Source organism: Daucus carota, chromosome 7, assembly GCF_001625215.2.
Source record: "Daucus carota subsp. sativus chromosome 7, DH1 v3.0, whole genome shotgun sequence".
Lineage (NCBI taxonomy): Eukaryota > Viridiplantae > Streptophyta > Magnoliopsida > Apiales > Apiaceae > Daucus > Daucus carota.
This window is the reverse complement of record NC_030387.2, coordinates 11,592,126-11,664,214: the sequence shown is the minus strand read 5'-3', so window position 1 is coordinate 11,664,214 and position 72,089 is coordinate 11,592,126. Positions and strand designations below refer to the sequence as shown.

At 36.3% G+C, this 72,089-nt stretch overlaps 1 protein-coding gene and 1 long non-coding RNA gene across 3 annotated transcripts; both read left to right on the top strand.

Moving 5' to 3' along the window:
• Positions 1 to 34,978: 34,978 nt before the first annotated feature.
• LOC108196255 (adenosylhomocysteinase) lies at positions 34,979 to 37,270 on the top strand. Its single transcript, XM_017363456.2, has 2 exons — positions 34,979 to 35,775; positions 36,235 to 37,270. The coding sequence occupies exons 1-2, from the start codon at positions 35,065 to 35,067 to the stop codon at positions 36,979 to 36,981; spliced, it is 1,458 nt and encodes a 485-aa protein (XP_017218945.1). The 5' UTR covers positions 34,979 to 35,064; the 3' UTR covers positions 36,982 to 37,270.
• Positions 37,271 to 44,170: 6,900 nt separating this feature from the next.
• Positions 44,171 to 49,135, top strand: LOC135147862 (uncharacterized). Of its 2 annotated transcripts, XR_010285785.1 has the most exons (5): positions 44,171 to 44,297; positions 44,723 to 44,791; positions 44,883 to 45,721; positions 45,803 to 45,937; positions 46,016 to 49,135. It is a non-coding gene; the product is annotated as an uncharacterized LOC135147862 (long non-coding RNA). The 2 variants fall into 2 exon arrangements; XR_010285784.1 differs by having other exon boundaries at positions 45,803 to 49,135.
• The last annotated feature ends 22,954 nt before the right edge of the window (positions 49,136 to 72,089 follow it).

The window sequence follows — 72,089 nt, the reverse complement described above, 5'->3', positions numbered from 1 at the left end:
CTTCCTAGTTCTTCTTCATTAGTAACAATAGTATGGAATCTTCTGAATAAATAAAGTATTAAAATTTTATACCTTCTGGACTTCTGGACGTGCTATAAAAGATTATTTGTACACTGAGGCTTGAACATATTAATGAACTTCTTCCTGTGGTGTGCAGCAGCATCCTGAAATTCTTCAGAGATATAATTTCAATAAATCACTTGACGTTCTTTGTACGGATTCCTTCAACAGTACTTGCTATTTACCTTGCTTTCTTATCCGAGTTGAGTTGGTACCTCTTTAATTACAAATAGGCTAAACATATGCCTTTCAATCTCCCTCTATTTGTTTGTTAACATAACATGCAAATTATCGAGAGGATAACTTAACTAACTGATAAGACAAAGGATTAAACATGAATTGTAAATAGCAAAAAGTTTCTGGTATTTAATTAAACATTGACCAGAATTCAATAAGATTACATTAGATTACAAAAGGATGTTCTTATTGAACATATATTACAAATCCCTAATGAATCTAAAGATCAACTTCTCCTTCTTCGATATCAGAATTGTGAAGGATAGGAGTTGATGGTTCTTCCCTGGTTGGCACTTCAGATGTAGTGGTTTCACCACGCTTCTTTCGTTCCCTTTCCAGAGCCAGTTGATGTAGTACTTCCATTTCCACAGGGTCTTCGCGGAAGTCTGATGGCTAAGATTTAGTGACACCCTTCATCCTTCGAAAGTATTGAGAAATATTTCTTCGGGTGCAGTATGATAAGATTACATCATCAGCATCAGACTTGGCTTTAGAAGCGAAGACCTTGGTTCTGAGTAAAGTGGATGCTAGAGCCAGTCTCTTGGCAGGATACTTGGGCAAGGCTTCTTCGTTAAGATAGACAGTGCAGAAGACTTCCTTGTGAACGAACTTGACACAGTAAGGGTTCTTAACAACCTGAGGACTGTTGAAGACAGCACAATCCAGCAGTTTGTCTCGAAGGAGTTCGTTCAGGTTGGAGCAACGCTTAACCTTGTTGCGAAGTACCCAGAGCTCAGATACAGAGAATGATTTCAGAAATTCAACAGATAGTCTGAAAGAACCATTCCTCTGTGTATAAACAATTAGCTCCCATTCTTCTAGCAATCCCTTAACTGCCACAGTTACATAAGACAATTCTAAAGCGAAGGCATGCATAAAGACATCCTCGTCAGGGTTTACCTCTCGGAGATCATAGATCAGAGATAAGAACTTCCTGTCATCGAAAGATTCCCTTTGAGGTCCATTGAATATCCTTCTTGCAATGTCCCAGCTTTTTTCTTCCTTTCTTTTGATATCAAAATTCTTCTGCTTGCACGCAGCATCATAGATTCTCTGTTTCTCAATCTTGATTTGCTCTCCTGTGATCAACTTGTCCTCTAGAATTTTTTGATAATCACGAAGCTTACGCTTCCTAGCTTCATTTTCAGCTTTGAACTTCCGGACATCCTCTTCATGCTCTAGATCAACAGGTTCTTCTTGAAACACGTAACTCTTATCAAATTTACCTTCTTCTTCTGCTTGACGGTAAGTAGCATCGAAGACGTCATCATCATCCATATCATTTGGATAGTCATCAAAACTATCAGAGTTGAAAACATTGTCGGACTGATGTAACGGTTCTTTGCCTTTAGACTTTTGATATTCCTTGTCAGGGGCAGACCCAGAAGTGGTATTTACCTTGTTGGATTGATTTGAACTGTTTCCTTTGTCGTCCCTGTTGCCTTTGTCTCCTCTATTCTCCCCCTTAGTTGAGGGATCCTCTCTGGAGGGTTGATCATCAGACTTAGAATTTGATAAGTGGTATTTATACACACTTATAGGCCTTCATTTCCACTTAAATTGGTTGGTTGTACTTAAGTGATTAGTGTCTTTTGATGTGTTTTTATTGTTTTTCTGTGCAGGTCACGAGTTGAGGTGATGAAGTGATTTTCTATCATTTTAGGTTGTTTTTGGTGCATTATTTGCAAGAATAGAGAATTGTGGATTCATCGCGACTTGGGATTTTGTGGGTATATCTTCTACAAACCCTCACGAGAGCACACTCGTCCACTAGAGCTATCTAGGGGTTTAAAGGGCTTGTTGCATATGCTAAATGCAACCGTGATCACCTACGGAAGTGGTACTAGAAGCGAGGAAGGACATGCACGCGAGAACGAGCGAGAAACGAAGAAACGGAGCTGCCAAGACAGACAGTAGCGCGCCCGCGCTACTTGTTAGCGCGCCCGCGCTACCTTCTGCTATCACTAGCGCGCCTGCGCTAGTTTAGCGCGGCCGCGCCCAGCAGAAGTACCCCGGGCCGATTTTTACAGCTATTTTGACGGATTTTCGCAGCGGTCGAGGCCCGGTTGACTTGGTCAATGTAATTTAAATTCTCGTATGTAAAACCCTAGCCTTGTAGAAGTAGTTTAGTAGAGAACAATATCGTAAGTTAGTTTTAATCATTCAAGCACATTATCAGTTTGTATTAGATCGTTCTTCGCGAGGAAGTGACAGTTTCGAGCGAGATCGTGAACATCAATTCTGTAACGTGTGATCTTTATTATTAATTCAAGCATTTTTATTCCGTTAATTCTTGTCGTTTATTATCATGTTTTCATTAGAACCCATGATGTCGATTAGTTCGATTATGAACTAACCGCCTTCATGGGATTCTAATGGATTTATCGATGTAGTCTAGTAACGAATATTAATTACTTGATTTTGCGACGAACGTTGATTTCTTTGCATGAGCCGTGCTTATTCTTCTTAGGAGCGTAGCTAACTTCTAAGTTGTTTGTTAATTCTTTCTGAAGCGAGAGTGGATGATTGAATTTAGAACTATGCCATGTAAACATAGGATTATGTGAATGAAACATAATTTGTGGTAGACTTGAACTATTTTTATCACCCTATGTAATCACGATAGACGACTTGCTATTAAACCTCTCTGCTTACACTACCGCTATAGAGATATAGGGTCTGAGCTTTGTTGGTGTCCATGAGATTTCTGTCTTAATTGCGGATTTTGATTGGTATGATATGTGTGCAACGAGAGTTGGCATGTATTACTTTCGTGTTGTCTGATTAGGATCAACAGTCACATGTTAATCAGTAATTTCAATTCTAGATGAATTCGATAATGAAGTTAGAATCCCATGTGTTTTCATATTCTGAATTTGATTAGTAAATTTAGTTATTAGTATAAAAGACCCATCCTTGTTAATTGTCTTAGCAGTGAAAATTACTCATACATTGTTGCATAGGTGCGTATTCTTAATTCACCAGTCTCTGTGGGAACGAACAAATATATTACTTATGATCACGTGCGCTTGCGTGTAGATTTTTGCGAACAAGTTTTTGGCGCCGCTGCCGGGGACTCGGTGTTAATTAATTAGTTTATGTACTTGTCATCAGTGTGCATTAAAATTCACTGACTCGGATTCTTTTCTCACTTTTCTTAGTTGTTGTTGTATCTATTGTTTTTGTTTAGTTATTTATAATGTTTCCTTTGCCTCCTTGGGACTTCAGTGCCAAGTGAGGTAGCTTTTACTGCGTTCTTGGCTGTGTTTGTGCTGTTATAGGGTTACAATGGAAGAAGTCGATACCTTTGCACTTCTATCTTCCATAGTTGAGGCATATTCGTCGAAAGCTATAGAGCCGACCTTGTATCCGATGAGTGTCGATGAGATGTCACAAGTTGCCCCTACAACATACGGCTTCTGTCAAGTTTGTGGTGTCCAGGGTCACTATAGTTATGAATGCTCTTATAACCACTTCAACTCTCAGAATACTCAGTCGGGACATGGATATAATTATCAAGAAGGATATGAGTACAATCAGTATTCTAATTCTTGTGATCAAGAATGGATGGATCAACCAGATTTCTCTTACATGGACAACAATTTTGGTGAATTCCCATATCATGGTCAACATCAATTTCAAGAACAAAAATTTCAGCAACAATGTTATGAAGAACCTCCAATGCAACAATATGATCAGTTTGAGCAACATTATTATCAACCTCAATATGAGCAACCACAATCTCAACAGTATCAATATCCTCAAGTACAAGAGCTACAGGTTCCTCAACCCACTGTAGAAGTGCTTTCTGATCAAACAAATGAGGTATATGATATGTTGGTAAACATAAACAAGACGCTTAAGGAACTCAAAGCTACACAACTGATGATGGAGGCTCGACTTGAGCGGTTAGCTAGTTCTTTTACTGTCGAACAACCCGATTCTTCTCCACTTATAGCCACCCAAGTTGAAGATGACATAAATGCTACCATTCTTGCAAATGATGGAGATTGTGATAGTTTTTCGACCTGGGATGATGATGTGCCTATTAATAAAGAGGAAGATCGTGTCGCTGACGGCAAAATCGATGAAGTTGTTGTGGACCGTGTGGGCGATGATGAGGTGCGTGAAAAAAGCAATATCGAGTTGATCGTAGTTTCTCCTACACCAGGTGTGCTTGAATTACATTTCCTGAAGGGGATTAGCTCAATCAAGGTTGCTCCATGTTCTGATATTGAAAATTTGGCTTTCAATCCAACCTCTACCCCTATACTTGAGAGTACATGTTTTAAAGCTGACATGATGATTGTACAAGATGATCTTACACAAAATCTGGTGGGTTATCCAGTCCAAAAGGCTCTTACACTTCAACTCTTGGAAAAAGAGGATAGCAATTTCATCTCTTTATTCAGTGACATGAAAGGCCAAGAAATTCTTATGACTCCTGTGAAAGTGAAGAGTTCTGAAAAACCACCACCCGAGCCTCCACCTTGTGTGAAAGTCGAAGGAGTTCGGTCCTTTAATGGATGTGAATTTTTTCGTTGTTTTATCACAAAGTTCTCTGAAAGTATAAATGTCGATCAATGGTTACTTCTTGAAGTGACAATTAAGTTTACTAACGTTTGTTTGGAGACTTTCTGCAGGACAAAGACAATATTTGATGCTCTTGATTTTATTTGTGGTGGCGAGATTTTGTTTGAGAAAATGGATACCCCATTTCTTAAACCTAAGCAATATCCTCCACCGGATTCACCTCCGGCAGAGGAGGGGGAGGACTCCGATTAGGTACGTGTTTGCTCTAGCCTTTTTACCGCTTTCAATGGGGACATTGAAAATTTTAAGTTTGGGGGTGGTAATCTAAGGAAGAGCATATATTATGTTATTATTGCATGTGTTAGTTAGTTCATGTAGTTCCACGTTTTTTTTTATTTCTCATGTTTTTCTATTTTTCTCATATTTTTTATTTATTTTATTTTATTTTATTTTACATGTTTAGTGGTAATTGTCGTAGTTAGTATCACGAGCATTTGCCAGAATTATGAAGTTAAGCCAAGTTAATTGCCTATGATGAGTTATGTGCGTAGTTCTTGATTAGTAGTTTCAATTGCAATGCTAGGTTAGTACTTGGAAATTGTTGTGTTGGAAATTGTAATTCACATATGTTCTTGAGATAGGATTTAGACGAAATTCCATGAAATCTAGGATTGAATTGAGCACCCTTCAGCTTAGGTCTGTAAATCTTAAGTTTGGGGGGAACTGAGGAGTAGATATGCCTTTCTAAAAAAAAAAAAAAGAAGAAGAAAAAAAAAAGAAAAAAAAAAGAAAAAGAAAAAAAAATAGTAGTAAATAAATTCACTAAAATAATAAGTGGTAGAATTAACTAGGTTGAGCTCATTAGTACTCGAGTAATTAAGTCTGAGGGGACTTTGTGCCTAACAACCTAAGGCCCTTCGTGGTTTGGGATTGTTGACCCAACGCTCGCTACATGGGTACTAGTGCATAAATCCTTAGGGATCTCAACCATTGCACAGTTAAATAAACCACTAGAATAGAGTGAATAATTGGTGTGTGAAGTCTTGTGGTGTTCGTAACGCATTTACACTGCGAAGCGCTCTGACCTTAGACCGAGCAATTAATCACCAATAAAAAGAAAAAAATAATATAGTGAATAAAATAGAAGGGTGTGGACATTCTTTGGGACCTTGGCTTTTAGTTGGACTTGAGTGACGGGGTGTTAGTTTTAAACTTTTACGATTCTTGATTGGGATTCTGTGGGAGTAGTAGTTTTTGTCTTGTCTCAATAAAAGAGCATGCTTGCACACACTGGCACTCCACATTTGTAAATAGAAGAGTAATTGACTTGGTAGCGAGAGAGATGAAACTCGAGAACATTAGCACAATCTGAGGTATTATAATTGGCAAGGCGATTACTTCATAGTTTACTCATTCATCACGTAGTTGCATTCATACATTGCATTGTATTATTGTATAGTGTCGTTGACGCTTGAGGACAAGCATCAGTTTAAGTTTGGGGGTGTGATAAGTGGTATTTATACACACTTATAGGCCTTCATTTCCACTTAAATTGGTTGGTTGTACTTAAGTGATTAGTGTCTTTTGATGTGTTTTTATTGTTTTTCTGTGCAGGTCACGAGTTGAGGTGATGAAGTGATTTTCTATCATTTTAGGTTGTTTTTGGTGCATTATTTGCAAGAATAGAGAATTGTGGATTCATCGCGACTTGGGATTTTGTGGGTATATCTTCTACAAACCCTCACGAGAGCACACTCGTCCACTAGAGCTATCTAGGGGTTTAAAGGGCTTGTTGCATATGCTAAATGCAACCGTGATCACCTACGGAAGTGGTACTAGAAGCGAGGAAGGACATGCACGCGAGAACGAGCGAGAAACGAAGAAACGGAGCTGCCAAGACAGACAGTAGCGCGCCCGCGCTACTTGTTAGCGCGCCCGCGCTACCTTCTGCTGTCACTAGCGCGCCTGCGCTAGTTTAGCACGGCCGCGCCCAGCAGAAGTACCCCGGGCCGATTTTTACAGCTATTTTGACGGATTTTCGCAGCGGTCGAGGCCCGGTTGACTTGGTCAATGTAATTTAAATTCTCGTATGTAAAACCCTAGCCTTGTAGAAGTAGTTTAGTAGAGAACAATATCGTAAGTTAGTTTTAATCATTCAAGCACATTATCAGTTTGTATTAGATCGTTCTTCGCGAGGAAGTGACAGTTTCGAGCGAGATCGTGAACATCAATTCTGTAACGTGTGATCTTTATTATTAATTCAAGCATTTTTATTCCGTTAATTCTTGTCGTTTATTATCATGTTTTCATTAGAACCCATGATGTCGATTAGTTCGATTATGAACTAACCGCCTTCATGGGATTCTAATGGATTTATCGATGTACTCTAGTAACGAATATTAATTACTTGATTTTGCGACGTACGTTGATTTCTTTGCATGAGCCGTGCTTATTCTTCTTAGGAGCGTAGCTAACTTCTAAGTTGTTTGTTAATTCTTTCTGAAGCGAGAGTGGATGATTGAATTTAGAACTATGCCATGTAAACATAGGATTATGTGAATGAAACATAATTTGTGGTAGACTTGAACTATTTTTATCACCCTATGTAATCACGATAGACGACTTGCTATTAAACCTCTCTGCTTACACTACCGCTATAGAGATATAGGGTCTGAGCTTTGTTGGTGTCCATGAGATTTCTGTCTTAATTGCGGATTTTGATTGGTATGATATGTGTGCAACGAGAGTTGGCATGTATTACTTTCGTGTTGTCTGATTAGGATCAACAGTCACATGTTAATCAGTAATTTCAATTCTAGATGAATTCGATAATGAAGTTAGAATCCCATGTGTTTTCATATTCTGAATTTGATTAGTAAATTTAGTTATTAGTATAAAAGACCCATCCTTGTTAATTGTCTTAGCAGTGAAAATTACTCATACATTGTTGCATAGGTGCGTATTCTTAATTCACCAGTCTCTGTGGGAACGAACAAATATATTACTTATGATCACGTGCGCTTGCGTGTAGATTTTTGCGAACAGAATTCCTGAGATGTTGATCTAGTTTGCTGTCGATTGTATCAAACTTAGCCATATAAAGTTCATGATTAGATCTCATTTCAACAGCCAACTCATGAATTTCAACTTTAAGCTCATCCCTGTAAGAACTGGATGGCCTTTCATCAGCTTTTTGTTCCAGGGTCACCAACTGTGCACCCTTGAGCTTCTCATTCTCAAAAATCATTCTGGCAAGCTCAGTTCTTAGCTTTGCCATTTGTTCCTCAAACAGAGCAGGGTCAGTGTGTGCACTGACCTCACGTACACTCAAAGCTGTTTCACTAGCCTCACGTGCATGTGTATTGCTCGGTGTTTGCCTTTCTTCACTCATAGGATTCACTCTTCCTGCTGTACTTGTATATACTACCAATGTCCCCTGTGATGGATTCAAAGGTAGTGGAGGAACAAATTGTCCTCCGGAAGCCTGTGAAGGCAGATTAACTTGCACGCTGCCAAGTTCCTCCTGATCAGAAAAGAAAGAGTGATCAGAAAAGTTTTCATACATAAGACATTGATTTTGAAAATCTGTGCACTCAGTAAACATAGTAACCTGTGAATCTGTTTGGGCTGGCACTAGCGTGAGTGCTAGCGCAGGGCTTGAATCTGCACAAGTTACCGTGGTCGGATGGTCAATTTCAATGGCCTCATCCTGTAGAGAGAATGGGTCCAGAGACTATTTAATTGCCATTTCAAAATCTGAGCCTTGTTGGGAAGGCACAGATGAGGCTGCAGTTGTCTCCACGGCTTCCACCCTTTGCTTCTTTGAGGGAGATAGAGCTGCGAGTTGACTCAGAAAACTACTCGTACTCCGTTTCCTCACAACTTTACGAACAGGTTGCATAGAAGTGTTGGTTGATATGTTTGGAGAAACGAGAGTTGGTCGAAGAGAATCATCAGCTTGGATATGAACCTGTGTGTTGTCAGGTTCATTGCTGGCAGGCTGGTAAACAAAATCAAGGTCACAAACATAATCTGACGTATCAACATTAAAATTAGATGAGAAGTTAGAAAGTACCTGAGCAACATGTATGTCCTGACGAAAGGACTGCAGCTCCTGGTTGATAGGAGAGTCAGAGTGGAGAGGTTGTGAGGTAGATTGTGTTTGTGGTATGATTTGGGAGTGTGTTTGGTGTGGGAGTGGTTCAGATGAAGATGGTTGATTCTCGAAGAAATCATATTCTAGTGGTTGATCTTCAAATGAAGGGATAGGTTGTTATTGATGAGTAGGGGAGTGATATGATGATTGGTTGGATGAATGGTGAGATGACTGTGCTTCCTGAGATTGTTGAGGTGATTGCTGTTGGTGGTGTTGTTGTAGTTGTTGCTGTGGTTGTTGAATCTGGAGGGGTTGAGGTTGTTGCGGCTGTTGTTGCTGTTGTTGAGAAGGAGGAACCATTTGAAGTTGATAAGGCTGCAGGGGAGCATTGACCATTTGTAACATGTGAGGAGTGGTGATAAGAGAAACAGTTGCAAACTTGTTGTTGTTGTCCAGCTGAGTCATCAACTTAGTGCAGGCACGAGGAACTGGTGCCACTGGAAAATTGATGTAGTGTTCCTTCTCAGCATCAGTCATTTTATCATTCAGAAATAACATGATAAAGCGTGGATAAAAGCTTGCAACCTTTGCATTCTGCTCTACTGATCTGCTTTTGAGTGGTCCCAACTTTGTAAGTATGGCATGAAGTACGAGTTTACCAAAGTTGATTGGTCGATTATGAGCAATACAAAACCCAATCTTCTGAAGTAAGGAAGATATAACATTAAAGTTCTTGCGAGTGGTAGGAGCAAACACTTTAGCCAAAGTGTCGAAGAAAAGATCCCACTCGGGCTTCAGATTGCCTTTCAACATCCGAGGCAAATTGATTTCTCCCTGATACAAGATTGTCTGAAAGAATTGGGAGAGTTCATCTTCGGTGGGTAGTTCAGCAAAATTCTCCCTCAGAAACCCAAGTATTCTATTCACATCATCAGGGTTGATATGAATACGTCCACCATGTACTTCTCCAGACATACGATGATTATCCAACAACGGAGTATTCAATGCTGACGAGTAGAAATCCTGTAAAGGTTGAATCTGGAGTTCTGCAGAAGCTGTAATAGCAATGCTGACGAGCGACAGACTATTCAGAAAGCGGACCCACGGTCTAAAACGAGCCAAACTAGCCTCGGGGTCAAAGAAACCATTCAAATTCGTCTCCTCAATTATGAAACGACCGGCCATTTTTAAAATTAAAAATTGAATTAAGTGAGAATTTTTCAAATAAACAATTAATTCTCAAATTTCTCACAATCGTCTCCTCAATTATGAAACGACCGGCCATTTTTAAAATTAAAAATTGAATTAAGTGAGAATTTTTCAAATAAACAATTAATTCTCAAATTTCTCACAAATTTCAATTAATGATTAAATATCAATTAATTAATTAATTAATAATTCGATTTATATGTGTAAAATCGAATTAAAACTTAATTAATTCTTAAAATGGCAGAAACAAGGTCCCAAACACGTGTTAAGCTTCAACTAATCAAAAATCCCCAAAAACACTCTTAAAACCCTAAAATTCGAAATGCCAAGAAAGAGGGTTTTAAAAGCTTTTGATCCAATCCACCAAAAACTGATCAAAACTGATAATTCACGGCAAGAGAGTCACAGAACCGGTAATAACTCGTGCAAACTCGGTCTAAATCGCCCTGACTCAGTCGAACTCAGTGAACAGGGTTTCGAAAATTCAAAATTTCGGCAGCAATTCGACTAAAATCGTGATTAAAATCAGTAACAAGCAAGCGTTTTAGGCTTGATTAAAAGTAACCAGCAAGTTTTTGGTCCAAAAACTTGAAAAAAAACGAAGCTACAGCAATGGAGGTATGTATGTATGCGTGAATGTGATGAAGTGAAGAGGTATGTGATAAAACAGATAAGTCATATAGACTTATGGTGTCGGTATGACATTTCTAGGAAATGTCATACTGTGCTCTTGAATATGACATATTTGAGCGTTCGGTATGACTTTCCTAGAGAATGTCATACCGAAGGAAGTAAGGGGGCATGCATAACATGGTATGAATTTTCAAAGAAAAGTCATGCCGCGTAGTAGAGGCTTACCAGACACGCTAAAAGCGGTATGACATTTTATAAAAATGTCATACCGACTGAAAAATCAGAATTTTAAAAGAAAAACAAATGAATATTATGATTTTTGATAATTTTAAAAGTAAAACCTTTTGCACATAAAATCAAAAATCTAATACACATAATATATACTATATTACACATATATTTTGTAAAATTCAACTTTAATTAAATATAAATACTTATGACTTTAAATTTAATTCATTAAAATGAATTAACTTAAAATCAAATATTTATGCTTAATTAATTTTGAAAAATACAAAATAAATACATATAATTATCTAAATGCACAGAGAATATTACAGGGGAGTATGCAGCACTTAGAAAATTATAGAGACATATATGAACAAGCATAATTACACAGAAAATTATCAGATAATTTACAACCAATTATATAAAATCTAATAAAATAGATATAATTACACAGAAAATTCAAAAAAATATATAGTAATATATAAAATACATATAAAATATATAAAAAGAGAATCAAGGCATATTTAACATCCCTAGTTCACAAACCAACTTAGAGAAAGTGGATTCATCAAGTGGTTTAGTGAATATGTATGCAATCTGATCAGTCGTGGGTACGAAATGTAACACCATAGTACCATTCATGACATGTTCTCGAATAAAATGATACCTGATATCTATGTGCTTGGTTCTGGAGTGTTGTATTGGATTGTTTGAAATGGCTATGGCACTGGTGTTGTCACAAAATATTGGAATTTTGTCGACAGAAATACCATAATCATTTAGTTGGTTTCTGATCCAGAGAATCTGAGCACAGCAACTGCCAGCAGCTATGTACTCAGCTTCAGCAGTAGAAGTGGACACTGAGTGTTGCTTCTTGCTGTACCAAGAAACCAACCGACGTCCTAGAAATTGACAGCTTCCAGACGTACTCTTTCTATCAGTCCTGCAACTTGCATAATCAGAATCTGTATAACCGGTTAAGTCAAAACCAGTATTCTTAGGGTACCAAATACCTAAACCAGGTGTACCCTTAAGATATCTAAAGATTCTTTTGACGGCTATAAGATGTGATTCTTTAGGATCAGCCTGAAACCTAGCACACAAACATGTTGCAAACATAATATTTGGTCTACTAGCAGTGAGATAGAGTAATGAGCCAATCATACCTCGATAGCTTGAGATATCAACTTTCTTACCAGATTTATCCTGGTCAAGCTTAGTGGCAGTGGCCATGGGTGTCTTTGCCGGTGAACAGTCTTCTAGATTCTACTTCCTTAGAAGATCTCTAACATACTTTGACTGGCAAATAAAGATTTCATCTTCCTTTTGGCTTACTTGAAGACCAAGAAAGTAGGATACCTCACTCATCATACTCATCTCATAATTGCTCTGCATTAACTTAGCAAACCTCTTGCACAAGTTATCGTTAGTGGAACCAAATATAATATCATCAACATATATTTGAACAAATATCATATTATTATCATGCAATTTATAAAAGAGAGTTTTGTCTATGACACCTCTAGTGAAATTGTTTTCAATTAAAAACTCAGAGAGAGTGTCATACCATATCCTTGGTGACTGCTTGAGTCCATAGACAGCTTTAAATAGGAAGTATACAAAATCAGAAAACTCTGGATTTTCAAAGCCAGGGGGTTGTTCCAGATATACTTCTTCTTCCAGCTTTCCATTCAGAAATGCACTTTTCACATCCATTTGATAAACTTTGAAGTTGGAGTGTGTAGCAAATGCAAGGAATATTCTGATGGCTTCAAGACGAGCAACTGGAGCATAGGTTTCATCGTAATCAATTCCTTCTTCTTGAGAATAACCTTTTGCGACCAGTCTGGCTTTGTTTCTCACAACAATGCCATCACCATCTAACTTGTTACGGTAGACCCATCTAGTTCCAATTGTAGATTTACCCTTAGGCCTTGGAACCAGGGCCCAGACTTCTTGTCTCTCAAATTGATTAAGTTCTTCTTGCATGGCAAGAACCCTTAGGATCAGCAAGTGCTTCATCCACTTTCTTTGGTTCTAATTGTGATTGAAAACCAGAGAATAAACATTCATTTGTCGTAGCACTTCTAGTTCTTACACCAACATCAGGATCACCAATAATCAGATCAAAGGGATGATCTCTGCTCCAAATCCTTTCCTTTGGAAGTTGTGTCCTTGATGATTCAGCAGTATTATCATTAGGCTGATGTGTATGGCTAGTTGATCCACCAGCTCCCCCTGAGCTGTTGCCAGGTTGACTTGATGATCCACCACTAGCATCAGTGGAATCTCCAGCATTATTGCCATTTCCTCCACCATTTCCTGGATCATTATCATTGTTGTCATCACCTGTTGCAACCTCAGGTGGCACATCATCATCTGAATCAGAATCTGGATAGTTGTCAAACTTCAGAGATTCAGATGGATTAGCAGATTGTAAACTTGGTAGTTTAGTGTCATCAAATGTAACATTGACACTAACTTTCACTGACAGAGTATCAATTACAAAAACTCTATAAGCATTATCTGTATAACCACCAAAAATTGCTTCAGATGCCTTTGGCTCAAACTTGTTCAAGTTCTTTTCTCCATCCTTGAGAACATAACACTTGGCTCCAAAGACATGAAGATGTTTGACATATGGTTTCTTGTTGTTATACAGATGAAATGGAGTTTTCATATGATCCTTGTTGATCAAAGTTCTATTCTGGGTATAGCAGGCAGTAGACACAGCTTCAGCCCAAAAGTACAGTGGAAGCTTTGATTCAGCAATCATAGTCCTTGCAGCTTCAATCAGTGTACGATTCTTTCTTTCGACGACTTCATTCTGCTGTGGAGTTTTTGGTGCTGAATACTGCCTTCTAATTCCCTTTTCAGAGTAATAGTTGATTTGAGTTTGATTCTTGAATTCCGTGCCATTATCTGACCTTACAGCTTTCACTGGCACACCCTTATCTAATTCAACTAACTTAATACGATCAATCACTGTCATCGGGGTTTCATCCTTAGAAGCCAGGAAGTAAACCCAAGTAAATTTTAAGAAGTCATCCACAATAACTAAGGCATATCTTCCTCCATCAATTGATGCAACATTTACGGGGCCAAACAAATCCATATGCAGTAAGTGAAATGGACTTGTAATGGTATTGATGGTCTTGCCTTTGTGAGATGCTCTCTTCGCTTTTCCTTTCTGACAAGCTTCACAGAGATCATCAGTTGAGAATTCCAGGGAAGGCAAACCTCTCACTAGATCTCTCTTGACTAGTGAGTTCATGGTTTTGAAGTTGAGGTGTGAGAGCTTCCTATGCCATAACCAACTATCTTCAGCAGACGCTTTGGCGTAGAAACAGTGAACTTCGTTTCCTGGTCCTAAAGACAAATCAGCTACGAATATATTGCCTTTCCTTATGCCACATAGTGAAGGACGCTTATCCTTGATATGTTTAATGATACATATCTCCTTTTCAAAATGAACATAATATCCCTTGTCACAAAATTGACTGACACTCAAGAGATTATGTTGAAGTCCTTCAACTATAGCAATATCTTCTATGATGATCCTTCCAATTTTGTACTTACCATATCCCATAGTACGACCTTTGCTATTATCAGCAAAACTGAGTGTTGGGCCAGCTCTTTCTCTTATGTCTTCCAGCAGGGATCTATTGCGAGTCATGTGCATTGACGCTCCACTGTCAAGCACCCAAGTAACTTGTACAATTCCACTGGCACCCTGCAAAAGACAACTTGATTAAACCTTCTTTGGGACCCACACTTGATTGGGTCCAGCAAACTTAAAGAATTGATTTCTATCAGGTAATACAACAGAGCCTCTTGGACTGATACTTGGTTCTGATTTGACTGAACTTACTTCCTTAACAACAGCCTTATAAACCTTGGTTTTAGCTTTGGAACATAAGTCTCCTTCCTAACACGAGGAGGACTAGCAGTCTTTGATCTAGCATGTTTATTGTTTGTGTGTTGCCTAGGTGATGTGTTTTCATTTTTAGCATGCAAATTTCTAAAATAAGTAGACATCATATTGAAAGCACAAGTCATGCAATTATCAACACCACAAAATTTATGACATGCGTCAAAAACAGGAACAACAGGAATATCAGTCACAGTAGTAGGTCAATAGATTCTACTCTAACCTTGTTAACAGATTTAAAGTTCTCAGTAGAATGACATCTATTGTTCTTGTTCTTACTATTCACAAAATTATTAGGCTTGTTGAATTTAGTTCTCTCAGAGTTGACACCTAAATCAGCTTTAGGCAACCTAACATTGCCTTTTACTTTAATTGGTTTCAGTGATGTCAGGATCTCATCTCTCTTTTCATTACTCTCTTTCATTTTAAGGTCTTCCTGTTTGAGTTCATATTTAATGACAACAGGAGTTTCTAACAGAGGTTCAGCTTCTGAGGATTTGAACAGGGGTTGAGGGGAATCTTTCAAAACAAAAGGAATCCCTCTCTCCTCAGCACTCTTCTTAAAGGGAGTAATGTTACTAGCCTTACCTACATATTTGTTATAGTCAAAACTTATTCCAACAGTTCTCTTGATCCCTTGTTTATCATTAAGTTCTTTGACTATAGTAGAAGCATCCTTAAAGGCTTTACATTTAACTTTCTCCTCGTCTAGCTGAAGTCTTAAAGCAATCTCACCTTTTTCTAGAACTCTGACTTTAGCAACTTGTGATCCTAAATCCATAGTCAGTTGTTCAATTTTAGGTTTCAATACGTTCATCTCATTCATCTTATAAGCATGAATATCTAAGACTAACGTATCAATTTAAAGATTGGCAGCTTTCAACTTTTTAATAGCATCATCTCTTTCTAGTCCTAATTGCATAAAAAGTTTAGGGCATGTAGGATCTACCTGAAAGCTTCCAGCAGGAGGAGGTGAAGATGATCCAGCATCAGCCATTAGAGCAACATTCTCAATCTGCTCTTCTTCATCACTGTCTGTATCATCCCAGCTTTTCCCTTCTGCTAGATAAGACTTGCTCTTGAAGTTTTGACTTCCAGAAATACCCTGATGCTTTCTCACTAAAGCATCATACTTCTGCTTCAGCTCATCGTAGGAATCTTTTCTCTTTCCTTGAACATTGGGTTGTTTGCATTCAGTTGCAAAGTGTCTCGGTTCACCACAGTTAAAGCATTTGAACTTGCTTCTGTCCACCATCCCAGTCTTGTATCCTCTTTTGCTCGTAGAAGATGAATACCCTCCTTTTTGAAACCTGTTGGCAGTAGGTTTGTACTTGTAGGAGGAGTTCTTTCTGAATCACATGTTTCCAAATTTCTTGGCAAACAGTGATAGAGATTGATCTTCTAACTGTTCTATCTCTTCCATTGTATAGAACTCTTCATCACCACTGGAAGAAGCAGTCTGACCCATCTCAGGTACAACAAATTCCTGAGTAGTCTTAGAAGGAACAACAACATCCTTCTTTTCTTCAGGTACAGGTGACTCAACAACTAGAGCTCTCGAATGGTTCAGTGTTTTACCCTAGCCATATCTCTGCTTACTTTGAACTTGCTCGAGTTCCTAAGTTTTCAAAACTCCGTAGAGTCTTTCCAGAGAAATCTCATTCAGATCTCTGCTTTCCCTGATTGCAGTGATTCTGTGTTCCAAATGTTCAGGAAGTGTTAAGAAAAACTTCATGTTGACCTCTTTACTGTCATAGTATTTCCCATTCAGATTTAAATTATTTATCAAATTATTAAGTCAGGTAAACACTCCTGAAATCCCTTCTCCGAGATTGGAACCAAACTGTTCATACTGAACCATCAGTATCTCTTTCTTATTTTCTCTGACTTCATCTGACCCTTCGTTTATAATCTCTAGTGTATCCCAGATTTGCTTTGCGTTCGTACAATTAACAACAGCATTGTACATGACAGGATCTAGGGATTCAACTAAAATCAGTTGAAGAGTGTCATCTAAGTTCATCCGTTCACTCTCTTCATCTGTGTACTTAGAAAGTTCTTTCGGAACAGTTTTATGAGGCATTAACACACCATCCTCTTCGTGTGCTATTATTAGCTTCATCGGAGTAGAAACACCTTTGTTTAATATCCCGATATATTTTCTATTGGCGGTGCGGAGGAATAATAACATGTGCCTCTTCCATAGGCTAAAGTGTTCCTTGCTGAACAGTGGGATTTTGATGCTACTGATCTTTTGTGTACTCATTTTTAAGAATTTGAAGTGAATAGTGTTTGGATGAGATTTGGATTTTTGAAAGAAAAATATTTTAAATTAAAATTAATTTTTGGAATAAAATTAATTCGAATAAAAAATATTTGGACGTTACAGAGTGTGTATAGGATTTGATACGGAAAAATGGTATCAACCGCTCTGATACCAATTGTTAGGTCCTGAAACGATTGTAGAAGGGGGGGTTGAATACAATCGTCACTAAAAATCGCGGCGGAATAATCTGATTTGAATTAAACTTGTTAATCAGATTTTAATTAATTAATATAACAATGTTTTAATTCGTTATATAATTAATATGGTTCGTTTTAATGTCCATTAAAGTTCGTAGAATAAATTCGACAGGATGTATTCTAGTTTAGTGATTAAAACAACCGAGTGATCAAAGCACACAAAACTGTCGATATAACAATTGCAAGTTACAAACAACTTGAAAGCTTTTACAATGCTTGAACAACTTAGAAATGAAGAAGTGAAGCCATATTTATAGGCAAATCACTTGGAACTAGGTATGACATTGAAAGGAATGACTTTATAGCTTAGGAATGACATTACAAAGCAAAGCCATGCCAAAAGGAAGGAAGGAATGATATTATTTGAGAATGTCATTCTGCCATACACGGTATGACATTAATTCCTTGGCCTTCAAGGGTCATTTAGCATGACTTAACTAGCCAAAGTCATAAGGAATCAAGTGGTATGACTTAATAAGTCATAGAGCACCAAAGGGTATGACATTCTAAGTCATACAACACAAGTCATACACACATATCAAGAATGTCATACTGACTGACACGGTATGACTTTCTTAAGTCATACCAGAGGATGTCATATGCAAGCACACGGTATGACTTTCCTAAGGAAACTCATACCGATTGATTAAACCATATAAAACCCATCAGAATGACATTTTAAGTCATGTCATCCAATGCCATATAGGAGGACACGGTATAACATTCCTTGATAATGTCATACAGACCCTTTTGAACCTTAAAATCAGTTTAAATAATTATATAAATATTAGGTAATTACTCACTTAATTATATTAATTATATAAATTCATAAATTAAATTAATTTGAAGGCGAATTAATTTAATAAATAAATTATACAACCAAATTAATTATTTTGATAAGTGAAATAATTAAATAAATATTTATAAAATTATATTCCTTCAGCAGCAGGGAGTCCAGGCTTTGTTGAACATCGTACATCTTCGTCTTGATTGAACGGCCGCTTATAGTTGATGCATAACACTTAATCTGAGTAGCTGACACACAAATGTACTGTCTGGTTCATCTGTATCTAGTTGAATTAAATATTCTTTATCAAATAAACATTTGAGACGTGGCTTGTTCGTCGAGTCTTTGTCTTCCTAGTTCCTCTTCATTAGTAACAATAGTATGGAATCTTCTGAATAAATAAAGTATTAAAACTTTATACCTTCTGGACTTCTGGACGTGCTATAAAAGATTATTTGTACACTGAGGCTTGAACATATTAATGAACTTCTTCCAGTGGTGTGCAGCAGCATCCTGAAATTCTTCAGACATATAATTTCAGTAAATCACTTGACGTTCTTCGTACGGATTCCTTCAACAGTACTTGCTATTTACCTTGCTTTCTTATCAGAGTTGAGTTGGTACCTCTTTAATTACAAATAGGCTAAACATATGCCTTTCAATTAGTGGCAAGTAAGATGTCATCAACGTATAAGAGAAGAAAGATAAATTTGCTCCCACTGAACTTGTGATATACTGTTAGGTCCAATCAGACGTAGAAGGGGGGGGGGGGTTGAATACGTCTATACCAAATTCTTCGATTAATTGAATTGCGGAATATTACTGTTTAAGTCCAGTTAAATCAATCGTAAATGAACAACTCCAGCAAGTCGGGGAATATTCTTATATTAAAAATAATCCTCGGATGCTACAAACTCCAACACGAATGTCGGCTGCAGAGACTACAAACACTCTAATACAAACTCTCGACTAAAACGATATTCTAACTAGCTCTCGAGAATGTGTATATTGTGTGCACTTTACAAAGTGTGTAGTTGTTCTCAAATGAGGACACAAAGCTCTATTTATAGACTTTGGGGGACAAACTCAGCTTGTGCTTGCGCTAGGCGCAAGGAAGCTCTCCACCAATCAGAATATAGCTACCTCGTTCCATCCTTCCTCGTTCCTCCTTCAACTTGCGCCAAAACAATTCAAAAGAATTGTTTAAAAGAATCAACCAGCGCAAGGAAGAAATTAAACATGAATTTCTTCCTCGTTCCAGTTGAAACAATTCAAAAGAATTGTTAATATGGAAATTGGCGCAAGGAACACTGCACTTGGCGCAAGGAGAGATTTTTAATATAAATCCTTCCTTGTTCCATTTTGGCGCAAGGAAAGATTTAAGTACTAAATCCTTCCTTGTTCCATTTTGGCGCAAGGAAAGGTTTAAGTGTAAAATCTTCCTTGTTCCAAAAATAGAACGGGCTAGTACACTTATACATATATATATATATATATCTGTGTGTTACATATATACGTATAAGTATTTACTAATCAATTTGGAGGATGCTTTGCCTTGACTTGATTAAGTGATCCTTGACTGAATTCTTCGAATTCAATTCACACGTACTGACGTCCTGTGCACTGGTCTGGTTCACGAACGACTAATACAGAATTAATTCTCCGTCTTCTTTTCTTAAGTACATACTTAATCAGTCTCACTAGACTTGAGTATTGCTTCAGTGATTCTGATTACGAATAATCAGAGAGGATGTACTTGAATCTTCCAGAACTGAGAATCTTGATCTTTGGACAACCTTGACATCAGAAACCACTTAGACTTTATTCTTCACCGAGGCTTGAACATTTTAATGAACTTCTATCAGTGATCTGCTGTACGTCTCAGATATCTTGATTGCCTTCAACTTCTTGAATCGTATCTTCAACTCTGTAGATTCCTGTACGATACTTAGTTATTGTTTCCTGTTCTTATTCTACTGTTGAGTTATCGTCATCACATTACATATTACATTATGCTTTACATATACACAATGTTCCAACAAGTTTACTTCAAAACCATACGATGTGATAACATGATGAAATTTGTGATACCATTCACGAGAGGTCTATCTGAGACCATAAATGGACTTCTTTAATCTGCAAACCTTTGTCTTTGGATCTCCAATGACAAAATTTTCTGGTTGCACCATATAAATTGTCTCACGAATGTTTACCATTGAGAAACGTTGTCTTTACGTCCATTTGATGTAGCTCTAGGTCATAATGAGCCACAAGCGCCATAAAAATTCTAAATGAGTCTTTCGTGGAAACTAGAGAGAAAGTCTCATTATAGTCGATACCTTTCTTTTGAGTGAATTTTTTTGCGACTAGACGAGCCTTATATCTTTTGATGTTACCTTTTGAATCCCTTTTGGTTTTAAAAACCCATTTGCAACCAACAGGCTTTGATCCTTTAGGTAACTCGACAAGATCCCAAACGTCATTGTCGTTTATAGATTGCATCTCTTCATTCATGGCATCGATTCACTTTTGAGAATGAGGACTCCGCATGGCCTGTTGAAGATTTACGGTATCATCTTCTCCAATGCCAATTCCATGTTCATGTTCTTGTAGAAAAACAACATAATCATCTGGAATTGCGCTCTTTCGCTCTCTAATGGATCTCCTTAGTGGCACTTCTTGTGATTCATGAGGTTGTTGAATATGCTCAATTGGTTCCTCATGGGGAATGTCAGTGTTGTCTTGAACTGGAGGGCCTTGAACAATGATAGGTATCATAATCTGATCATTGCTCTCGACGGTGTCATGAATAAGATCGTGACTATGGTCTGATATTTCCCATTTTTTGTCATAAGACGCTTTCACGTGAATGGGTTGTACCGACGTACAATATTCGAGAGGAATGACTTCTTTCCACCAAGAAAATTATTTTCATCTAATCGAAGGGCATGCAGAGATGTCCCCGGAAATTTAGATAAAACCCCCTCAATGTCGAAAAGAAAACACTCGAAAGAAAAGCAATACCCGCGAACGAAGAAAGTCGGGTAATGTCATACACTAAAGTCCACCATCTAACCGAAAGTCATGCATAGATGTCTCCGGACATTTAGGTTGTGAAACTTCAGGCCTGAAACAACCCAACATGGAGTCGGAAAGTCCGCGGGATAAAAGAGGAAAAGAAGAAAAGCAACAAGAGTAAAATAAAGAATAGAATATAAAGAATCCTGAAAGGCACCATGGAAAGAGAGGAACAAAACGAAAGGAGGAGAAAAAAAACACTTCGAAAGGCCCCAGCAGCAAAGAATTGTAAGAACCCAGCAACAAAGAATTGAAAGAAGACCAAATCTCTTGTGAGCCCAACACGAATAACAAAGCACCACTTCGATAGTTTCCAACGAAAGGAAATAACTTAGGTTAGAAACTATCATAGCCGTAATCATAATATATCTATTGCAGCCAAATGCTCTGTTATGTCTTATATATGAAAAGGTTTTATTGTAACTATCACATTTGATCCAACTAAAGAAACAATTACTTATAATAGGAGATCCAATAAAACTTATTAAGTGCTCATTATCATAATTATGAGACAAAGAAAACACTTATCAGTTTTTCATGAACTGACTCTACCTTGTCACATATCTAATACACACTAGTAGCTACAATGTCAAGGAGCATGAACATTTTTTGTTTGGATGTGTATTTTATGAAACCGCTACAAAATTAATCTCTGTAAAATTAAAAGAAAACTAATAAGGTCAAAACTAATGCTAAAACCTAACTCTTGGGTATTAAAACTTTAAGCAGTGTATACAATTGTAAACTCTTCGAAAAGAAATTTAAGATTCAAATTTAAAGTACAAGGAAAAATAAATAGATCTTAATATATAAGTATAATTAAAAAGTTTAAACTTCCCGTCCTATTATTTAGTTTGCTTATATCTTCTTCCTGATATGTATATGAGCCAGGTATGCAAGTAATCAATAATATTTAGAACTCTTCTTAACTCCTTGTTATCTCATAAAGGAAAAGTCCCTGGACTTAAGGTGCCAGGATATTGCTTCAATGCAATTAAGATGCAAATTATAATATCCTTCTTGTTCAGCATATGAGCTATACATATAATGGCGCATTAGCTAATAGACCTCTTATCTAAACTAATTCTTTGAATCATATTCACTATTTGTATCCGGGCGTAGCAGAATAATATTTAATATTAGGCTATTCTTGAAAATGTGGTGTACCTCCTTCGAAGCAGTTTACATTTGTGTTAGTAAATACAAAAGATTTTCCTAGTACATTCCCCCCAAAGTGGTACTCCCTCCATCCCTCTGATTTTTATACACTTTCCTTTTCGAGATGTCCTATTCAATTCTATACGTTTCAAAACTTTCCCAAAATAATAAACTTTTATAATATAAAAATCTCACCCACCCACTACTTCCATCTACTTTTTCAAATCTATCAATTAAATATGCATGGGTCCCACCGCTTTATCTACTTTTTTTCTCTTTCTCGTTACTTTACACTAGTTTATACACTTTTCTTAGTCTCCGTGTCCATTCCAAACGTATACATCCCAGAGGGACGGAGGGAGTATATACCTACTGGGTGAATATATGCAAGACATACATTATTTGAATGAATCAATAGTGTGCCTTAAACATGTTGTGAAATACAGGAAAATATAACTTTTAGCTTGTCAAAATTTTCAGGTCAATTTAAACTACTAGCTGAGCACCACTTTTTGTATCATACTAGTTGAGAAAAATTTCTGCCAGGCCCAAATGCACCAACTTTTAATATCTTGTTAATATCTTTGAAAGTAAATGCAGACAATAATCGAAGCTACTACTCTTTCAATAGATAATTATAAAGATGATTTGGCTATCATGGTTTACAGTGGTCGAAGAGCGGAAATTGAAACTCTCTATATTCATGGTTATGAGTTGTTGGGAAGGTTCTTGGCAAAAATAATCAAGTAAAGACACTACATTTAGGTACTTACCATGGATTTTTGAATTATTTTTGTTTTATTCTGACGACAACTTTTACAAGAAAAGATTTGAATGTATAAAGAATTGCACAACAACTTTGTAGATTAAACTAAAAGGGGAAGATAGGGACACAAGGTAACTTTAGAGTTTTAACCGGTACTGCATTTCATTTGGAGAAAAATGGAACCAATTTTTAAAGAAAGTTGGTAAGGTTATGGTTTAGTCTAATAATCTACGAAACAATGCTATATAAAATAAAATTAAAAAATTAACAAGCCTACTAAAAAGTAAATATATTCTTATTCCTATAAGCCAATCACTCAATCAATAACAAAATATTTGTGTTACTATTGCAATTTAAGAACAACTTTTATCATTAGGTTATAAATTGGTATTATTTACAACGAAACTTACTCCTATGTATGTATGCTCTAGTTACTCTACTTCTACTTAAACTAGTTGCTGCTTGGTGTATATCTAAATTAATGGCTTTGTCATCTCTCTAGTCCACCTATTAAGCCATAATTTCAGTCAACCTCAACCCTCTGATCCTTTCAAGTCAGTCATAATTGCATTACTTGTGCCTATAAAACCATCTTACTTAATTGTCTGTTACTCCCTCCGTCCCGGTGAGTAGTATACATATGGGGAGTGGCACGGAGGTTAAGAAAAAGTGTAATTTAGTGATGAAAAGTAAGAAAAGTGGGTGAAGTGATGGGACCGATTAATATTTAATGTGTAAAATGAGTGTAGTGTGAGTAAAGTGGTGGGACCTACTAATATTTAAGGTATAAAGTGGGTTTAGTGGAAGAAAGTAGTGGTTGTAGTTAAGTTTTTATATTATAAAAACTTACTATTTTTGGTATGTATACAATTGATGGGACGTGCCAAAAAGAAGACTATATACAATTCAATGCGACAGGGGGAGTACTATTCTGTGCTTTGTACTATATATGTTTTGATATTGTCACTAATGATTTGTGGATCAATCTGATTCTATGTGTATATATATAGTACTGGTGATTCAGTTTATCTTTCGAGATTTTGTCAAACAATTTTTACGAGCAAATGAAAAGCTATCTACCAGGTATCAATTGTGTACCTGTTAATATACCATTAATCTTTATGACTATTTTATTTGGACTTACCTATTATGGCTATTTCTAGATAAATTAATCTATTGTATTTCAGCCTACGTCGTTACCCACAAAGACATCAGAATCAAAGAAAAATAGTAAAGAGAAATATCTCCTGCCAAGATTAGACATAGGCAGTTTTCCTTCTGGCTAAGATGGAAGGCAATGGGATGTTGACAGGTTTGTTAAAACAAAATTTAGCTTGTTTGCATCATTATCTTAGTCAGTAGTGATTTCATAGTGAGGATTACCTTCTAGGCATTAACTATGATTATTATGTCAGTATAGTTGGATCCTAGTTCAATCCAGGTACTGCTGATTCTTCAGATATCTAATTTCAAATCTAGTGGAAGAAAATTGTGAGCCTTTTGCATAAAACTAACTAATGGTAGGTGCATAGGTAAGTAGATTTAATTCTTTAAATAACCTAAATTAAGTCTGTTCATGAAACCCAAAAGATTGATGGTAGTCTGTAGGTCTTATCACCTTTACTTAAAACTTCTAAAATGTGACATTATTATAAAATTAACTAATTCAATTGGATGTGGCAGAACTTATGGAAGGTTCCGGGACCTCTGGTGTTATTCCATCTATCAATCTCTATTTGTGTTTCTTAAGAGAGGAAAAATACTACTAGATGTTTAAATGTTGTATACAACCCAAACTATATATATTATTCATCTGGTGAGCTTAATCTAACTAATAGGCTGCCTAATTTAGTTATCCTAAACTAGAAGTTATGTATAATGAAGGTAATCTGTTGTTCCTTGTCTCTTTTTTAGAACCAATACTCATTCCTTAACTAGTTTTGGATTATAACCCTTAACAAAGCCGCGACTACTCAGATTTCTTTTAGCAGAACATTATTATCAATAGCCGCATTTTATTGAATACTTACCTCTGATTCTCAGTGTTCTACAAGCCTTCTTCCATCTATATTAATTCACCATCCAGTTGAAGGGCCTGTTTGGATAGGTTGTGAGCAGCTAAGTTGAACTTGTGATTCACATGGGAAATTATTGCTCCAGAAAAGTTTTCCATCAACATTTTAATATCGGCCAGAAGCATTCCTAGTTCATTATGATAAACCTTTGTACTATTCAACGCTTGAACCAACATCAATGAATAAGATGAGATATTCTTCAAAGGAAAGCCTATACTTTCTGCCCAACGCAGACCCACCAATAATGGTAGTGCTTCGGCCTGGAAACACAAGAAAGATCCAAAAAATCATCAAATTGATGATTTTTTGGATCTTTCTCATCAAATTTCTTCTTCTGTGTTAATGAGCTCTATGGATGTCTCTTTTAAAATCAATCACCACAGACTCAATTATCACAGCCTCCTTTCCTATTTCTTCTTTATCTTCAATGATCTTCCTCATCAGTTGAATAGTGTTTGTCCTTCAACTGATGCGCTTAATAGCCTTCATCAGTTGAAAGCCTCATCTATGAATGTTTCAACTGATGTCCTTCATCAGTTGACAACTACTGGTACTTCAACTGATTTGCCATCTTCTACAGTAGTTGATCACATCATAGCACAAACATTACTAGGATTGAGTGAGGTGAGTACTGAAGTGGAGAGGCAGCCTTGGGTACGTGCTGGAAAAAGGAGAGGGTGTGGAGGGTCTGGCTATTTCTTCCAGCCAGAAAAAAGGAGAGCAATTGAGTGGTTCCTTAGTAGGAACTAGTGAGGGAGAGGTGAGTTGTGTGGTGAGCCAAGGGGAGCCCTTGATGCAAGAACAGAGAGATAATGAGAGAAATGTAGGTGTCAATGAAGGATCAAGTGAGCAAGATTATCAAGCTGAATATAGAGCCGTTTTGGACAGTGTGTCACTTGATCTTGAGACTTTCACTCATGGAATGCCTTCCCTTGAAGCTTTTGCAAGAGTGGACAATCAAGCGGCTGAGAGGAGTCTCAATCTGATTCACACCACCTCATCTATGCTCAGAGCAAAAGAGGCACTTGCAGCTCTGCCTGCCAATGCTGGTGATGATTTTCAATATGAGGATGAGAGTGATGAGGACCTCAATGAAGCTCTTGGGAATTCTCTTAAAGAAGAGCCTGCAGAGCCATCTACTTCTCTTCCTTCTTGGCTCTCGATGCAATCAGCCAATGTCACAGCTGTCAGCATGGAATTGCAAAGACAGGCTACTTCAATTCTCAACTCACAGGCTGGTAGCTCCTCTTCTTCCATCACTGCAACTTTTGCCAGCCAGGCTCTGGATAATCTCAGACTGCACAAATATTAGTCTCTCCACTTTCAGCATGAAGTAGAGCATATCAACTCTGTCATCACTTCTGTTAAAACTGATCTATCCAAACAGATTGATGAGAAGATTCCTGCTAAGGTCATATCTGCAATGTCTGCTTCTGAGAAGAAACAAGCTCAATTAGAAAAGCAAGTGGAGGCTCTAGAGGACAATGTCAAAATTCTCAACTCAAGGATGCATGAGATGTTTCGACACCATAGAGTGCAAACTAGCCTTCTTCAACATCTTCTCATGGCATCTGGCATCTCTGTCTCTAGCACTCCTACACTTGATGGTAACAAAAAAGGGAGAAAGAGCCCTTGCCTTCTCCTGCAGAGTTGGTAAGAAGAATTCCTCCTCCCTTCTATACTGAAAAAGAAAAGAAGAGACTTGCAGATCTGGGCTCTATTGAAGAGAGACTGGCACTGTTGGACAAGAAAACTTTTTCATCTTCACAATCTACATCTACAGCGCCAACAATTCCAACCTCATTTCCCACCACAACAACAATTCTCATGGTAATCACACCTGAGATTGTCATACCTTCAAAGAAAGAAAAGGGTGAGCCATCAACTTTGAATGAATTCAAGGCCATCATGTTTCCAAAAAATAGTGGTTATTCAAGGCTTGGCAAAGATTTAAGCTCAATTTATTTCCCTCTAGCCAGGCTTGACAAAAGTCAATACAAGCTTCTGGGCCAAAAAATCAAGAGCTACAAAGATTCTACAAATGAGGCTTTAAAAGCTCATTTTGCCATCATCCACAGAGAAGTCCAAAAGCTATTCATTGGAACTGGCCATCCTCATTATTCATTTGCAAAAGCTGAGGAGGTGGCCAGAGAATGTGAAAGAAAAGAATTAGAATCACAACTCTCTATGAATCAAGAAATAGAGGTTGATGAAAGGTATGCAGTTGAGCTGGAAGAGAAGTTGGAAGCTGAACTTCTCCAAAATGAAAATAGGATTGCAACTGAGAATCCTCCAAAGAAGAAGAGAGTCAAAGCTAGATCAAAGATGCCTGAGGCTGCTAAGAGAAGAGAAGAAGTGCCTAAAAAGAATGCTCAATCATCAAAGCCTTCTTCTCCAATCAAAGAAATCACAGTTATGATCCAGATGTCAACTTCCATGATGAGTCAATCATGCCTAAGGAGGAGCCAATTGACCTTGAACATATTCATGTACCTGCCTTCCTTGTTCAAGAAACTTCAAAACCTAAGAAGAAAGGGAAGTCAATAGCAAAGTATATGGCTAATCTTCCAAAACATCCTAAGGAACTTGAGAATGCAGATGACTATCTTGTCATAGCTAATATTGAAGAAATTTCTGAGCTGGAACTGGATTTGAATGACCTAAATGAAGTAAGAGGAATAGAGCCAACCTCCAAGCTTCCTGAAAGACTAATTTTCTCATACAAAAGCAAGGGTGATGTCACTTGGCCTCTTCATAGAGTTCTGCAATCTGAAGGCTTCAGCTCTCTCACAAAAATCTATGCTGCCATGAAGTGGACATGGGGCTTTACACCACCAGCTAAGCAAATGGTGCTAAAGAGAATTTTGGAGATAAGTAAGGAATGGAATTCAGATGCTAGTTTGCAAAGAAGGCTAAAAATCCCCTACACTGGAAAGAAAATTCATCATGAGCCAACCCCAATTATGGAGTTCAGGGACAGTCAAGGTGTTAGGATATTTTTCAGACCTAAAGATCAACTCAAAATTGCTAGCCTGAATACTCTGAAGGCTCTTCAATCCAAGCTCCACAGACAAGATAGGTTCTACAGGATTTTCCAGAAACAGATTGATATTCTTGAAGAAAAGCTTAAGTCCAGAAGAAGAAGATCTTCTAGGAATAAGTAATCTGCTCAGTCTAGAGGAGCACAATCATTTGTAAACTTTCTATCTCTGGCATTTAAATTTTGTGTTTTGTTTTATTTGTGTTTTGTTATCATCAAGTGTAGAATTTATGTCTGCATCTTCTCCAGTCATAAATTGGGGGAGATTGTTAGGAATCAATAATTTTGATGATAGCATAAACACTCTGTAACATGTTTTATTTAGAGTCTTTACCAAAATTTCAGTTGTAATTGTTATATTTCTTATCCTTGAGAATTATCAACGGATGGATAAAATAGGATGGCTAATTGTAAATATTCAATGCCATGTAATTTTATCTAAGTGAAGGATATTCAACTGATGAGATGTAACTATTCAACTGATGAAGACTGGATCATGTTTCAACTGATGAAAGTCAAGCATTCAACTGAAGACAAAGTGTTCAACTGATGATGCTGAGAAATTCAATTGATGAGACTGGAACAGCTTTCAACTGATGAAGTCTGTAATTCGTTTAACTGATGAGGGTACTTTCAACTGATGAAGCAAAGAGCAGTTGAAAGTGACTAGAGCTTATGTCTGACAAATCACATGGATCAAATTACACTAAAATACACATGGAAGCCTAATTAGGACAATAAAGACGAACCAGAAACATTCTTATCTCATGCAATGCAATCTGGATCAAATCAAGATGATGGTCAAAGATGAAGACAACACAGAAAGCATGCATAAGACAAAGATGTGCAACATTGTTTAGATTAGAGTGCATAATTTGTATTCTAGTTAAAAGCCTTGTGAAACTTGGAGTATATAATTAAGTTAGTAGCATCAGTTGAAAGTGTTCGAACACTTGACAGAAAATCTGAGAGTTAGAAATTGTTCAAGTGATGAACCTGCAGCTGTGCGGATTGTAATCAATCCACAGATTCTTCAATATAAAATCTCACGGGTGGATCATTCAATCCACCCGTATTTTTAATACTTGGTGTTTTTTTGGTTTATTGTTTTAAGTGTTCTTGTTCTTGAATCTTTTATTTTGTAAAAGATTGTATTCAACCCCCCCCCCCCCTTCTACAATCTTTCTCATAGTTGGTGTAAAACAACAGAGAAAATAGTATCCAAAAACAACCGCTTGAAGTTAAATAGCATAATATGAGATTTACCTTCTCAGTACAATACTACAATATATGCATACATTAGTTACAATGTTCAGATTATGGAGGGCAGTAATTGCACAAAAGGTAAAGTACTATACTTTCCATGACCTGGGAAACTCCTTTACCCTTATTTGATACTTGACAAATATAACTTCCTTTTTCAAGGCAAAAAGTGTGTGTTTCTTCAATTATCATACAAAGACTCTTGAAGTTCCCAACTCTAATAAGGAAATAATCGTTTTTGGCTGGGCAGCCAGCAACAAAGTACATGCACATCACATTCAATATTTATATCAGGTAAACTATATTAACAATATACCAAACCGCTCCAATCACGTTCCTCATCCATATAAGCAACAACACCGACGACATGAAATCAAATCTCTATCCCATCACAACTACGAACTATCACATTTTCCAACTCTTCTTTATTGCAATATTCCGATAAATTCAAGAATATCATTTCACATAACAAAAAATACACATTCCGCATTTGGAAAAACATATGATGAGAGTCAATACTACCTTTTCCCTCTAGTTGCACGAGACGCGCGGTCCAAAAACACCAGCTGCTCTGCTTTGTCCATCTACTTTAATTCAACAATTACAACATCATTAGAAATTAATTATATCAATATATATCAATCAATCAATAAAAAAACTAATTAGCTAATATCAATACTCATTCAGCAATCAAGTTATGATAAAACAACATTATATGAAATATATATCATTAGTACATAATAGATGAGAATCCCATACCTTTGTTTAGCTCGTATACATAAATGCAAGTAGCTGTGTGTACTTATGAGTTGTGCGTTGTCCTCTCCGACACCTGTTGTCGCCGGCGAATAGTTACAACTCTCGGATCAAACAGTTTAGCTGCATCATTCATTCTCAGTTTTTTCATGGTTTTGAGGCAGTTACACACTACTAGAAACCAAGAAAGAGCGCAACAGTGTTGTGGCTTGTGCATATAAAAAGTGAATTACTTGAACATGACCACAACAAAGATCAAATTATCAAATTAATCAATCCTAGTGAGCAACTAAATTAGTGAATTTAAGATAAACAAACAATGGATAGCAAAGAAACAATAGATAACAAAGAAAGCCAGTCACTCAGAACATATAAATACATACAGAACTCATATCATATACATGTATACAGAACATACCTAGAATTAAGCAGTGTTCTTGAAAGATGGAATGAAAAGTAGAATATGAAGCTCGCCGAGATGGAGAGAGACAAAGAGAGCGAAGGTGAGCGTCTGTAACGAAGTTTGCAGTATTTATTTTTGTATGCAAAACCAATATCTACCAGGAGAATGAATTTTAACCGGAGACAAATTTTTGGTGTTAGTTTAGCTACGATAAAAAAATGACCAAACCAAAAAACGTGAACAAAAAGTAGGACTACAAAATATACTCATGTTGGTTTATTATAGTATAATAATATAGATTGATTGATTGATGATTTGGTGACTAAAGCGAAGGTTTCCCACATAACCGCTACAACACCGATATGAACCAAAACCCACGATGAAACCCACTTCAAAAACCAAATTCAGAAACCTTAAACTTAAAATCATAATTTGGAAATAATATTATATTTCTAAATTTATATTATCAATATAATTTTCCTTACCTGAAATATTATTTGAAAATTTAATCCATAAAATATCATATTTACAGTTAAAAATTATAAAATCAAATTATTGTAAATTTAATTGAATTAATCTTCAATCAATTAAATATTCAATTAGACTTACTTTCGACGAACAAATATAAATTTTTAAATATTTATATTATAATATTTGTCTTCATAATAATTAATAAAATAATTATTAGATTATTAATATCATATTTAATACTAATTAAAATATTCATTCTTTTTGTATACTTTTAAAAGGTAATTTAAAATATTTTTCAAATTCTATTATTCTTTTTCGTCAATGTATTTTGACTAATGTGGTGCTATTAAACTCAAATTCTTCGGAGTAACATGTTACAGTGCCAAGATCGTTACGCATTTAGTGCGGGTCGGATACATGCAAAGTTTAAAATATAATTAAGGTTATAAAAATCGATAATCCTATCGACTCAATTTTGTTCCAGAAAAAAAATGAATACTCGGACATAGGAGAGTACTCGGAATGAATACTCGGACAGCTAATCGGATATTAATATTGTTTTCATTTCCCAAATTTATTTTCAATCAAATTTTGGTATACAAAATACAATTTTATAAACTCGAAACTTAAGTATAACAATGTTTTAATTTTAATATATAAGAAGATGTCATATTTTAATAAGAATTATTTAATATTATCAATAATTTATAAATACATAAATAAATAATATTATTGACAACACATTAACAATAAATATATTATCATCTTGATACTATCTCACATTATAATAAAAATAAATTTTGATAATTTTTACATCTATAATTTTAGTTATTTTCCAAACTTTATGAAAAAAGTCAAACTAAAGTTTGACTCAGGGTACTCGGAGTCAAACTGAGTTTTGACTGATTTTCTACAAAATCGTTTTTGAATACGAGTACGCGGAACTCGAATCGGACGAGGGATTAAAAACGAGTAGTCGGTCGTGTTAACCGAATTTTTAAAACCATTATATGTGGTGCCATTATTAACACTTGGCAAGATTTGTTCTTTCCTTATATTTCTTTTGAGCAAAATTTAATGAAAATACTGTATGATTTAAGCTTCAAAGAAGGCTTGTTTGTTGTAAAAAAAAAGAAAAGAAAAAGAAGGCTTGTTTGTTGGGATTGAGTTTCGATATCTTAATAGCTTGACCTTATGCGGCTAATTCATTTGCAGATCTATGGTCCGTGTGGAGTTTGGTTTAAGGTTAGTGTTAATTAGGCTTATTCTAACATTAAAAATCTAACAACATATGCAAATTTTATTAAGCTTTAATTGATATGTTTAGACAACAAACAACTTAGGCAGTAAAGAAAGATAGTGTAATGGAGATTGACAGCAAAACAAACTGAAGAAGGGAGGTAGTTTACTTTATGTGGTGCTATTAGAAGAAATCTCACATTTGCCTCTCTTATTTACAAACGGAGTTTAGCAAAAGTTGACGGTTATATACGTTGATAACGCCAAATCCCGGTCTGGACCTTCCTCCGTCATGGGTGGTGGTTGCTTTGGAAGGATTAAGACTATAAAATGAGTTATCTATGTGTGTGGAAGGGTGGTGTATGGTGGCTGCTGGTGGCTTTTGTGTTTATATATGCTGAGTGCACAAGTGTGGGTGTTGTTTTGCAGACACCCGTCCAGCAGCTACACCGTAAGACACCAGTACACGGCGGAGGAAGCACCGGAACGGGATTTGACGTTATCATACGTATCGTACGCTCACCTCAAAATCTGTACACACGCTTTGCTATATATGTAAATGGAAGTACACAACTCGTATATTGTCAAAACTTGATGAACACGTATTGTACGCTCATCTAAAAATCTGTATACACACATTACTATATATATAAATGAAGGCACACAACTCGTATATTGTCAAAACTTGGCGTACACATTCTGTAATTTACTCTAATTCTATTTTCCACAAACAGCAACGTTCACCAACTCCGGTTTACATTTTATATCCATTGTTTCATTTGATAAATTAAAAGGGTTAAAATGTCAATTCAAGTGCGATTTCCACTTCTTCCCCACTCTTGAGTCTCTTGACTGGGTAGGTGCACGTTTCAATCACTAACACTTGCATCTTAAACCTCTGTCTTTTTAATATTACATATTTTGCGTTCCGCTAGTTAGATAAACATAAATACCTTCAATTATATTTTTAATATTTTAAATGTCGAATTTTTAATCTCTTATTATCAAAATAATATAAATATCTTTATGTATATTTTCAATCTCGAACTTACCACTTGTTATAAAAAAAAGAGAGAAGAATATTATTGAAAACAAACAAATTCGATCTAGTAATTAATAATATTAGTAATTACAGTACTAATTAGTATTCCCTCCGTTCCTCCCATTTCTTATCGTTTGGGTTGGGCACGTAAGTTAAGAAATATGCATAAGTAATGGAAAAGAGAAAAAAAAGTGGGTGAAGTGGTGGAACCCATTGATTTTTAAGGTATAAAAAGAAGATAGTGGAGTAAAAATAGTATGAAAAGGAAAGAAAAGTGAAGAAGTGGTGGGATCCATTGACTATTTTGGATAAGTTTTGAAATGTAAAGAATTAGATGGGACACGCAAAAAATGTGTAAAGAAATAGAAAGGACATACGGAATAGTGTTAGTCTAGTATTGTCGAAGGATGGAGTCATCCTGTTTTCATTTTTATTAATCTTTGATCCCACCTCTGTACTTCCTCAAATCCCAGATCCACCGACATGTTCTGCTCACGCTCACTAATGCCTTTGTTTTGCTACTCCCTCCGTCCCACCAGGTTCTTTACAGTTACCTCTTTTGGACGTCCCATCCATTTCTTTACATTACAAAACTTTCCCAAAATAGTTAATGGGTCCCACCACTTTATCACTTTTCCTTCCTTTTCACACTACTTTTACTCCACTATCTCTCTTTTATATATTAAAAATCGATGGGTCCCACCACTTCACCCACTTTTCTTCCTCTTTTTCACTACTTTATACATATTTCTTAACCTCCGTGCCCAAACCCAATGTAAACAATTGGGTGGGACGGAGGGAGTATATATTATCCCATTTTTAATATATATATTTTTTAATATTTTACACAATATTACTTTCTTTTCATTTTGCACTTTATCTACTTTTTTCTCTTGTCCTCCGGACCCGAAAGAGATGAGAATTACAGCTAATTAACGATATAACGGTTAATTCTTTCCATTGTAAAAAGAAGAAGAAGATTTGTCTCCGCTTCATTATCACCTGTATTTTTGGTATTTAAAACCTCAAATTAAGTTGATCACATAGTTACGGATCCTTCGATTAATATGCCTCTGTTAATATAATATTTTAATTACAAAAAATATTTTAATTTAATCATAAAAAAGACTTAAAAATAAAATATCAGTATTGTTATTTATAAATATTATCGGTTGAAACATTTAATGTTAATAAAATAAAACTAAATCTCTTTAAATTAAGATGTAAAAATGTAACGATATTAAGAAATAGAAATATTCACTCCAACGGCTTGTTTTTCGATTTGAAATAGAAGAAAAATAAAATACAATTACTAGACTATACATATGTGTGACTTGAGATCTGAAAGTAGGTGGGGGAGAGTGAAATCGAAATATCTCTACCACCCGAAACGCAATCTGAGCCGTCCATCTCACATCTAAAAACTTATTTATACCCCCTCCCCCTCTCAACCATTCCTCGTGCCTACACCTCTTTCTCTCTCTAACGTATCATTTTTAGAGAGCGAAAGTTATAAACCAGATCTAAAACCCTATCTCTATGGCTCTCTCCGTCGAGAAAACCGCTGCCGGTCGCGAGTACAAGGTTAAGGATATGTCCTTGGCTGACTTCGGCCGTCTCGAACTAGAGTTGGCCGAAGTCGAAATGCCGGGTCTGATGTCATGTAGGACCGAGTTCGGGCCCTCTCAACCCTTCAAGGGAGCCCGAATCACCGGTTCACTCCACATGACAATTCAGACCGGGGTCTTGATTGAGACCCTCACGGCATTAGGTGCTGAGGTGAGATGGTGTTCGTGCAACATCTTCTCAACTCAGGACCACGCAGCTGCCGCGATAGCTCGCGACAGCTGTGCAGTGTTCGCCTGGAAAGGCGAGACGCTGCAGGAGTACTGGTGGTGCACGGAGCGTGCGCTCGATTGGGGCCCTGACGGCGGCCCCGATCTAATTGTCGATGATGGAGGTGATGCTACTTTGTTGATTCATGAGGGTGTTAAAGCCGAAGAGGAGTATAAGAAGACCGGGGCGGTTCCGGATCCGGCTAGCACGGACAATGCTGAGTTTCAGATCGTTTTGAGTATTATTCGGGACGGACTCAAGTCCGACCCGATGAAGTACCACAAAATGAAGGATAGATTGGTTGGTGTGTCTGAGGAGACTACCACTGGTGTTAAGAGGTTGTATCAGATGCAACAGAATGGAACTCTTTTGTTCCCTGCTATTAATGTTAATGACTCTGTCACCAAGAGCAAGGTATATTTATAGCTTAATTTCTGTCAGATCTGAAGATTTTATGTTCTTAATTGTGTTTTAAGTTTAGTTCTGTATATAGAATTTAGATCTGGTATTATTTATTTGATTCGTCTTTGATATAGTACAATTAGCTGTTTAAAATGCCTAAAATGTGTTCAATATGCTGTTTAGTGAGTTAATGATAAGGTTTATTGAGCTTATTAAGTTTAGATCTCAACAGGAATATCTGTGTTAAATCGATCCTGTATGTTTTGTAGGTTAACAAGCTTAATTGAGATGACCAATGTCATTGAACTAAATTACGAAGAGTCTTTGTCAAAAAAAAAATAAAAAATTACGAAGAGTCTGTTTTGATTTAGAAACAAGATCTGTTTGATGTGATCAACTTAATATGAGTTGCTTGTCGGTTATTGATATTTGATATACTGACTTTTGGTTTTAATTGTTGATGTGTAACAGTTTGATAACTTGTATGGATGCCGTCACTCTCTGCCTGATGGTCTGATGAGGGCTACTGATGTTATGATTGCTGGCAAGGTTGCACTTATTGCTGGATACGGAGATGTTGGAAAGGGTTGTGCTGCTGCCATGAAGCAAGCTGGAGCACGTGTGATTGTTACTGAGATTGATCCAATCTGTGCTCTTCAGGCTACCATGGAAGGTCTTCAAGTTCTTCCATTGGAAGATGTTGTGTCCGAGGTTGATATCTTTGTTACCACCACCGGTAACAAGGACATCATCATGGTCAGCGACATGAGGAAGATGAAGAACAATGCCATTGTTTGCAACATTGGTCACTTTGACAATGAAATTGACATGCTTGGTCTTGAGACATACCCTGGTGTTAAGAGGATCACCATTAAGCCCCAAACTGACAGGTGGGTGTTCCCTGATACCGGCAAAGGCATCATTATCCTGGCTGAGGGACGTTTGATGAACTTGGGTTGTGCAACTGGTCACCCCAGTTTCGTCATGTCTTGCTCTTTCACTAACCAAGTGATTGCCCAGCTGGAGTTGTGGAATGAGAAGAGCTCAGGAAAGTACGAGAAGAAGGTCTATGTCTTGCCCAAGCACCTCGACGAGAAGGTTGCCGCACTCCATCTCGGAAAGCTTGGTGCCAAGCTTACAAAGCTCTCCAAGGACCAAGCTGACTACATCAGTGTTCCAGTTGAGGGTCCATACAAGCCCGCTCACTACAGGTACTGAGCAAGGAAATGCCTGTTAGGATTGTGTATTAACGGCTCGATGTTTGATTCTGATACTCTGTTTTACTTTGAGAATATTATTATCAGCTATAATTTTTGTGGGTGGTTGTTGGGAAGCTTGGTTTAAACAAGGGATTGGTCTGTCTTGAAGACCATGTTATGTTGGTTTCAATAAAATTGTTTTTAGGAAGTGTTGGGAATGGGAGCAGATTTGTAGTTGCTGCACTTGTACTGCATTTGGATTTTCTGCATTTATTAAAAATGAAATGAAAAAGAAAATTATGTTTTCATTTCCCACTCTGTTCTTTGGTTTGTATGTGTCTCTTCAAGTTCATTACCAATCTTACTGTTTTTAAATGCAATATTTATCAATAACAAATAGCTCTCTGCAACCATTCTCAGGGTTCTGAAACCCAGTGTTGGAAGTTCAAATCTTAGGGATTTTGAATTTCCTGGGTCTTTGTTGTCGATGTTGCGATTTCTGATCCTATGAATTTCCCTAGTCTTTGTAAGCGATGTTGCTAGCAGGGGTGTAAATGAGTTGATACGCTCGATAACCGCTCGGTGTTCGGTTCGGAAAAAACTTGATTCGAGCTCGGTTCGATTCATAAACGAGTCGATCATGAGCACAATTTTAAGATTCGTTTTATAAACGAGCTGAATTTAAGCACAGCAGAGTTCGACTCGATAGTTCGCAAACAAGTTCAAATTATGAGTTCGTGAACTTGGCTCGAGAGCGTAGTTCGTGTACTAGCTCGTGAACATGGTTTATTATGAATTTATGATTTGTTAGAGCATAGATTAAAATATTGTTAGAATTTTAATCTATTTTTTTTAATTAAATTAAATAACAAACAAGCTCGTAAATAAATTTATGAGCATAAGCTAGCTCGTGAACAAAATTAATGAGCGGTTGGTGAGAAAAAATTCGTAAGACATGTTCGTGAGCGTAAGTTAATGACCGTTTCGTGAGCAAAAGCTCGTGAGACATGTTCGCGAGCTGTTCGTGAACATAGTTATTCCTTAATGAGTCGATCCTCAAACAATATTTATGGCTCGATCCAGGCTCGAGTTTGAGTTCGAGTTCGCTAAATTTTTAACAAACGATACAAGTGCTACGATACAAGAGCACTCTAGAGTTCGGCTCGGCTCGACTCATTTACACCCCTAGTTGCTAGTTCTGATCCCAGGGATTGCGATTTCGCCCTTGTTTTTAGTATAGATATTCAAGACTTAGAGAGAAAGGTGAGAAGGGATGAATGGATAATGTAGTGGGAGTAGGCCATGTATTTGCTTATAGTAGAATTTGGGTAGGTGGCTCATTAGGTTGAAGTTATTGACATTGTGATGGTTACACTTTGTTTTATTTATCTTCCTTCACAACTTGATGAAACTGTCAAAGTGTGCAAGTCTCTCCGCAATTTTTGTTTTCCTTTTTCTTTATCTGCTGACCTACTTGGTTTCCTGAATGTTTACGCCAGTGAGGCCATTTCTAAGGTTGTCCCTTCTTTGATACTGATGATATTGATTTTTAATAATCAATTTTAAGTTATTTTTTTCTGCCGAAAATAATTCAGTTTTGCTTGACAAAGTTTAAGTTTAACTTTTTTCCAACAGAGAGAATATTATTTTACTTAAAAGAAAGCATAGTGAAACCAAACTTTACCATCATGTTATGAGGATAGCGTGAATGAACAGACTTCTCCAGGATATTTTTTTTGTTAATCAATCAAGATTATTTCATTATCAAAGTTAAAAATACAATAAACATTGGTCGAAGTAAAAGTATTACTCCCTCTATTTTTTTTTTATTTTTGGCACACAAGTTTAGTAGCATTTATCGTATAGTAGAAATTGTTATTTTAAATTAAAGTTTTGGATATTATATTTGTTTTTCTTTTTGAAAATAGGATAATATATTTGTTTAAAAAAATCTATGAAAATAATAATTTTTGCAATCAGATGTATATCAGAAGTAGCGACTAAAAATTCCTCCCAGTGGCCAGTGGATACTCATATATCGACATTCTGCCTAGAAACAAGTCCAAAATTCTGGGAAATTTTTATAGAACTTGAAATATAATATACAAATAATAAAAGGTCCTGTGGTTGAGCTCTCTGGGCCAACAATTAAGTGGCTGTGATGATGGTTCATGATCATGTAGGCATATGGCTGTCTCCCTTTTTCCGAATAAATAAATTTCAAATCTCACTTCAATATGAATACTATGAAGAATTAAAGTCACCATTCTGGATCTCGAAACAGGGGAGCTCGGGTCCTTCTGAATAGGTAGATGTATATGCAGTAGTACCTCGGATATATATATTTATCGAGGTTTTAATGTACATCAGAATGGTTAACTCTGTTAACTTTGCTTGCAGTACTGGAGTATCATGTGAAATAATTTATGAGCAGAACAAGTTGCTTCTGCATAACAAGAATTTTAATAGATGTACTGTCAGAACAAAGAAAATTCTGAAACTACAAATTTCTGAAGGGTCACAGATCTCACAAGTCACAAGACTCAAGCATGGAACTTTTAATCCTGTGAGGCTGTGAAGAATATGACTCTGGGTTGGGTTAAACTACGAGTCTGCAACACCCCAGTTAAAAGGTCCTTGATGAAAATTCAATGAATTGAATTTTAACCTACAAAATCACCCAGGCGAAAGTAGAATCCGCATTATGCTTAAATATTTGGTTTAGTGAAAGCGAGAAAGCATAGCTGGTTTTCCACGAACAGAAGCACAGAGAATGTAAGGCACCCCAGTTCTAAGGAATTCAGTGGTAAATGCAAATCTGGCTCTCTGGCTAACCCGCTTATGCTTATGATATAGTGCCATGAAGCGCTTGAGCATAGGAACATGATCACATAATGAAAAAAGCGGATCTTTTAAGAATCTGAGATGTATCAAAATATGCAGATAAAGATTCACGGACAAATTCACTCCTCATTTTACTTCGGCGCCATTTCAATGTTTTGACGGTGTTTGGCTTCTGAGGATGAGGCAACTCCCAGATAATGCTGCATCAGTATCTCCAAGCAGTTAGGAACGGGGTGTCACTTGACAATCATCTTTGCAACGCTCAAGCCTGGAATATTAGAGGTCCCAACAATGCTGCTAACATACAGCTGAAGCTGATGGAGGAAGGTTTTACCTTGATTTTTAAATTCTTTGTTTGAATTTGGAGGAAAGCTTGACATTTTGGTCAATAACAGCAAACACCAATGGAGCTTTTTTGGAATTTGGGAAGTTCCGCCTCGTGCATAATCCTAACTTTAATCATGTATATTCATGAGCAATAATAACCAGTTCGCTTATTGAACTTGATTCCCCTGTCGTTATCTCTTTATCAAGTTTCAGACACCGCCAGGCAGCCTTGGATTACGATTACGCTCCTATCAATCAAATCAGCCTAGTTGCACTATCGCTACATTTAGTGAAGAATGAACAAACGATGCAAAAGGGAGAACTGAATTCTCAGAAAACAGTTTAGTGCTTGGAACCTCATTGCACCACCACACCACACAAAATGGTCTGACCTGATAGGGCTTCCTTGGCCTTTGAACTAGTCCGACCATCCCATTATCAGAAGAGGAAACAAAACATTTAGAACAGATTTCAACTCAACTTATTGACAGAATAACAAAGTGAAGCACAACTGTAAGATCCTTTGCCAGTAAATTATACAGTTGCTAAGACAGTTACTAATTCTAATGTAAATATTTTGAAATGAAATTTAGATCGATCCCCTTTAATGGCCTGTTTGGAAACTTAAATTTCATTTGTAATTCTGGATTTGAGCAAATGATAATGACATGTTTGGATATACAAAAAAAAGTTTAATTTGAATTTCATTTGAAATCCAGGACATTCAAATACTAGTATAAAGTTGATAATTCGAAATGACAGTTCAAATCATGTCATTTGAAATCCAAAATTTGAAACGAAGTACATGTTCCCAAACTCAATCTTATTATTTTGGTCTCAGTTATACTAAAATCCTAGTTCTGCCCCCTATTTTTCGATGCAGTCTCTGCAGCTGAAGAGGACTTTGTCTTCCCCCAGCCAACATCTGTTGTTGCATCAAAGTTAATCTTATTTGAAATATATATATATTTTAAAATAGCCTACTAGTACTAGCTAGGTAGCCCAGAAAATTGATTTCTAATTGTATGAATCCTTTTCTATTTTCGAAATACATAAACCTATCAGCGAGCAATAAATTTGAAATTAAACTTTTACTTAATTATCTATGAACCAAAATTAGCTAAACAACTCATTTCCAGTTGCATGCATCCGTTTCTTATTTTGAAATATATAAACCAATCAAGCCGAGCTAGTGAACTAAAAATTTAAAATTCAAGCAAGTGCGGAGCATATAAAGCAAATCTCTCCATCTGAACAAAGTTTCAGACGGCACTTGTCTAGGATTTAGGATTAGGGTACTTTTGATTCACGTAACTTGTGCTGTGAGTATGAGCACTGAAGGCTGTGGTCATACACTATATATATATGTGCTTGTGGATAATTTTACAACGAAGCAAAATGGAGTACATGAGTTCTTCTTTCATGGCTAAGAAACTTGTGATAGCGATTGCACTTATATTATTGTTGGCCTCAGTGTCTGCAGTTGAAGAGAAAGCAGCTGCACCGCCTGTGGCACAGATGATCGATGGTAGGGTTGGTTTTTGTGTGAATATACCATGTAAGGATTCGAGTTTCTGTGATGAAATTTGCAAAGACGCACATTACAGAGGAGGGCTTTGTCTTCCACCAGCCAAGAACTGCTGTTGTCTCTATTAAGCCTTAACTAATGTAGCTACCAATAATATTATACGTACTATCAAATACAATATAATCAATGTCAAGCTTTTGTTACTTGGAGATATTGTTAATTTTATGCAGCTGTATGACTGTAGAGAGTGAACTGACATGCATTTGGAAGATGAAGCTAATGATGTGATCAACTATCAAGAGCTCCGAATCACTCCTAATATTGATTGTCATAAATCTGACATTTGAAAGCCATCCATTGGATCCCTCTTAGATGCTGCTGATATTTACTTTGTCTGAAATCATACAATTATATATGTTGTCGCAATTGGGTACCAGAGCTAGGTACATAATATTTTCCCAGAAGTCCATCTGGAAAAGGCCCCGGCTGTCAACAAACCAGAACGGGTGCTTGCTAGATATACATTATTCTTAGTAGTATTGTGAGACGCGGTGCTTAGCCTGAATAAACATCTAATTATTACCAAAATTAAAATTGCAAGTTCTAGTACAGGGACTAATTAGATACAGTGTAAACTAGTACAAGTTTCTTACTACAGTAACATAATTCCAAGCACAAGAGTGCAATATACCTGAGATTTGAGCTTGCAAATATGTACCAAATCTCATATATATCAGTGCAAACAAGTGAATACGTTTGATTTTTATTTTAAACAATATACCTGAATCGCTGCTACAAATTTGCACTTGCATGACGTTTTTCTCTGCACTTACGTTATACTTTTGAGCTCTATGTAAGACAGAGCTAATGCAAGTGCACGACTTAATTGGATTTAACATCATGTATTCTATGAGGTGTCACCTTTACCATTTCTGCCAACAATTGCTCCAGATAATTCTTCATCACTTGAGGCTGTAGTTATGTAGCTTTTAAGGCTTTAGTTTTCACTTATCAATAAGAGCCTATATATAATTGTCTGCTAATTTGCAAAAGCTTTTTTATATTGGTTTCTGAGAACTAATTTGGTTTATGACACTAGTGACTATTCAAAATAATAATAAATGGAGCACAAGAGTTCTCTCTTGGTACATACAAGTTATTCATCACCAAATTTATGCACACACACAATTTGTGACTTTCATTTTCATATGCACACAACAGTGAGTACATAGAGTACTTAAAAGAGTGTTTGTTTGACTCATAACTTATAAACTGTTTTCAATTCAGTGTCTGCAGTTGATCAAGAGAATGCGGAAGCTCTGGTGTAGTCAGGGACGGAGCCAGGTTTCCGACAATGAGGGGGCCAAATTTTTTTGCAATCAAAAAAAAAAAAAAACTAAACCAACTCAAAAACATACTCATGCTTCAACCACTGGGGCAATGCTGTAATTTTAAAAAAAAAATGAACAGTAAAAGCTAGAGAAGCCACTGGGGGCAAGTACGCCAGTGTCCGAGTGTGGCTCCGTCCCTGGGTGCAGTGGTGCTGGTGCCGGGCCTGCTGAGGGGGACTCGGGTAAGGACCCTAGTTGGTTCTGCCACTAATAACAGTTATCCTTTGATGATATAATTTACAGAGAATGACAAGTTACACTATTACTAACGTTGAACATGCGACTTCTTCCATATCTTAAAGTTCAAATAAACTCAAGTCCTGTAACTAACTTTACTTTTAATTTGGATTCATCAGTAAAAGCTAACTTAATCAACAATTCAAGTCATGATAAGCTCATCATTTTAACTTTTAAGCCCAATATTAATTCGAAAGCTGGTCAAAATATTTCAGAATGTTCAAGTTTTTAAACAAAAACCATTCAAATGGAGAAGCCTAAGGAGGCCAACATTAGCTCTGGGCTACAAGGAGCCTTTTGTCTGTTGTCAGGCGCCTGAGGTGCCCAATAAGCCATTGCTGGCGCTAGCAAGTCCAGCTCCCCTCATCACCCTAGTCACCCCAGTCTATCAATTCTATTACATATATCTATTGGGACCAGGTCCCTGGCATACGGCTGCCAGGGACTGGTTAACCAACAATCCATTTCCTGGCCGTTGGATGCATATCCAGCGGCCAGGATCTTATTAAAAGTTTAATGTGTCCAGTAAGCGCTGGACGTGGGAATCCCTGTCCAACGCTAAAAAAGCGCTGGACACATTAAACTTTTAATAAGATCCTGGCCGCTGGATATGCATCCAACGGCCAGGAAATAGGCTGTTGGTTAAGCGGTCCACAGCAACCGGTTGCTGTGGACCGCTACCCATATCTATTACATACATATATAAATCATGTTGCCTATTTCTCTCTTAAAAGACCACGTTGTCCCTCTACAAGTACTGTTATTGCTGTATTTTGCCATTGTTCAAAAACTTTTTATACGGTCAAAACTTCTGCAGCCCACGTGTTTCAACCCTAGCCATATCTTTCTATTATCTCTTTTTCAAATATTCAAACAAATATCTTCTTTCTTCAAATTTGAAATTCTTTCTTTACCAACATATTCAGCTGCTGGGCATTGCTTGGACGTCTTCCTCGAGAATCTTTCCTACGCGATTTGGGCTGCTGCTCGAACTTACACATGGAGGAGGTACTTTCTTATCTTCTGTGTACCACTTTACCTTTTTATTAGGTTATTCTGCTTTGTTCATGCTTCTTTTTCAGTTTCGTTCTAGGTTAATCTGCTTGGTTTATCGTCTTTTCCTTTGTTATGTATAGTTCGGAGATGTTCATTTGGATCTGTTTTATATAAATTTTGGAGATTCTTATGTCCTTCTGTTTTAGGTCAACCTGCTTACATATATTGCCTTTTTTTATTTGCTTATTTAGAGTTCGGAGATGTGTTTTAAGTTCAAATCTCTTTCCGAGGATTCTATCCTCTCAATAAGTTCTGTCCTGCAATGTAATAGATGTAATTAAACTTTCATGTATTTCATTTCAAACCATATGATTGTGGATTATATTCCATATAATTCATACATGTGTTGTGCTTATGTTTGGGTTATTTGTCGACAGTTAATTATGATATTTCCATGATGAAAGTACAGGATAAGTCTAACAGCATATTCTCAACGGCATGTCAAGGTCATTCATATTTGATTCTCATGGCACTTTCATCAATAAATAGTTGGGAATACCATCCATGTAATGTGATGCATATTGGAATATATTGTAGGTATTTCTACCGACATTGATGGAGCAAAGGAATTCTGCAGTAGTGGTAAACTAAATTCTCCTCCACGGTGTCATAATGTCTCCAATTTAGATGAATTGAACATTTTGCAGACAAAGAAAAAGGGAAAGGCTTTACACTACGCAAAGTCTTCACACAACAGTACTCCTCTGTTGTTTGATGTTTGTGAGTTGTACATCAAAATTTCGATTAAATGTTATATTACTAACTTCACTCTTTGTTTCCCTCATCATTTTTCTCTCATCATTCAAGTTAATTATGAAACTTCAATGATGAGGGATCATGGTGGTGGTAAAAGTGAAATGCAAACTACACACAATAATCCTCCCCCCAAATCAGGTAAGTACTGCTGATTCTTTTACAATGAATTTAAATCAATTTTTTTGTATTGGTCATGGTGATTTCAGTCGTTCACCTGATTTCAGTGTTGGTTGACAAAGAAAATACAAATATACGTCAACCATTAGCCAAACAGAGCGTCGCCGCTCATTGTCAAATGAAATCTATAATGAAGCGTAAACCACTGTCACCTCTAAATGATCGTTCCAGACTGAATTGTGACATGAAGAAGCCGGAAGTGAATAATTCACCGCTGATGGAGACACAGATACCTCCGCAGGCCAAACGAAAGAACTCTCAGCCTAATCCTAGTGATAACATAAAGCATTATTTATAATCACTCCTATCATCTTACCCTTAAATCAATTTGCTTTTTCATTCTAATGATAATCCATCTGCAGTTATCCAAAAATGTCCAAGGAGGCCTGTATACAGTGGAGGTGTTGCTGAATAAACTCCAAAGTCTACTTTGTGTGATGTTTGTAAGTTTGTTTGCTGCATTCATTTACCCAGATTCCTTCTCTTGCAATTATGCAACTCAGTATTGAATACAATTTGCTCAGTTAATTCCGCTGGTGCATCTTCTACCAATGCTGAAAAGACACACACAAAGAAGTCTTTTCAATATGCCCCACAAATTCTTAATTTTGAGGACCCTGCAGTGCATCCAGAGCATCTACAAAACTTGGAGGAAGCTGGTATGCACCTATATTCTATGCTTTCTTTTTTATAGCTTCAGACATGGCTATATAAGATTATAAATTCTAATATCGTAGAATATGCCCGTGTTGGTGGTGTCGAAGAGGACAGATCTGATTTTTATGAGCATGATGGTAACTTATCTTCCTGTTTTTGTTTCAATAGTACTTTCACCCAAATATATTTGCCACAAATATACTACGTGTAAACAGACTATGCAGAAGAGTTTGATGGTGAAGATTGTTGGTATGAGGAAAGAATGAAAAGATTCATGGTTAAATCCTCCAACAATATTCTTCCCATTACTAAAAACAAAGGTCTGATAACCGGGAATCAACCGACATGCTTTCTTGAATGTACGAGGAGCCTCCTAAAAATTAAATTAACATAAATACAGTGCTGTGTGAATCATACAAACCAAAGAGAAACCAACAAAAATATACATATTGGAAACCCTAACTTACCAACTCATCAGATATGGGATTGGACTCCTTCACAAAATTCACAAACTTTAGACCCCCATTCTTAAGAGATACTAAAAAAACAAAAATGAAAAACAATTACACTTTATTACGTGGCACTTGCTAGAGAAATCATAATCGAGATGTCATGAGAATTTTACCAACTTTGGGATGGCTATTCTGCATGTAGTGAACAACATTAGGGTATTCAATCTCTGTCAAATCTAGCCCAATAATGTACACATTGAAGTCAAAGATGCCATTGACCTCAAAAATGAGCATTTCACCCCCTTCCAACTCAAAGTCGTCATACATAGTTGAAAGCCCGTAAAAGGTCCCTTCCTCAGCTAAGAACTGAACAACAATCTCATACCCATTGTGGAATTTGAAAAGCAAACTGGGTGCAAACCGGTTACCGTAGGTTCTGATTATCTCCCGCGGAACATTCTGTTTAAAAAACTCAAGTCAAAAACGGAACAAATCCTAACTCAGATTTAGTTAATGCACAAAATACTCAAAAGCTCATCTGAATTGGTCTCCGCAGCTGTGAGGAACTTCACGAATTTCGGAAGAACTAGACCATAGGATTCCATACCTAAAATTTTCAGAAAAAAATAGAATCCTATCACAATACATGCAAGTACATTTATGAAACAGCATTACAAAATAGGGATTCGAAACACATGTAGGAACAATCGGACCTTGACCTGCGTTTTATGATACTAATTAAAAGTTCGAAAAGAATATTAACCTTAATCGTTACGGCGCAAGCGATTCAAATCCACGTCTTCTACTGTATTCCCTGGTTCTCCTTGGACGAAGTGTGGCCTTCGATCTCCCAAGGTGTGCCTCTCCTTAAAGCTCCGAAAACCCAAAACCCAAGCTGGCTCCTTGAGAAAAACGACTGCCTCTCTCAAACCCTAGGATGTGAATTCGTTTTTTGTGTGTCTTTCAGCTTTAGGAGAACGAGAATATATATAGGATACAGTAGGGATCATGGACCATTAGGTCAGGCCTTCCAATGACATTCAGGGCCACGCTCAATGTCATTAAATATTAATTCAATCCACTAAAGAATTAATATTTGCACTACCTTTCCTAATTCCGTAAATTAATTACTCCCTCCGTCCCATTTTAATTGACACTTATTCCTTTTTGGGACGTCCCAAAAAGAATGAACCTATTAAACTTACTATTTTTGAACACCACTTTTCATTATTACACCCACTACTTTCTTCCACTATCTCTATTTAATAATAATATAAACACTATTACACCCACTACTTTCCTCCTCTATCTCACATCAATTATTAAAATTTTGATGGGTCCCACCACTTTACCAACTTTTCAACTAATTTAATTTCTTTTACTATTTTTTCTTAATCTCCGTGAAAGTCAAAGCAGTTCAATCTTTTCGGGACGGAGGGAGTATTTAATTCGGCTCACATATTAATTGCTTATAAATTCCCCATGTTTAAGATATCGGATGTCTAATAATTAAATTAATTTCTGACAATTAATTTAATCAATATCTTTTATCCTTGATCATCCACTCAACCTTATAATTATGCAAGAACAAATTTGCATGCAGGACTAAAGCATAATTATCTTTATGAGCTTTCAAGAGGACATCATCACCCGAATATATTTTTCGGACATGGTTTCCTTTTATAGTTAATATCCCACTCTGTATATAATGTCATTGCCCAATACATAAATTCGTAATTTAAAATAATTACTTAACTTATGAGTCAAGGCATGTGCATTAAATACAAGTGTCAATCACTATATTCGGATCAAGAACCTAAGCAATAATAACATCGTAGAATCTTAGTTCTTTATTGTCAGAATTAAAGAAACAATTATTTTACTATTTTGATCCCGTTCAATATATACAAAGTATACAAGTATTATTCAATAGTCAAGATAAACTATTTCTAAATAATACTTCAGCTGTTCCAGTGGTTTGTCTAACACCACCTCGACTGTGAACCTTTATTATATTATATAAGAAATTCGACAATCTAACCTTCTGCTATCCCATTTGATACTAGATTGTCTATAATATATAATATACAGACAATGTGAAAACATGCATTCAAGATTCTCAAATAATTGTTATATACTTCAAACGAATATTTCAGTATAACCCTAACAACACATACCTATGAATGACTGAAATGTACAAGGAAGAGGATGAGAGAATTAAGAGAGAGAGTGCAAGAGATGATTTTCAAAACGGGACTGTTACCACTCGAACACTTAAATTCGCATACCTGTAATTAGGTTGTAAGTAGAGTAAATGGGGCTAATTAATGTAATACTGACCTCTTTTACAAAAATATATTTTATTCATGTTCCGTTTTTGTTTTGAAACATTTAAAATTTAAAAAATGCAACTTATAAGCAAAAAATTGAATATTATTCATGTCCTGTTTTATATTCTTATAAAACAATACCTCTTTAATTTAATATAAACTCAATCATTAAAAAATTTAACATGGACAAATGCAACTTCAAATAAACAAACAGCATACATCTAATGAACAATAATTTTATGACTCAAAAATTGCATTTTTTAATGCCATGTTTTTTGTATTTTGGGAGGGGAAAAAAGGAACAATAATTTTATGTCACCTTCATCACAAATAAAAGATTTAACAATAATTTTATGTCTTCAAACATTTTATTATAAAAAAATAAAAAATTCCAAGCGTAGCGGGTAAGAATACTAGTAGCAGACCATGTCCTCATAATAGCTTCCGTATTTACAACATATGCCATTGCTTTTATAAAGTATATACGGTTCCATTTGTTTTTGCTAAAATCTGGAGGTTCCATTTCCCCCGGTTTATATCACACGATGGTTTGTGAAGCATGGTTTGTACTACTGCTTTGTCTGGATTCTTTTTCTATATTTATAATTTATTAAATATAAAATTTATCTCTATAATAATGAATATTATATATTAATTTTAAAGTAAATTTGTACAATATTAAAATAAAATATCATAAATTATTTTTTGAAGTGGTCTTTTTAAATAAAATCAAATCTCAAAAATAAAAAATTACTCAAAAAATTATGATTTTTGTCTTATAAATCAGAAGTTAACTCACAAATTTTCTATATAAACACTATAAATAAGCTACTTCTCACTTATATCTACTCGTAAAATTATTAATATTTGAGTAGTTTTATATCGAATATCAAATAGTTTTTTTCTAAAATCATATTATATCCGAAGTTGAAAGATAATATTCAATTTAAATACAAAATGTTAATATGTTATTAATTTTAAGTGTTTACATATCATCATTTTTTTATTTTATAATGAATGAATTTTAAAAGTTCTATTAAATAAAACTCAAAGAAAGCATATAAAAATATTGTTCTAATACGCCCGCAAGGGTTAAAAGAGGGGACTTGTATCTTCTTAGTCACGGGTTCGACTCCCGAAGGAAGCAGAATTTGTGATTATGCCTCCTGGACCAGAGCATGTCGCTTAATTGCGGTTTACCTCATTCACGTAGTTTGCAGGATATTCATTTAAAAATCTGTGATAGAGACTATATGGATAAAAATACAGTATTATAATCCACGTAGTTTGCAGGATATTCATTTAAAAATCTGTGATAGAGACTATATGGATAAAAATACAGTATTATATTTTGGGATAAAAGTGGGATTGTAACTCATTGCAATTTCAAGTATTCCGGATGGATGTTAAAATTACTTTTCTAAATGGAGAGTTGGAAGAAGAAGTGTATGTTGAACAGCCTCCGGGCTTTGAAGACTCAGAAATGGCTAATTTTGTCTACAAGCTGTTCAAAAGCTCTTTATGGCTTAAAGCAAGCACCTAGATTATGGTACGACACTTTGTCAACTTTTTTATTGAAAAACAAATGTGCCAGAGGTGTTGTGGATAAGACATTAGTCTACAAACATCATGGTAAAGACATCATCTTGGTTCAAATCTATGTTGATGACATCATTTTTGGGTCAACAAATGAAGAGCTCTATGAAAAATTCTCATATTTAATGAGAAACAATTATGAGATGAGCATGATGGGAAAATTATCATTCTTTTTGGGATTGCAAGTTTACCAGAATGAAGATGGAATCTTTATTATTAGTCAAGCGAAATATGTAAAGGAGCTTCTTAAGAAGCTACTGTCAATGCCTCTGTCACTGAAACTACTGTCAATGAACCAAAAGTTACTGTCAGTGAAACCGTTGTAAGCTGGACAGAAGATGCTGTCAGTAGTACTCGAACAATACATGTAAAAGGTTACAATATTCATACAAGTCATTATTTATAAAGGCAACACAATCATTATTCATAAACTTGTAATAAACACCATTATAGCATTCATCTAGGTCAAATATTGGTGTTTAATATAAAAAATTCATGAACATTGAATATGTAAAAAAAATGTTTTACTAATTATACTTTAGAGCCCCAATCAAGTCTTCAACCCTATATTTTTTAACGAGTAGTGCTAGGTATCTTAAATATTATCTCAATTTTTTTTTTCAAATAACGTTGCATGACTACATTTGTTTATTGTTTATTTTTGACAATTCAGACTTATATGTCTTATAAATGAGTATCTATTCTAATACTTCTCGGGATGAGTCAGAGTCGAACCCGAGTGTCCGAGAACAACAGAGGATAAACCCACATCCAATCATCCTCAGCATGACTGATTTATGTGCATATTGGGATTGACATTATTATTAGTGTGAATAGAAACAATCAAAAATTCTCAACTAGAATTTGAAATATTTTTTTGGGTCTCTAGCATTTTCTTTTTTAACTAGTTGTTGTCTTCTTGAACTTGCATAAACATTTGCACAACCAAACAAATTAACCCATAGATAAAACATAGTTTGTTGTTTATATGTGTATATAACATACAAATAAAATGAGGTGAAGGAGGTGAAGTGAGTTTGAAGGTAAATGGTTTCTTCTGGGTTAGCTTGATGATCCCCTATTTTGATCCCAAAATTTGATATTATAATTTTCCTTTTATGAAATTATATTCTTTGAATATTTATATGAGAGTTGATTATTAGCTTTTATATATATATATATATATATATATATATATATATATATATATATATATATATATATATATCACTCATTTTAAAATACAGTATCTAAAGTTTTATTATTTGATCTCTAATTATGATTAGAGTATGAATATAATTATTGTTTAAATGATAGTGTATATAGGTGGAATATCAATTTCAATTGAAAAGTCGTTATTTTTTTTATTAATTTGAATTTTTTTTTCAAAATATATCTTACTCTAATAGGATGACGTGGGAATAATGTCACAGACCCACGATAAGACAAATGTTAGAGCATCTCCAAACAAGTAAAAGCGTTAGTAAAACATCATTAATACATACTATAAAAAAATATAGGGATTACGTATAAAAAAACCCAACTGGAATAATATATTTCCTTTGTGTATATATGTAGCCAACCCCGTGTTGTTCTATGTATTTTTCGAAACTTTGTGAAATTTGTAAAAAGATCTGACATCAATTATCAACATATTAAAGTGATATATTCTATTCATAACAACCTAAAATATTAGTCATATACTATTTTTAAAATATAATCAACCAATATAGATCGAAGTACAATATATTACAAATTCAACAAATTTTACATAATATCCAATTTAACCAACCTCATTCGTAATGTTCTTACAAATTAAATTGGGCTCAACTCATTCAAAATTTTCTTTTGTATGAATCATTTTCAAAATATCAAATAATATTTGTTCAATATTTTTAGAAAAATGCTAGATACCTTAAAGATGTTCTCAAATTTTTATTTGAAATTCTAAATATTAATATTTTATTAATTTCACTCACATTAACAATAACAGGAGGATACCTGTATACATATAAATCATCCAGTCAAAATAGGGAAAATAGATTTTTTCGTCACCCAACTTATTGTTTGTTTAGAAACTTATCACTAAACTATATTTTTTTCCTTTTTTCACAAATGTTATGTTAGGACTTTTTTAGTCACTAACGTTAGATTCAGATTTTTATTAACATTATGTTCTTTCTTGTAGTATTATTAATATATAGTGGTAGTCTGCAATATTGCAATATTACGATGATCTGATATATGTTTATATCTTTATCTATAGTAGACCATATGTCCCCTAAGTAGTTTATTTTGGAGGAAGAAAGTTTGACACATATTTTAAGACTTCTAAGAAATATAGTTTCATAAATTATTTTAATTTTTTCCTGAATTAAATTAAATTTTTATACACAAGAAGAAAATCTCAAACTAAGTTATGGTATTATATTTTATAAGAAGCAAGAAATCGGAAAAATCGGAAAAAAAATATAATTAAAATTCTCAAAATTCGTTAAATCATCAATATGAAATTTAATTGGGAATTCAAACAATTCCCTATTGAATTCTGATGCTGAAATTTAAACACTGCTCTTAGTTTAATTTAGGGCTTTTTTTATTCATAACTACGTTTTCAATCTTATTTCCAAAAATACTACCTTATCCAATCTTATTTTCAAAAATACTACCTTCTCTAAAATATTTTTAAAAATACTGTGGTTGCATATGTAACCATATATGCAACTACAAATCCTGATTTCAAGTTTCAGATTTCAAAATGTCATTTTCGACCTCATATTTGGAATCGATATATATATATATATATATATATATATATATATATATATATATATATATATATATATATATATCGACTCCAACGATGAGGTCGAAAATGACATTTGAAAACTGGAACTTGAAATCAGGAATTCAGTTGCATATATGGTTGCATATGAGATTGTATTCAGTTGATTCTATTGTAATCTAATGGCCCCGCCAGGGGCATCCATACATCAGTTGCAACTTACAGTTTTCCGTTGCATATGAGGTTGTACGCAACCTCATATGCAACCTCATATGCAACTAAATGCAACTGAAAACTGTAAGTTCCAACTGAAGTATGGGTGCCCCTGGCGGGGCCATTAGATTGCAATGGAATCAACTGAATGCAACCTCATATGCAACTAAATGCAACCTCATATGCAACTAAATGCAACTGAAAACTGTAAGTTCCAACTGAAGTATGGGTGCCCCTGGCGGGGCCATTAGATTGCAATAGAATCAACTGAATGCAACCTCATATGCAACGAAATGCAACTGAAAACTGTAAGTTGCAACGGATGTATGGTGTGCCCCTGGCGGGGCCATTAGATTGCAATAGAATCAACTGAATGCAACTGAATACAACCATATGCAACTATATATGCAACTGAATTCCTGATTTCGAGTTCCAGTTTTCAAATGTCATTTTCGACCTCATCATTGGAGTCGATATATATATATATATATATATATATATATATATATATATATATATATATATATATATATATATATATGGATTCCAAATATGAGGTCGAAAATGACATTTGAAAACTGAAACTTGAAATCATGATTTGTAGTTGCATATATGGTTGCATATGCAACCACCGTATTTTTGGAAAATATTTTCAAAAAGGTAGTATTTTTGAAAATATTTTAGAGATTTGAAAATAAGATTGGATAAGGTAGTATTTTTGAAAATAAGATTGAAAAAACAATATACAAGATAATTCCCCTTTAATTTATTGCTTAATAATTTTGTTCAATGATTTCGGCCTAAATACTGTTTCAAGTCATTGATTTTAAATTCGTGAATTAATGAATTTTTAAAATTTTAATTATATATCTTCCCTATTTTTCTGATTTCTTAATTCTTATAAAATATAGTTTCATAACTTAATTTTGAGATTTCATTTTTGTGTATAAATACTTAAACGTTAAATTTTTATTCAATAGAAAAATTAAAATAATCTATGAAACTACTTCCTTTCTGAGTCTTAAAATACGTGTCAAACTCTCGTCCTCCAAGATAAATTGCCCGGAGGATATATGGAGTACTACATATAAAGATATAGATATATATTATATCAGACTACCACGATGTTATAACAATGCTACAAAAAAATTCATCATGTTAATAATCAAATCGGAACCTAACGTGAGTGACTAAAAAAAATCTGAACCTTACATTAGTAAAAATATTATAGTTTAGTGGTGAGTCTCTAAACACAAAATAAGTTGGGTGATGAAAAAATCCATTTTCCCATCAAAATAATCATTTGTTATTGTGGTATGAATAATATCTTATATACAAGATCCACATGTGTTATACTGGATGAAATAATAATATCCTGCAGATATTCTATGATATCTTTCATAGATAAGATTTTTACAAAATTAGAAATATGCTCGTGGCTGTTAGGATTGCACAACAATCAATAGAATAATAATCGCATTACAATATTAATAAAAAAAGAGATAAATGAAACAAGATTATTTTTTTATTATGGTAATATTTTATATTCTAAATATTTAATGAAACAATCATTTTTTTGTCTTTTTGTGAAATTTTCAAAAAAAGAGATAAATGTTGCGGGAAAGTATTGATTGTGTGACGGTTGGGGTTACATAGTAATTTATAAAATAATAGTTACGATATAGTTTTGATCAGTATTGTATTATTATTCTCGATAAAATAATATATTAACTAAAACAATTTTAAAATCAAGATTATTATTTTTCCTAATATTTTATATTATAAATATTTCAAATGAATCGGTCATTTTCTTGTTTTTTTATGAGATTTTCAAGAAAGAAAGAAATATCACGAATAAATGTTGATTGTGTGATAGATATTATAATTTTACTTGGTTACATAATGGTTACAGAATTTATTACGTGTGATATTAATTGAATGTTGGTGTTTTTTGAGAAATTGAATGTTGGTGTTAATTGTTATTATTTAAATTCTAATCGATAACAATATGAGTATCCAATTTATATATCTTCATCAGACTGCATGCTATATATACAATAACAAGCAAGTGTATTTTCTTGTACCAATATTACTGCAAATTGAAGGATAAAATCGTAGAAATGGAGACTGGAAATTTTTCTTTCATTGCTAAAAAGTTTGTGATAGGAATTATATTCGCTCTGCTCTACTCCTCGCTTGGTATGTAATTTACTTAGTTCAATTCTCCTGCATCATCCCTTCTCAAAACACGTATTCCTTCAAAAATTAAAATTTTTTAATGTGACTAATATTTGTAACTTGAATTTTGACAGTGTTTGGCATCAAAGAGAATTATTTTTATTGTTTCGGAAGTTGTTATAAGATAACAGATTGTTTGGGCTTCTGCAAAGGACTTGGATATGTTGATGGACATTGTTATCCACCTGAACAAAACTGCTGCTGTATTGAGTAAATCTAATGTGATATTTACCTATATAACCATGCCTATCATGGATCCTCAAACCGATCTTCAAGATTATATTATCTGAATAAATAAACATGTCGATTTTATATTTCAAGCTAATCTCAACAAATATTTCAATATTCTTAATTGGATCTAACAAAAAATTAGGCCTTATTTGGTAATAAATGAATAAGAGAATTAGTAGGCTCGTTCAAAGTTTAATTTGATAAAGAATATTTAATTGTTCTGTCTGAGACGGGATGAGAGTGAAAAATTCTGGACGAAAGAATATTTGATTTTTATGACATTCTCATCTTGCATCCTCTTAAAATGTAAATAATTTATGATCCAGAAAGGGAAATCAGCTAACATGTTTCAAAGAAAAGAACCACAAGTATACAGATATATGTGTATATGATCTGCTGCATAAGTGATTATTCATAAAAATATGTTAGTCTTATTAGGTATGGAAGCTTTGTTCCGAAGAAATAACTTGTTATTGATGTTTTTAGTTGCAGTGGACCTTGTAAATGGCTTATAAACATGGATCTATAGAAACAAATTGCAGTGTAGGGTTGACGCCACTAGGTGTGATTCAACAGATAGATGGGTCAGAGCAAGTTCAAGAGATGCCTTATATCATGTCCTAAATTATAATTTAGAGCAATTGATAAAAAACTTGATTCAACAATGTCCTAGTGATGCATTATATCACTAGAACAAGCTTTAATGATGAAAGAGAGTCTTTAACAATAAAATATTAAACATAGTGTGAGAATAAGGCACGTTATTGGAGTTCAAGTTAGTAAAGTATGTCCTAAATTACTAGGACATAATATTTTATATTATACTAGCCTTTAACCCGTGCGGAGCACGGGCGGGTATATAATTCGTAATTCATTATTTATAATTTAAATTTTAACTTCATTTTATTAGTATTTTAGTATTAATGGATTGAATTTTAATTAAATTATATTATTCAACTGACTATATTTTCTCCCGATTACTTGAAAATGGACAAATCCTAATAAATATATGTGTGTGTGTGTCAGGATTTTAGTACATTTAATCCGAATTTATACACGTAGATTTAAAAATAAAAAAAATTAGAAAATTCAAATCTTTTCCAAACATAACCGATAGTGTAATACCTTTGAAAGATTCATCTAATCAATCGAATTCAAACATAATTTTGTAATCTTGATTTTTTTTTTTACAACAATAACTTTTAAGATCAGAGTTAGAAAGGGTTATGTAATGGTTCGTGTTTATATTGAAATAGAACATGTTAAAGTTAAAAAAAGTTATATGAAAGTTCTTCTTAAAAAAAGATATTCAAAATTGTATATTTATAATTTTATTTATAACATTATTATAATTTTTTTAATGAAATATTATATGATAATGAATTGTTATGAGTGTTTTTAGTATTTGAAATTGTTTAACAATATAATACTAATAGACTCCACATTTGTAGACTTGTAGTACCAAAAGGAGAGTACCAAACCAAAAAATATAACTAAAACCTTGGAATACAAATTATCTTATGTAATGGTTCGTGTTTATATTAAAATAGAACATGTTAAAGTTAAAAAAAGTTATATGAAGGTTCTTGTTAAAAAAAGATATTCAAAATTGTATATTTATAATTTTATTTATAACATTATTATAATTTTTTTAATGAAATATTATATGATAATGAATTGTTATGAGTGTTTTTAGTATTTGAAATTGTTTAACAATATAAACTAATAGACTCCACATTTGTAGACTTGTAGTACCAAAAGGAGACTACCAAACAAAAAAATATAAGTAAGACCTTGGACTTATAATGGTTCGTGTTTATATTGAAATAGAATATGTTAAAGTTAAAAAAAGTTATATGAAGGTTCTTGTTAAAAAAAGATATTCAAAATTGTATATTTATAATTTTATTTATAACATTATTATAATTTTTTTAATGAAATATTATATGATAGTGAATTGTTAGAAGTGTTTTTAGTATTTGAAATTGTTTAACAATATAATACTAATAAACTCCACATTTGTAGACTTGTAGTACCAAAAGGAGACTACCAAACCAAAAAATATAACTAAAATCTTGGACTACAAATTATACCCATGTTGGCTTATTATAGTATAGTATAGATTTGGTGCTACCATATTACCCTTGATGATAGTTATGGGAGAATTTTATAGGGGGATTGGAACCATCAATCATTTAGCACTCTAGATATGCTCTGTCTCCTGCACCCAAACAACAATTTTAGCAAAACAACTTGGAAGAGATTATGCCTCAACTCTTACCTACTGGAGATCCCTAAACATTTTTGTCCATCTGGTCTCTAGGCATTAATTACCATAAATCTGACGAGGAAAAATCAATGTTGCAGAAACCGGAGGCCTACCAAGTCAGGTTTGACCAAATACCCGGTCGAGCACTTAAATATTGAGAGCAAATACCTGAAAATTCAGCCGAGTACTTGGATTAAAAAGAATGCAATCTAATCTAACTGAACAATTTGGATGTGAAAAATGAATACTCGAAAACTCGGCCAAATACTCGAATTTCAAGAAATGCAAATCGAGTCAAACCAGTTTCTGATTTTTATGATTTTTTGGAAAAATATACGAAGGCAGGAAAATGCAGATTACATTGTGTGGTAGATCTGCTCTGTAGTCTGTCGAAGACAGGGCATTAAACCACCCTACTCTTCAATTTATGATATGCTCACTTTGTTTTTTTTATTTCCGAATTTTTTAAAGGGTAAAAAAACCGGAAGCCTGGGGTATAAAATTTGTCCCGCGTCGTTTTGCAAATAACATTAGGTGATACAACATAGCAATATTCACATATCACAACTTTTTTGACAAATATGATTTTTAATTTTACAAATGAATATCTGTTCTAAGATATTCTCGAGGTGAGCTAGGTCGAATATCACAATTTTAATTTCCTTTCCAACGTTTATTTGTTTCTTTGCTTGCAACAAAACAGGCGCATTGTCATATTTTCGCCACAGCCTCTCTTTTCAGTATTCATAAAATTAGATATTACAATCAATATACTTATATAAAGGAGAAGCGAGGGGCGTGTAGGTGGCGCCTCTCACATCGCTCCGTTCTATTTTTCTAATTTTTTGAAATTTTTGGATGAAAAATATCAAAAATTAGAACTACCTTTTTTAGTTTCGGGTATATTAGAAGCAAGTTTCAGAATCTGATTTTGTTTCAGATTATTTATGGAATATAGTATCTTGAAAGTTTTAATCTGGTTTTCTTTCAGATTATTTAATTATGGGAAATACTGATTATTTATGAAATATAGTAACTTGAAAATTTTAATCTGATTTTGTTCAGATTATTTAAGCGCCTCTCACATCGCTCCGTTCTATTTTTCTAATTTTTTGAAATTTTTGGATGAAAAATATCAAAAATTAGAACTACCTTTTTTAGTTTCGGGTATATTAGAAGCAAGTTTCAGAATCTGATTTTGTTTCAGATTATTTATGGAATATAGTATCTTGAAAGTTTTAATCTGGTTTTCTTTCAGATTATTTAATTATGGGAAATACTGATTATTTATGAAATATAGTAACTTGAAAATTTTAATCTGATTTTGTTCAGATTATTTAATTATGGGAAAGAATAGCAAACAAGTCTCTCTACACCTATAAATACCCATATAGATTGTAGGGTTTTGGATTATCTAAACACAATACAGTAAAAGTTGTTGCAAACAAATGTAGTTATAAACCGTTATATTGGAGTCAACAAATCCAAACATGGGAAAATAATATAGTCTTGACATGATATTGATGGTTGATGTCAATAAATTAACTATTAGTGATGTATGTATGTTGGTTATTCTTTTATAATATTTGTTTTGTTCATCGGACATTTTGTTGTTGTTAATTTTTATATTATTTACTTTGTATACATGAAAAAATTATTCATGCATTATCTGTTTGCTCCATTCAAGCAACTTTTAAGAGGGTAGTTATATTTAAGTCAGATGTTTTTGTGCACAATTAATCCAAAAAAATCGGAGGAAGGTGACAATGTAAGAACATGATTACTTTAAAAAAACAAATAAAATTAAGATTCGTCTTGCTTTAAATTGTTAATTACGTGTATAAATTTATTTTCGTTTTTTCACCATTAATTATAATCCAATTTTGCAATTTTATATATTAATATTGGTATTACATCAAGATTTTTATAATATAAATTTATTTTATCCTACAAATATTAACTTTGAAACATTAATATACTTTTTATAGACAGCCATATAATTATTTTATTCTACAAATATTAATATTGAATCATTTATATAATTTTTATTGGGCCGCCGCAACGCGCGGCTTCTCAACTAGTTAGCTGAAAACTACAAGCATGAAGCCGCCTATTTTTTTTCTGTATCCATAAAAGTGAATACTATAATTAACTGAAAATTACGTATATTATATGGCACCAATAATTTGGTCATATAAAAGTTTTCTTTTGACATTCTGTCCATCTAAAATTGTAAAAAAATAGAGAGGATAATGTTGTTTTTACAAAAGAATTTTGAGCAAGACTACTCATTATATATGATAAAAAAATTCTGAGCAGCCAATCAAAACTAAAATACATACTTCGAGATAGTACTTTTAAATTATAAGGATTATTCTTACGGATAAAATATTAGTATCAGAAAGATACTAGGCACTAAAAAATATTCTTAAATTTTTTTCAAATTTAATGGATGATAAGTTACATCAATCATCTAACTAAAATTAATTATCCCAGACATTATCTTGAAAAAGAGATGAGTAGCACTACTCTTCGAATTATATATCGGGTTGTTTAACCTGTGCCCTCATGCACAAGTTAAGGGTGTATTTAATATATGTCAGTGGAATTGACAGCTCATACAATTACTACTTTCACCTTCTCAGTTTTTTAATTTTCTCTTCTTCCTCGTCTTTCAACACTTTCATGTTTAGTTTTCTATTTTTATTTTTTTAACCACGACATTTAATTTTATTTATTTTTATGAAAAAAATGTTTAATAAAAGATTTATTTTAATATAATAATATATACCCAATCCTTGCATTTTTTATAACGAGAAAAGTAACATGTATGTTGATATGGGTCAGAAGTAATATTTAAGCCCAAGAATACTAAAGCCCGGTTAAATAGGGCCTGAGCCTCTATTTATTAGTTAATTTCGTAATTAATTAATAGAGGCCCAGTCAGAGGTCCAGTAACAAGTCCGAATTCTATAACACATCTGATTCTAGCAGATAGATATTCAGAAGTTCGGATAAACGTCAACAACAAGAGGATAAGAGCTCTATCTTATCTCTTGCTTCGAGGCATACTTCGATAAGAAGTCTGATATACGGAATCATACTTCCATCCGACTTCTGACTCCGAAGCGCCTATATAAAGGGCTCTACCCCTCATAACTAGAACTACGTTTTGGACTTGATTCTTCTTCACACAGAAGATACGTAGGCATCTCGCATCGAGACCAGTCCGAAGCACGAATCGCTCACCCCCTTTGTTTTCTATTCTATAACATTTGGCGCCGTTTGTGGGAAAACAACAACAACCATGACGAACCCAATCGGACCACGCTCTGAAATCCATGTTCCACGCAGTCGAACCACCACCGGGGTCTCGACTGAATCAACCCCTATAACTACCACCCTCCCGCTTGGTACGACCATTGCTCAAACTACTACTCCCCTGACTTTTGGCTCGCTGCCCCCTCTGACTCGAGTAATTGCAACCGTCACCGATGCCGGCACGCATTACTCAACCGTCACGACAACCACTCGTGGAGGCACGGGTGATGACTATGTGCACGTAACTGATTACGACTCCTCGGAGTCGGAGCAAGAGCGTGACACCCCCCCTCGAAGGAGGAGAGAAACCGATCATACTCGGCACCGTCGACGCCGCCATAGGCAAGAAACTAACGAGCCCCGGGGGCCAATAACTTATGAGGAAAGGATCCGGGCCCATGAAGAGGAAATCGCACGGTTAAAAAGAGACCAGGCAAGGATGCAACCCCCAGAATCTAGGGATGAAGCCCCTCGTCAAACCGTGATGAATCAAATTCACTTGTTACCAGCAGGCGATCCTGATAACCCGGTTCCCCCTTTTACGCAAGAAATCATGGGTGCAAGGATTTCCCGAAAATTCAAGCTCCCAACCATTAAAGCTTATGATGGTACGGGTGATCCCGCTAATCATGTTCGGACCTTCATGAACGCTCTTTTGCTCCAACCCGTCACCGAAGCAATCAAGTGCCGCGCTTTTCCTCAAACCTTGAGTGGGATGGCTCAACACTGGTATAGTCGCCTACCCCCCAATTCTATCTCTTGTTTCACCGACTTGAGCAGGGCTTTCATAGGACAATTTGTTGGAAGCAAAACACATGCTAAGAGCTCTGCCTCTCTAATGAATTTGCATCAAGGTAAGAATGAATCGCTCCGAGAGTATATGAATCGTTTTACCAAAGAAGCCTTGAAGGTCCCAGATCTAGATCAGAAGGTAGCCATGATTGCACTCCAACAAGGCACCACTGATGAAAATTTTCGTCGATCTCTAGCCAAGAGGGCTCCGGACAATATGAACGATCTACAAGAGAGAGCCGGAAAGTATATAAAGGCGGAGGAAAGTTTGAGAAAATCCCAGAACAATCAGGGACCGAATACCAACTTCAAGAAACGTGGGAATGACACGGAATATAATGCTGAGAATAAGTACTCCCGGAAGGAAGATGAGGAAAAATCGCCCGCTAAAAAGAAGCTGGGGCCGAGGTTTACTGAGTATGCCAGGCTTAACGCCCCGAGGAGTCAAATCCTGTTGGAAATTGAGAAGGATGAAAGTGTTAGATGGCCGAAGCCAATAAGGACCGATCCGGAGAAACGTAACAAAGATTTATATTGTCGATTCCACAAAGACACAGGACATAAGACCGATGATTGCCGGCAGTTAAAGGATGAAATTGAGTTCTTGATCCGAAGAGGCAAGTTATCCAAATTTACCAAGGATGGAGACAAGAATCATCGAGACAGTGATAATCGTGGGAGAGACACCGATGACAAAAGAACTCAGCCTCGAGGGCCTGTTATTAATGTAATCTCCGGAGGACCTACAGCCGCTGGTACTTCAAGTAATTCGCGGAAAGCTTATGCGAGGGAAGTAATGAGTATAGTTGGAGAACCCCCGAAGCGGGCAAAAATTGACTATGCAATGGCATTCGATAACGTCGACCTCGAGAAGGTAAAATTCCCCCATGATGACCCCTTAGTAGTTACACCAGTGATTGGCAACTCGTCCGTAAAGAGAGTGCTCATTGATAATGGAGCCTCGGTGGATATTTTGTTCTATGATGCCTATGAAAAGATGGGATACTCCGATAATCAACTTACACCCTCGGATATGCCTATATATGGCTTCAACAATGTGGAAACCAAGATTGAAGGCATGATCCAACTCCCTGTAACTATGGGTACCGAACCTAGACAAGCCACATGCATGATAAATTTCTTGGTTGTTAAAGCTTCGTCTACCTATAATGCCATCCTTGGAAGGACCGGGATACACGCTTTTAAGGCAATCCCGTCCACTTACCACATGAAGATTAAATTCCCGACTAGGAACGGAATTGGAGAAGAATTAGGAGATCAGAAAATGGCCCGAAGCTGTTATATTGGGGCATTAAGATCTGGAGGAGCCGGGGGGCAAGTATTACCTATAGAGGACCTTGATGTCCGAGAAGAAGAGGAAAGGAGAGGCAAGCCTGCCGAAGATTTGGTTCCAATCCAATTGTATACAGAAGAACCCGAAAAGGTCACTTATGTTGGAGCATTGCTCCAGGAAAGTTTGAAACAAGAGCTTGTGAGGTTCTTGAGGAACAACCGTGATGTTTTCGCTTGGACAGCGGCTGATATGCCAGGCATCGATCCCTCATTCATGACTCATAAGTTGAATGTAAACCCCGCGAGGAAACCTATTAAGCAGAAGAAAAGGAACTTCGCCCCTGAAAGGCAAGAAGCCATTAAACAGGAGGTCGATAAGTTGTTGGAAGCGGGTTTTATCGAAGAAATACAATTTCCAGAATGGTTGGCCAACCCTGTTATGGTCAAGAAGGCCAATGGAAAGTGGAGAATGTGCGTAGACTTCACCGATCTGAATGATGCTTGTCCCAAGGATTGTTTCCCTCTTCCGAGGATAGACACATTAATAGATGCCACCGCTGGCCATGAGATGCTGAGCTTCATGGATGGCTTCAGCGGATATAATCAGATCCGGATGGACAAGGACGATGTACCCAAGGTATCGTTTATCACTGACTTTGGTGTATTTTGTTATTTGGTCATGGCCTTTGGACTTAAGAATGCAGGAGCAACATACAACGCCTTGCAAACAAGATGTTTAAACATCTAATTGGAAAGACTATGGAGGTATATGTAGACGATATGTTGGTGAAAAGCTTGAACAAAGCGGATCACCTTGAACACCTTAGAGAGGCCTTTGAAGTCCTGAGGACGCATAAGATGATGTTAAACCCAGCTAAGTGTGCCTTTGGGGTCGGTTCTGGGAAGTTCCTAGGTCTAATGGTTTCAAAGCGTGGTATTGAAGCCAACCCCGACAAGATAAAAGCTATCCTAAATATGGAACCCCCAAAGAGTGTAAGGGATGTTCAGAAACTAACAGGAAGAATTGCAGCCTTGGGAAGGTTTGTATCCAAGTCAGGAGACAAGTGCTTGCCTTTCTTCAAAGCATTAAAGAAGGTTAAGAACTTTGAATGGACGGATGAGAGCCAAGCGGCCTTCGAACATCTAAAGAAATATATGGCAGAGCCACCACTCTTATCAAAACCCGTAGAGGGCGAAACCCTCTATGTATACCTAGCTGTATCGGAACAAGCACTAAGCGCCGTCTTGGTTCGGGAGGAATCCAAAGTCCAGAAACCAGTATACTATGTGAGCAAGGTTCTGCATGGAGCGGAGCTCAATTACTCTGTGATCGAAAAGTTTGCTTTGGCCATGATTACGGCCTCGAGGAAGTTGAGACCTTACTTTCAGTCTCATAAGATAGAAGTCCTGACAGACCAACCTCTCCGAAATGTTATCCATAGCCCTAAGGCTAGTGGAAGATTGATCAAATGGGCCATTGAGCTTGGAGAATTTGATATCCGATACAAACCTCGAACGGCGATTAAAGCTCAGGCTTTAGCTGACTTCCTAGTTGAATGCACCATTAGCAACCAGGAAGTCGGGGGGCAAGGAGACAAGGTAGAAGAACCTACTAATGAAGAAAAACCCAAAGAATATTGGCTACTATTTTTTGACGGGGCTTCAAAAACAAAAGGTAGTGGGGCAGGACTTGTGCTCCAAAGCCCTGATGGCTTTACAGTGGAATATGCTATCAAGCTAGACTTTCCGACTACCAATAACGAAGCAGAGTATGAAGCATTGATAGCTGGGCTTGGTCTAGCCAGAACCTTGAGGGTAAAGAATTTGAAGGTCTGTGGTGACTCAAAGCTTGTAGTCTTCCAAGTGAATGGTGAGTTTGAAGCCCGTGAGGAGACTATGCTGAAATATCTAAGGATTGTAAAGACCCAGATGGCACTATTCGAAGAATGCTTGGTAGAATATGTGCCAAGGGAGGAGAACACCAAGGCTGATGCCTTATCGCAATTTGCGTCCTCCGATGATGAGGTATGCTCAGGAAGCGTTTATTATCAGGTTTTAAGAACCCCTAGCATCGAAGCAAAGTTAGTTGCCCCCATTGACACAGGGGCCACTTGGATGGATGAGATTAAGTTGTATTTACAAAACGGTCATCTGCCGCCTAATGCTGATGAAGCACGGAAGTTACAGGTGAGGGCCCTTAAGTATGTACTCATTGAGGGGATCTTATATAGAAAATCGTTTGTGATCCCTTATTTAAGATGTTTGAGGCCGGATGAGGCTCGAGAAGCCCTTAGAGAAGTTCATGAAGGGGTATGTGGCCAACACCTTGGTGGAAGAGCATTGGCTCATAAAGTGACTCGCCTTGGATTCTATTGGCCAGATATACTGAAGCACGCTCAAGACTATGTGAAAAGGTGTGATCGTTGTCAAAGGTTTGCACCTATTGTACGACAGCCACCTGAGATGCTGACATCTATCAATACTCCTATCCCCTTCGCAATGTGGGGGATGGACATTCTTGGACCGTTTCCACTTGCTAGCGCGCAGAGAAAGTTTCTATTGGTTGCGATTGATTATTTCACCAAGTGGATTGAAGCCAAGCCGTTGGCCAATATAACCACCAAGCAAGTTGCTCAATTCGTGTGGGAGAACATTATCTGCAGGTACGGAATACCTCGAGTCATGGTTACCGACAATGGGACTCAGTTCAATAATGCTGAGTTTAGAGGATATTGTGAGGATTACTCGATTGAGTTACGCTTCGCTTCAGTTGCCCATCCTCAAGCTAATGGACAAGCTGAGGTGGCCAATAGGATAATTCTTGATGGACTGAAGAAAAGAGTTGAGAAAGCCCAGGGATCATGGGCCGATGAGGTACTCCCTATACTATGGGCGTATCGAACAACTTGCAAGGTTTCAACTGGGGCCACCCCCTTTCAGCTGGCTTATGGGGCCGAGGCAGTGGTGCCACTTGAAATCACTCATACATCCTCCAGGGTCCAGCAGTATGAGCCAGAAGCCAATGAGGAAGGTATGAGACTTGCACTTGATATGATTGACGAGATTCGTGACGAAGCTCATGCCAAGATTGTGGAAAACCAGAAACGAGCCTCCTATTACTATAACCTACGGGTTAAGGAGCGATACTTCAGGGAAGGAGATCTGGTACTTAGAAAAATTGAGGCTTCTGGGGTAGGTCCCAAGGGCAAGATGGCTCCAAATTGGGAAGGCCCTTACCAAGTTAAGGCTGTCACAGGCCATGGCTCATACAAACTTCAAACCCTGGAAGGAGTTGAAGTTCCCAGAAGTTGGCACGCAACCAACTTGAAGATATATTATATCTAATACTTATCGTATGAAAGTAGGAGTTAATAGGTATCAAAGGAATAAGGTCATGTCGACCACTGCCATGTAGTTGAATTCAAGCTTAGTTTATCTCTTTTACTATGGTGTTAATAAAAGTCCCGAGGATTTTAGCCTTGATTTTGTTAAAGTGTTATGAGTTTATTTGTGCTTACCTTCGAATAAAACATCCTGAAAAAGGATACAGGCTTGAAGCTGAGAAAAGGTACTAAATAAATTCCAAATATGACGGATAAAAGACAACCGACCCTGATGGGCTATCCCGATCATTAAAAATGATTGAAGATGATTCGGAGTTTTAAAATTCTAAGTACGAATTACTTTGAACTAATTCTGACTTATAAAAATTAAAGTTCCCGTGACTATTTCGAAAGTTGAATTAACAGATCTTACGAGAGTTGATCTAAAAAATTCTAAGCAGAAAATACTAAATGCACGATATGCAAAATATGAAACGAAGGAACTTATAAAAAAGTTAAAACCCCGAAGGGCATAAATATTCGAATAATTAGATAATTACAAGGGTTGAGCCACGCAGGGCATAAAAACTATCTAAGGAAGCCCATCATCGAAAATATCCTCCTGGACTTCGAGTTCAGGGGCCTCCTTCACCTGGGCCTCGTCCCGGGCTTCGTCTTGGGCCTCCCCACCCTTCCCGAGATCCATCTCGTCCAAGTTGGAGTCTTGGATCATGAGAGTCTCGGTTGGAATCTCCAAAGTTTGAGAGTCCACAGGGTGCGAATCCCCGAGATCCTCGACCGCCATCGGAGAGGGGGTCTCCTCCCCGGGAAGCTTCGGGACGGGGAATCGTTCCAAGGTGACTCCCTCAATTTGGGAACCGAGCTCATCTATGATCCTTTCCCAACAGGACTTGAAAGTCTCGGGAAAGGATGAGTTAAAATCCTCCGCCAGGATATCTTCAAACTCCTTGGACTTTTTGAAGTCCTCCACCGCTTCCCGACGAACCCGGGCCAACTCCGCCTCCAGAGTGCGGACCTTCTCCTGTTCGGCCACCAATTCGGCCTCCACCCTCCGAAACTGCTCAAAGTTAGCAGTCGAGGAATCGAAATAACGGTCGCGGTCGCGTTCCGCGATCGACTTCTCGGCCCTAACCGCTTTGAGGTTGTGGACCGCCGCCTGGAGGTATGTATTGACCTGCAAAAATTTGGCGGTTAGGAAATTTGTCTAAGGCAAAGACTCGAAAACAATGTAATACGACAAATGGGCTTACCGTTGCCACGGCTTGGGCCCCCAAAAGCTCAATCTGGAGATCCTCGCTCGACTCCACCACGTGGGCTCGGTCCCGGGGTGTAATCACGCTCCGGGACCACTCAGCAGCAGCCCGGGAATCTCCGACCACAGTATCCTTTTTGAGAAGCCCCCACTCCACGACATAGGGGCTTGGGTCCTCCTCGACGGGCACGGACCGAGGAGTAAGGAAGGTTGGAACCTTCTCGATAATAGGGGACTTCCCCTCCTTTCGTGCCCTCTTTTCCCGGGGCACCTCGGCCACCACCGTCTTGGAAGCGGCTGTTTCCCGCTTCTTGAAAATGCTCCCAAGAGCGGCTTGAGCTGAAAGACAAATAAGCAAATGTCATAAGTATTCGCAAAATATAAATATGTTAAGAGACAAGTCAAAATTCGAAATCATGGTGGGCTTACCCTCAGGGCCCAAATCACTTAGCCCGTGACTTTGGAGCGAGGCCTCAGAAATAAGCAGCGAAGTGTGTTGGAGGCAATCCTCGGTCAAAATCTTTATAGCTGCTCTCTCTTCGACCCCTAGTTTAAGGGACCTCATGGTCCCATCCTCGGCCCGGCTAAAGTGAGAATAAAAATAATCGGCCCAATCGGCCCCCTCCATATATAGGTAAAACCATTGACCCTTCCAACGAGGGAAGGAGTCAGGGGCCGAGTCCGATATAAAAATGCTACGGCCCTTAGTCCTATACTGGATTTTGACCCAGCCCTCATCGTTGGGTGCGTTAACAAACTTAAACAGATATCGAAACACGGCCACACTGGGCTCTAAGTTATGTTTTTTACACTGAACTAAAAAACAGTAAATAAACCTCCAGCCATTGGGCTGGAGTTGGGTTGGACACACCCGGGCTTCGGCCAACAGCCTATAAACAAACATGGGAGGGGGAAGCCTAAAGCCCGCATAAAACATTTCTTTATAAACCCTAATGGCCCCAGGCCTAGGGTAGCAAGCCCTATCATTTGGGCCTGGAGCCACGGCCCTATACGGATGCTCTATCCCGAATAACTTAGCCATGATATCTACATCCTTTTGTTTGTATTTAGACGGATGATTATATGCTTCAAGATGATGAAGGTTGGGAAAAGCCTGACCAAACTCGCTAAGTAAATCACGTAATGAAACAACGCTAGCATGGACGAGGGATTTTTTACCTCGAACACGAGCGCTAGTGGCCGGAGGTTGCGAAAGTTGAGATTGCTGGGATTGCTGTGATGATGCAGAATCAGCCATTGATCTTCCTCGGATGAAGGTATGAAACCCAGAAACTGATGAGGAGGAGATAAAGATTAACCGGAAAACTGGGGAATGCTTTGAAGATCGCCCGGAAAACTGGATAAACTTTGAAGATCGGCCGGAATCTGGAAAATCTTTGAAGATTGCCGGAAATACTCCTGAAATTTCGCCTAAGAACTAGAGAGTGTTTGAAGGTGTTTGGGAGAATTTCTAGCACTTGAACTTGGAAACTTTGTTGTGTGAAATGAGAAATGAAATCTCAAGTCACTCATTATATAGGAAACTATCAACCCGTTCATTTGCCGGTAAACCCTAAAATAAACAGGTTACAACCGGTAACATGGGCTTTGGGCCGGTCACAAACCTGTATGACAGGCGGGAAGCCCATGATTTTGAATAATTCGAACCCATTCCAGAAGGATCTCGAGAATTCTGGGAGATGACCACAAAAAATAAAGGAATAATACACAATATAGGCCTGACAAGTTTATAGACTAAGGCCCACAGCCTATAACACGTCAGACCTCCCAAGTATGTCGCCTACGCTTGGCACCTACCATGTCTCCTAGGCGGGGCATGCAACGCCTAGGGCATTTTTGCTAATTGAGCAAAAAATGCTATTTATTGCGAAAAATAAATGAAAATTCTAGCAAAAATGAAGTTTGTATAATTGTGTCTCCTTGGCGATTGTACCCACGCCAAGGGAGCACTATCAAATAAAGCCTTGTGACGGCCCTAAAATCACCACGCCCAGGAGGCATCTCTCCTAGGCGTGGTGTACAATTGTGTCTCCTTGGCGGGTGTACCCACGCCAAGGAAGCATTATCAAAAAGGCCTTGTGACGGCCCTAAAGTCAAACACGCCCAGGAGGCATCTCTCCTAGGCGTGGTGTACAATTGTGTCTCCTTGGCGGGTGTACCCACGCCAAGGAAGCATTATCAAAAAGGCCTTGTGACGGCCCTAAAGTCAAACACGTCCAGGAGGCATCTCTCCTAGGCGTAGTGTATAATTGTGTCTCCTTGGCGGGTGTACCCACGCCAAGGAAGCACTAACAAATGAAGCCCATGTGAAGGCCCTAAAATCAACCACGCCCAGGAGGCATCTCTCCTAGGCGTGGTGTCCAATTGTGTCTCCTTGGCGTGTGTACCAACGCCAAGGAAGCATGTCACAGTGGAAGCTACGTCAAGCACGCCTAGGAGACATAACTCCTAGGCGTGGCATGCTAAAATGCCTCCTTGGCGGGGGTACCCACGCCCAGGAGGCAGAACAACCAAGACATCAACCAACCACGCCCAGGAGACATGACTCCTAGGCGTGGCAAGCTAAAGTGCTTCCTTGGCGGGGGTACCCACGCCAAGGAAGCATCTCAGGGAGAGGGATGAATTCCTATTAAAGAATTATTTAATTCTTAAAAGAAATGCCCCCAAAAATTCCAAAAATAGGGAAAAATACAAGAAAAATTCCTGGAAAATCAGGAAAAATAGTAAAATTGGGTTTTTAATTTTAAAAAATATTTTGAAAATTCTTTAAAGGCTCAAAAAATTCTAGAAAATTGGAATTTAATCGCAGAAATTCCAATTTAATTGAATTAAGCCCTGGAAAAATACGAAAGTGCTCGAAAGTACCATTACGAACGTAATTTTGAAGGACGCTTGTTATACCAATAAAAAAGACTCGTAAGTGTCATGAAAACGACTCGAGAAGTCAAAAGAAAGACTCGTGTCTTCCGATACTCCAATCGAAAATGAAGTACGATCCCGAAGGATACGAAACAGAGCTATCTTTACTCTACAGTCAATTCAAGTCATCTCTCGAATTGTTCCAAAGTAATCAAGATCGGTGAGATCCTTGCGCTATTTATGGAACTTCAGACCTTGGACGATGGGAATTTGCAGAAGTTAGCTTTCTCGCATGATATGCGAATCAGGAGCTCTAAAAGAGAATAAGAACTCAGCAACTTTTGAAAAGTTTCTACAAAACTTGTCGAAAGTTGGGGGGCAAATGATATGGGTCAGAAGTAATATTTAAGCCCAAGAATACTAAAGCCCGGTTAAATAGGGCCTGAGCCTCTATTTATTAGTTAATTTCGTAATTAATTAATAGAGGCCCAGTCAGAGGTCCAGTAACAAGTCCGAATTCTATAACACATCTGATTCTAGCAGATAGATATTCAGAAGTTCGGATAAACGTCAACAACAAGAGGATAAGAGCTCTATCTTATCTCTTGCTTCGAGGCATACTTCGATAAGAAGTCTGATATACGGAATCATACTTCCATCCGACTTCTGACTCCGAAGCGCCTATATAAAGGGCTCTACCCCTCATAACTAGAACTACGTTTTGGACTTGATTCTTCTTCACACAGAAGATACGTAGGCATCTCGCATCGAGACCAGTCCGAAGCACGAATCGCTCACCCCCTTTGTTTTCTATTCTATAACATATGTGTATAAAAAATATAAATTAATTTCATCCCACGAATAATATATAACGAGGCCCCCTTGCATGCACACTAATTTTCTAACTAAAAATTGAATTAAAAAAATATTAATGATTAGAATTATATCATTTATATTTTTAATATTATTAAAATAATAAATAATAAATAATAAATTTATCATTAAATATCAAATTAAATGATTTTAGTTAGAAGACTAATTTTATTTAGAAAATTAGTGTGGATGCAGGGGGGCCTCGTCATTATTTGTGGGATGAAACCGTAATTTATAATTTTTATACACATACATGTTATTCTTCTAGTTTGTAAAAAATGCAAG

What these genes read in the sequence shown, in the direction of transcription:
- LOC108196255 (XM_017363456.2), top strand. Translation starts at nt 35,065, where the DNA reads ATGGCTCTCTCCGTCGAGAAAACCGCTGCCGGTCGCGAGTACAAGGTT. An exon ending in ACTCTGTCACCAAGAGCAAG is followed by an intron (nt 35,776 to 36,234) that starts GTATATTTATAG and finishes GATGTGTAACAG; the next exon opens with TTTGATAACTTGTATGGATG.